At 36.7% G+C, this 72,089-nt stretch overlaps 1 protein-coding gene and 1 non-coding gene across 3 annotated transcripts; both read left to right on the top strand.

The window, feature by feature from the left end:
- Positions 1-34,202: 34,202 nt before the first annotated feature.
- On the top strand, positions 34,203-34,304 carry LOC129507437 (U6 spliceosomal RNA). The gene has a single exon (XR_008664005.1). It is a non-coding gene; the product is annotated as a U6 spliceosomal RNA (small nuclear RNA).
- A 1,824-nt stretch (positions 34,305-36,128) lies between these two features.
- On the top strand, positions 36,129-66,060 carry PLSCR1 (phospholipid scramblase 1). 2 transcript variants are annotated; one of them, XM_055321649.1, is made up of 9 exons: positions 36,129-36,348; positions 40,576-40,601; positions 43,920-44,000; positions 48,499-48,764; positions 50,538-50,580; positions 53,645-53,865; positions 55,323-55,484; positions 61,231-61,392; positions 65,099-66,060. In XM_055321649.1, the coding sequence occupies exons 2-9, from the start codon at positions 40,589-40,591 to the stop codon at positions 65,135-65,137; spliced, it is 987 nt and encodes a 328-aa protein (XP_055177624.1). In that variant the 5' UTR covers positions 36,129-36,348; positions 40,576-40,588; the 3' UTR covers positions 65,138-66,060. The 2 variants fall into 2 exon arrangements, with proteins under 2 accessions (XP_055177624.1, XP_055177625.1); XM_055321650.1 differs by lacking the exons at positions 36,129-36,348; positions 40,576-40,601; positions 48,499-48,764 and having other exon boundaries at positions 43,932-44,000.
- The last annotated feature ends 6,029 nt before the right edge of the window (positions 66,061-72,089 follow it).

The raw sequence follows: 72,089 nt of genomic DNA, 5'->3' as shown, positions 1-72,089 counted from the left end.
TGGGAAAAATGAATCCCCATAATGTCTGGCCTTGAAAACCGGAGTAGCTGAATTCTGTGAGTTCATATAACATGCTGGACTTGGAACCTGGGGCTTTAAAAATCAGCTGACTCAGCCTTAGGTGAGCCTGGAAGAGGGTTGATAGCTGGGTCCCCACCCTTAAAGAGACAGCAGCCCAAGAAGAGGCAGCACAGAAGCTACAGCTTGCACAACAGAAGGGATATCTGTTTACACTGACTTCAGAGCACACTGGGGAATTCTCCAGGAACAAAGGAGCGGGCAGGTGCCATTTCCTCTCCCCACCCCAAGCAAAAACAAAGGGGCACTTTTGCCAGGTAGCACTTGCTTCCTGACCTACTAGCGGGGCACGTGACACCCAACCAGGAGTTCTCCCACTGGCCCTGGGCTCAGCACACATATTATTAACTCTACATATACACACACATATGCATCCACCACACTTGAGGAGATCCAGCTTAGGAATAGTGGCACAGTGCAAATTTTGCAAACACCATCATCCTGCTGATGACCTCCCCTGCAATCCTGTGCCCTCTCAGAGCCAGCTGGCCTGAGTCTCACTAACATGACAGAGAGTGAGCATAGCCCACAACAGGCAGAGAATCTGTGCAGGTATCTAGACTGAAAGGAAAAGTGACTCAGATATCATAGCTGAATGAAAACAGTGCACATAGGGGACTCACCTAAAGTACTGGGTTCTGAGAACAGGCGACACTGCACTGCAGGGCACCTCAGAACATCTTCTTCATGAAGTCATTATGTTCAAAAGCAGAAGATGTAACTGGTTTCCCTAACACACAGAAATAGACACAGAGAGCTAGAAAAAATGAGACAGAGAAATATGTCCCAAATGAAAGAACAAGACAAACTCACAGCAGGAGATGTAAGTGAAACAGAAATGAGTAATATCCCTGATAGAGAATTTAAAGTAATGATGATAAAGATACTCACTGGAGTTCAGAAAAGGTTGGAAGACACCAGTGAGACCCTTGACAAAGAGATTAAAAAAATAACATATCAGAGATGAAGACCATGATAAATGAAATTAAAGACACAATAGATGGAATAAATTGTAGGCTATAGGTAGCAGAGGAACCTATCAGTGACCTGAAGGATAGAGTAACAGAATCAAACTTAAAGGATGAGAGACAAACAAATACTGTATAAGGAGAAAGACATGGAGAACTCAGTGATTCCATCAAGCATAATAACATTCTCATTATAGGGATCCCAGAAAGAGAAAAGAGAGAAAGAAGGGCAGAAAATATATTTCAAAAAATAATAGCTGAAAACTTCTTGAATCTGGGAGGGAAACAGAGATACAGACTTATAAGATACAACAAATTCAACCCAACAAAGTCCACACCAAGATGCATAGTAATTAAAGCAGCAAAGATAAGGGAAGGAAGGAAGGAAGGAAGGAAGGAAGGAAGGAAGGAAGGAAGGAAGGAAGGAAAAAGGAGGAAAGAAAAAGAAGAAAGAAAGAAAGAAAGAAAGAAAGAAAGAAAGAAAGAAAGAAAGAAAGAAAGGCAAAAACTAGTGATAAAATTTTTTTAAATGTTACAGAAGAAGAGAAGACAGATACATAAAGGAAACCCCAAAAGGCTATCAGCTGATTTTTCAGCAGAAACTTTGTAGGCCAGAATGAAGTGCCACAGTATATTCAAATTTCTGAAAGGGAAAAATCTGGAGTCAAGAATATACTATCCAGCAAGGCTATCATTCAGAATAGAAGGAGAATGAGAGTCCCCAGGCAAGCAGATGTTAAAAGAATTCATGACCACTAGGTCCAGATCTATAAGAAATGTTAGGGGGACTCTGTGAGTAGAAAACAAAAAACATAAATAAGAGTAAGAAAACCAGGAAGCACAAAAGCAAAATAAAATTAAGTATATCTATAAAAATCAGTCAAAGGAGCACAAAATAAAAGGATGGAAAATATGATAACCAAATATCTGAAATATGGTGGGAGAGGAGTAAAGAATGAGTTCAAAATTAAGTGACCATTAACTTAATATAGAGTGCTATAATCATAAGATGTTATATATAAACTGAATGGTAACCACAAATCAAAAAACCAGTAATAGATATGCAAAAAATAAAGAGTAAGGATCCAAGTATATCACTAATGAAAATCAGCAAACCATGAAAGAAAAAAAAGATCAGAGAAAACCTACAAAACAAGTAAAAAAAATGGCAATAAATACATGCCCATCAATAATAACTTTGAATTTAAATGGACTAAATGATGCAATCAAAAGACACAGGGTGACAGAGTGGTTAAAAAAATAAGACCTGGGGCACCTGGGTGGCTAAGTAGGTTAAGCCTCTGACTTGGGCTCAGGTCATGATCTTGGGGCCCTGGGGATTAAGCCCCACATCAGGCTCTGCACTCAGCAGGGTATCTGATTCTTCCTCTCCCTTCCCTCTGCCCTTTCCCCCATTCAGGCTCATGCTTGCTCTCTCTCTGTCTCAGATAAATAAATAAAATCTTTTGAAAAAGAAAAGACCTGTTTGTATGCTGCCTTTAAGAGATTCATTTCAGATGTAAACATAAATGCAGTGAAAGTGAAGGGTTGGAGAAACATTTATCATGCAAATATATGTCAAAAGAAAGCCAGAGTAGCAATACTGATACTGGACAAAATGAACTTTAAAACAAAATCTGCAAAAAGAGACAAAGAAGAACACTGTATAATAAGAAAGGGAGCAATCCAACAGGAAGATACAACTATTGTGTGTGGGAGCACCAAAATACATAAAAACAGTTAATAATAAACATAAAGGAACTAATTGATAGTAATGCAGTAATAGTAGGGGACTTTACATTGATGGACAGATCATCCAAACAAAATCATCAAGGAAACAGTGACTGTGAATGACACACTGGAACAGATATATTTAACAGATATATTCAGAATATTCCATCATAAAACAGAATACACATTAATTTTAAGTGCACATGAAACATTTTGCAGAATAGATCACATATTAAGCCACAAAACAAGCCTCAACAAATTCAAAAAGGGCAAAGTCATGCTATGCATCTTTTCTGACCACAACACTGTGAGACTAGAAATCAATCACAAGAAAAAATCTGGAAAGACCACTAATACATGGAGGTTAAACTAATGGGTCAACCAAGAAATCAAAGAATAAATCAAAAAGTACATAGAAACAAACAAAATGAAAACACAATATTTTAAAACCTTTGGGATGCAGCAAAAGTGGTTCAAAGAGGAAAGTTTATAACAATACAGACATATTTTAAGAAGCAAGAAAAATCTCAATCTTGCAGCTAAAGAAGCTAGAGAAAGAATAACAAAACTTAAAATCACCATAAGGAAGGAAACAATAAGGATTAGAACAGAAATAAATGACATAGAAACCTTTCAAAACTGAAGCAATAAATGGCATAGAAACTCTCCAAAACTGAAGCAATAAGAAATAGAAAATGTGAACAGATTGAAGACTGGCAAGAAGCTTGTATCAGTAATCAAAAAAACTACCAAAAAACACAAGTCCAGGACCAGATAGCTTCACAGGCAAATTCTACCAAACATTTAGAAATTCATACCTGTTTACTCAAACCATTCCAAAAATAGAAGAAGGAAAACTTCCAAATTCATTCTATGAGATCAGTATCACCCTGATACCAAACCAAATAAAGACATCACAAAAAAAGAGAAGTACAGGCCGATATCTCTGATGAACATAGATGCAAAAATTTTCGGCAAAACACTAGCAAGCAGAACCCAACACTACATTTAAAAAATCATTCATCATGATCAGGTGGGATATATTCCTGGGATGCAAGAATGGTTCAATATATGTAACTTGATCAACATGATACATCACATCAATAGGAAAAAAGATAGAAACTATATAATCATTTCATTAGATACAGATAAAGCTTTTGATGAATCACAGCATTCAAGATAAAAGCTCTCATCAAAGTAGATTTAGAGGGAAGAAACCTCAACAGAATAAAGGCCATATATGAATAAAACACAGCGAACATCATACTCATGGGAAAAAACTGAGAGCTTTCCCCGTAAGGTCAGGAATAAGAAAAGGATATTCATTCTCACCACTTTTATTCAACATCGCACTGGAAGTCCTAGCCACAGCAATTAGATAAGAAAAAGAAATAAAAGGCATTCAAATTGGTAAGGAAGAAGTAATACTGGCACTATTTGCAGATGACATGATACTATATATAGAAAACCCAAAAGACTCCACCAAAATACTGCTGGAACTGATGAATGAACTTGATAAAGTCATAGTATATAAAATCAACATGCAAAAATCTGCTGCATTTCTGTACACCAATAATGAAGCAGTACAAACTGAAATTAAGGAATCAATCCCATTTACAACTGCACCAAAACCCATAAGATACCTAGGAATAAACCTAACCAAAGAGGTGAAAGACCTGTACCCTGAAAGCTATAAAACACCAATGAAATAAATTGAAGACAACAGAAAGAAATGGAAAGACATTCTATGATCATGGATTAGGAGAACAAATATCATTAAAATGTCTATACTACCCAATTCAATCTATACATTTAATGCAATACCTATCAAAATACTAACAGCATTTTTCACAGAGCTAGAACAAAAAAAATCCTATAATTTACATGGAACCAAAAAAGACCCCAAATAGCCAAAGTAATCTTGTAAAAGAAAAGCAAAACTGGAGGTATCATAATTCCAGACTTCAATTTATATTACAAAGCTGTAATGATCAAAACAGTATGGTACTGGCACAAAACTAGACACGTAGATCAATGGAACAGAATAGAAAACCTAGAAATAAACCCAAGTATGTGGCCAATTGATTTTTGACAAAACAGGAAAGAATATTAAATGGGAAAAGATAGTCTCCTTAACAAATTGTGCTGGGAAAACTGACAAGCTACGTGCAAAAGAAAGATGGACCACTTTCTTATACTATGCAAAAAATAAACTCAAAATGGGTTGCAGACCTAAATGTGAGACCTGAAGGCATAAAATTCCTAGAAGAGAGAAGAGGAAGCAATCTCTCTAACATCAGGTACAGCAACATTATTCTACATATGTCTCCTGAGATAAGGGAAATAAAAGCAAAAATAAACTATTGGGACTATATCAAAATAAAAAGCTTCTGCATAGTGATGGAAACAATAAAATTAAAAGAGAACCTACAGAATGGGAGAAGATATTTGCTTCAGAAGATATATTACTCAGCCATAAAAAGAATGAAGTCTTGCCATTTGCAACAACACAGACAAGCTATAGAGTATTATGCTAAGTGAAATAAGTCAGAGAAAGACAACTACTATATGATTTCACTTATATATGGAATTTAAGAAACAAAACGAATGGGGTGGAGGAAGAGGCAAACAAAGAAGTACACTTGCAGATTTACAGAACAAACTGATGGTTGCTAGAGGGGAGGTGGGGGGGTGGGTAAAATGAGTGATAGATATTAAGGAGAGCACTTAATATGATGAGCACTGGGTATTGTATGTAAGTGATAAATTACTAAATTCTATACCCGAAACTAATATTATACCATATGTTGACTAACTACAATTTAAATCAAAACTTAGAAAAAAAATACAATAGCCAAATTATGGAAGCAGTTCAAGTATCCATTGATAGAGAAATGGATAAAACAATGCAGGATGTATATATAATGGAATACTATTCAGCCATTAAAAAGAATGAAATCTTGCCATTTGCAATGCCATGGATGAAGCTAGCGTATTATGCTAAGTGAAATAAGTCAGTCAGAGAAAGACAAATACCATATGATTTCACTCATGTGGAATTTAAGAAACAAAACAAGCAAAGGGAAAAAAAAGAGACACAAACAAACAAGCCGACTCTTAAACAGCTTAAACACCTCTTAACTGGTGGTTAGCAGAGGAGAGAGGGTAGGGGATGGGTGAAATAGATGATGGGGATTAAGGAGTGTACTTCTGATGAGCACAGAGTGTTGTATGGAAGTGTTCAATCACTAAATTGTACACCTGAAACTAATATAATACTGTCTGTTAACTATACTAGAATTAAAATAAAATAGAAACATTATATAATATGTGCAGTCTAAGATTAAACCCCCAATGTTTAACTCTTTAAAAAATAAATTAATTAATTAATTTGGGAACTGAAGCCATGAGTGCATGACTTAACCCACGGAAACTATATTGCATGAAAAGAGGAGAGTGTTAAAAGTAGAGGAAAGCCTTGGGACACAATACTTTAAAACTGTAAAGAAAAGAAGAGACCACAGTGGACAGAGTGGAACTGCCTAGAGACCAGGAGGAAAACAAAAGAGGATGATGCTATAGAAAATCAAAGAGAAGAAATATTCCTATGAGCATGCTCAGTGCTACAGTGAGTTACAAAAACAAAAGACATGGTTTAGATAGTTTCTTTATATCTAATTCTTCAAGTATTATCAGGCCTTAGAGAAAGTAGTATTAAATGAATTCTGTTAAGGATCCTAATTTAGTGCATTTGGGCATAATGAAAATAAAGGAAGGAGAGACAATGAGTGAACATTTTTTTTAAAATGAAACAAAAGTAATTTAGAAGTCATATAGAGAGCAAATATCAGCAACTATGAGGATCTGGAAGAGGGTGGCAATGTCAGGTCTTTGAGACAGAGAATATTTTATTATAATACAGAAACATGACTGAAGTTATTTCAATGTAAGCAAAGCCCATAGAAATACAGAAACATACACCAGAAACAGGTAGATAAACTTCTTATTCTCATAAGAGTGAGGTAGTTCTTTCAGAATCAAAACCATAAATGCTTGAGTAATATGAGTTAAAAAGTTGAGCCCCAGATATTATTTTATGAAATTATAGAAAAAAAAGATGAGGAACAGTGAAAAATTAGATGATGGCTTCCTGCTTTTGAATGAATTGCCTCCATACTTTTTACATGTAAATCCAAATATCATAGCTTCATATTAGATTACAGAAAATATAATATATCAATTAAAGTCAGTAGATCAGATTTTAATTACTTAGAATCTAATTTTGATACAGTTAGAAAATAATTCTGGAGAGACATGTTGCCTGGAGTTCTACATATTGTTTTTATATGAAAATTATGTCTACTGGTCATGCAAAAGGAAGAAGTTATTTCTTTGTATGTATTCACAACAGCCAGTCACAAGCTAATTAGTCATGAAATGCTACAAATTCTATCTTCTTTTTACCTTTTACTTCTTTTCATCTCCATTTCTACTGTCACTATCTTTTATCTGAACCCACTTACTTATGTCCCTTATGTCAGGCTTTCCTTCCTACCATTCCTTCTCCATATAATGGATACATTGATTTTTTAAAAATAAGTGTCTCTAAATGTCTCTCTCAGTTCAAAACAGCTAAAAATGAGAACTTACCTCTTCTTTCTCCTAAGTGTCTAATAAAATTCCAGCAAATGAAGATACTGGTGGAAAAAGAGAATAAGCAAAAGACAGCCCAGTGTACACATGAACAGTCTACATGGAGAAAAGCCCATTTCTTACAGAGGTACCTGGCTCAAAGAGTTGTCATGGAAGGTGGGAGTAGAACCCCCTTAAAAAAACAGCTAACTGAAAAAAAAAAACAGCTAACTGAAAGTCTGTCTACTGAAATATTATACTAGTCAGGTGCCCCATGCTTGCTTCACTTCTAACCTATCCCTTTTCCCTATGCTCATTGAGCACTGCAGCCCAATATACTTTCGGGCATCCAAAAACAGCATAGCATTCAAATAATTTTAATTAACTGCATAAGCATATGATTTCTAATATTGCTGTAATGGTTTCCAGTGCCATAATTAAACTCTTCCTCATTTTAACTTTCAAAGAGTAGTTTTCCCATCTGCTCACCCTAAGGGTGACAGGCATTATTTCAGATCTGAGCTTCCAATCCTAGTCCTGTAGGTGGGAGAAAGCTAGCAGAGAAACAGGCATACAAGAGCAGAGAAAAATGAAGTCAACAGTCTTCCATTCTTAAATATGAATAAACTAAGACTACTAGATACATAGCAAAACTGAAGACTAAGATAAATAAAAATTGTTGAACAAAGAGGAAACAAATATATGCCAGAAAATGAAAGAGAATTCCAAAACAAAACACCATGTACATTGAGGAATTAGAAAAATTCATATATCCACTAAAAACAGCAGGCTGTGAAAATAGATGAATGTTAAGAATTCTTGGAAAGTAACATTACTGCATTCCTGGCATCCTTGTGATTTAGCATCATAATCTAAAGAAACTCTGAATTTTTCTATTTGAACTAAGTTTTAACTTCCTTTCCAGGAAATATTTACTATAAGTTTTAATTAGGAGCATAATTAGCAAATTTTAAATATTAACTCTTTTAACTCTCAGGTGAAGATAAATAACATCAATAATTATATCATTAGCCAAAAGGAAAAAAGGTAAGCAAAGGCATACAATGACTTGCTGAATTTTTTGTTTACATATGCTTAATAAATGTACCATTCTCTGTGGACTTTGGCACAAGACCTAGGAGCCACATTTGTGTATTTACAAAAAAAAAAGAGGCTTAAGTGTTTTTCTGCATTATTTCATAGCATTAGAAAATAAGAAATTATAAATATATAATTATATGAATTATCCATATAATTAACAGATTCTTAGATTTTAATATTGCTATTTCTGAAAAAATGAAAAATTCTAATAAGTATATTATAAATGTTTTTAGTCTACAGAAAATTAATAAGTTCTTACCTACTTTTAATAATCATTATGAATGAACTATGCAACTGTTACATGAGTCAAAAATGTAAAAACATTATTATATTGCTTTATATTATAATTAACATACATTTTTTACAACAGTGAATAGCAGGAATAAAGTATAATGTATAAAAATTGTGGATTAGGGACACCTGGGTGGCTCAGCAGTTGAATGTCTGCCTTCAGCTCTGGGCATGATCCCGGGTGTCCTGGGATCGAGTCCTGCATCAGGCTCCCTGCATAGAGCCTGCTTTTCCCTCTGCGTATGTCTCTTCTCTGCCTCTCTCTCTGTATCTCTCATATATAAACAAATAAAATCTAAAAAAAAGAAAGAGTAAATAAAATCTTTTTAAAAATTGTGAATTAAATAATTATAAAAAGAGATATGGTGAATGACTCTCAAAGTAAATTCTATCCTACAAAATCTTATGACTTCATTTTGGGAAGTAAAACATATTTTCATTCTTGATATATACATAATAGTTCTATCCCTTTATTCTAATAAAGTAAGTTTGCTGCTTGCATGTGTGTATCACTCACTGGTTTATGCCTCTTGTAGCCTCCAGAGTATGCCAAAATGTAAATCCTTTTGCAGAATGGAATATTTCAATTCTCAAACAACAAATGGGGCAGTAGTGAAGGCAGAGGAGGCATCAAACATCACCACATTGGTGGCAGACTTTGATTTCTGCACTTCATACAGTTGTGGATAGTTGCAAAAAACAAAAACACATAGCTTCACAAGGGAGGAAGGCAGTAAAATCTCATTGTTAAGAAGTTAAAACATCATTATGATGTTTTGATTATGTTGTATTTGATGTATCTGATATGTTCAAATTATGATTTGAAATTCTTCAAATTTAATTTTAGGGCAAAAAGAATAAAAATATAGATTTTACATAATCTTAGGCTGATGCCTTTAATTAAAATGTAGCCATGCTTAAAGCATTTCTATTTCCCTACATTTATTTATACTTTTCTCTCACTATGGCGCATTTTCATATTTTTCTGTCTATTCAGTCACTCTTCATTTTTGTTTTTTTTTATTATAAATTAATTTTTATTGGTGTTCAATTTACCAACATACAGAATAACACCCAGTGCTCATCCCGTCAAGTGTCCCCCTCCGTGCCCGTCACCCATTCACCCCCACCCCCCGCCCTCCTCCCCTTCCACCACCCCTAGTTCGTTTCCCAGAGTTAGGAGTCTTTATGTTCTGTCTCCCTTTCTGATATCTCCCACACATTTCTTCTCCCTTCCCTTATATTCCCCTTCACTATTATTCATATTCCCCAAATGAGTGAGAACATACACTGTTTGTCCTTCTCCGATTGACTTACTTCACTCAGCATAATACCCTCCAGTTCCATCCACGTTGAAGCAAATGGTGGGTATTTGTCTTTCTAATGGCTGAGTAATATTCCATTGTATACATAGACCACATCTTCTTTATCCATTCATCTTTCGATGGGCACCGAGGCTCCTTCCACAGTTTGGCTATTGTGGACATGGCTGCTAGAAACATCGGGGTGCAGGTGCCCCGGTGTTTCATTGCATCTGTATCTTTGGGGTAAATCCCTAACAGTGCAATTGCTGGGTCGTAGGGCAGGTCTATTTTTAATTCTTTGAGGAACCTCCACACAGTTTTCCAGAGTGGCTGCACCAGTTCACATTCCCACCAACAGTGTAAGAGTGTTCCCTTTTCTCCGCATCCTCTCCAACATTTGTTGTTTCCTGCCTTATTAATTTTCCCCATTCTCACTGGTGTGAGGTGGTATCTCATTGTGGTTTTGATTTGTATTTCCCTGATGGCAAGTGATGCAGAGCATTTTCTCATGTGCATGTTGGCCATGTCTATGTCTTCCTCTGTGAGATTTCTCTTCATGTCTTTTGCCCATTTCATGATTGGATTGTTTGTTTCTTTGGTGTTAAGTTTAATAAGTTCTTTATGGATTTTGGAAACTAGCCCTTTATCTGATATGTTATTTGCAAATATCTTCTCCCATTCTGTAGGTTGTCTTTGAGTTTTGTTGACTGTATCCTTTGCTGTGCAAAAGCTTCTTATTTGTTTCTGTCTCAAGGTATCTAATTTTTGCTGTTTACTTTTTCTATTCTCTTCATGTCAAAATATAATGGTAATATTATTATGCAAGTTAGCACTTTCCACTGTAAATATTAGGTATTTGTCTTCTGTTTATGATTCATATTATTTCCTAGAATACAAGCTCTGCTTGTGAACCATTCATGGCAGGCTCTGCTTTTGAACCATTTTTTGTATCTATTCCTGATGACACAAAAAACCCTGTGCCTTGTATATAATTAATTTTTAAAAATTATTTTCTTATTTAGGGATAAATGAACATCTTAAACAGAAACATGTAATGGGTCAGACTTAATAAAAGTTGTCCTCAAGAATTCAAAATGGATGGGATGGCTGGCTGGCTCAGTGGTTGAGCATCTGCCTTTGGCTCAGATCATGATCCCTGGGTCCTGGGATTGAGTCCTGCATTGGGCTCCCAGTGAGGAGCCTGCTTCTCCCTCTGCCTGTGTCTCTGCCTCTCTGTGTGTGTGTGTGTGTGTGTCTTGTAAATAAATAAAATCTTAAAAGAAAAGAATTCAAAATGGAGGTTGTATTAGCATTTCATATAAAAAACAATATTAAATACAAGCTCAAGTAACTTTTAAAAAGCCAAAGTTTTTTAAGATGAATTGATAGAAATATAATGTCCATAACAAAAGTGGTAGCTCTGGCATTATGTGGTGATAATCCTCTATCCTGGATACTATGAACACTATACTAATAGATTCCAAACTTTAAGAACACTGCAAATTTGGAGGACATCTGGAGAAGAATGATTAAAAAGATTAAGATTGAGGGGTTATGGTTCAAGATGATGACATAGGAGGCTCCTAAATTCACTTTCACCTACAAACATACCAAATCTACAGCTATATATGGAACAATTCCCTCTGAAAGAAATCCAGAAGATCATCGGGTAACTCCTACACATGAGATGAATGAGAAACACACACACACACACACACACACACACACACACACTGGAACAGGTAAGAGGCTGAGACAGTCTTACCATAATTTCTATTCCGAGTGCAGGGACAAAAAAAAAAAAAAAAAACAGGAGGGAACTCCCACCTTTCCCCTGAGAAGTGAAGAGTTTGGACCCCACATCTAGCACTAAAACTTTTAATAGTTCTACCTCAAATATGGGACCCAAAACATCTAGTTTTAAAAGACAGTAGGAAGGGCAACAGGTGGTGCAGTGGGTTGTGACCAACTCTTGGTTTTGGCTCAGGGCGTGATCTCAGGGTCACAAGACTGAGCCCTGTCTCCAGCTCTGTGCTCAGCATAGAGTCTGATTAAGACTCTCTCTCCCTCTCCTTTTAGTTCTCTCTCTCTCTCTCTCTCTGAAATAATCTTTACAAAAATAAAAATAAAAGCCAGTAGAGCTTGCAGCCATGAGGCTCACAAGGCTGTAGTGAACTCAGAGACAATTGTTAAAAGGCTTCTATGACTCAACATGGCTAACTCCCCAGGGCATAGTCCAGAGAAAACAGACTGAAACCTGCCCAGTATTTCCACGAAAGAGAACAATGAACTTATCATAATAGCTGGGGTGAAAGGAGCAGGTTTCTATTTTAACACACATCAAGAGGCAAACTGCAATGCTCTCCAGAGAGAGGCAGCAGGTGCCATTTTTAGGCTCTCCCTCTGCCTCACTTCAAGCCACCAGCATCCCATAAAGGAGTTTGTGCATATGTCTGACACCTCAGTTTTTGTCTATGCCCACACCAGACAAAATAGACTTCAAGACAAAGACTGCAGTGAGAGACAAAGAAAGCCATTATATAATGGCAAGGGAGTCAATGCAACAAGAAGATAAAATATTTGTAAATATTAATGCATCCAAAATAGAAGCAACTAAATATATACAGCAAATGTTAATAGACATAAAAGGAAAGGCATCAACACAATAAGAGTAGGGGACTTCAATACCCCACTTTCATCAATGGATAGACAATCAAGACAAAAAAATCAATAAGGAAATGCTGGACTGAGATCCCATATTAAACAAGATGAATTTAACAGATCTTTACAGACTATTCCATCCAAAATAGCAGAATAAACATTCTCTAAAGCACATATGGAATATTCTCCAGGATAAAGCATATGTTAGACTACAAAACAACTATTAATGAATCTAAGAAGGCTGAAATCATACCAAGCATCTTTTCTGACCATAATAGTATGAAATAGAAATCAATTACAAGAAGAAAATTGGAAAATCCACAAATACATAAACATTACACAATATGCTACTGAACAACCAATGGACCAAAGAAGAAATCAAAAGAGAAATTAAAAAAAAAAAACCTTGAAACAAATGAAAATAGAAATACAACGTACCTTATACATCATGAAAAAAAATACAGCATACCAAAACTCATTGGATATAGCAAAATAGTTAAAAGAGGGGATTTCATGGCAATTCAGAAATAAGAAAGAACTCAAATAAATAACCTAAGTTTACACCTCAAGGAACTGGAAAAGGAAGAATAAATTCATCCCCACATTAATATAAGGAAAGAAATTACAAAGATCAGTGTGGAAATAAATGAAACAGAAAGTACAAAAACAAAAGATCAGTGAAACAAAGAGCTAGTTCTTTGAAAACATAAACAAACTTAAATCTTTAACTAGACTAACCAAGAGAAAAAGAGAGAAGACTTAAATAAAATTGGAAATGAAAGATGAGACATTACAACTGATAGCACAAAAAAAACCTGATAGCACAGATATACAAAAGATCATAAGAGACTACTGTGAACAATTATATGCCAACAAGATAAACAACCTAGAAGAAATGGATAAATACCGAGAAGCATACAGCCTACTAGGATCGAATCATAATGAAATAGAAAATCCAAACAGACCAATTACTAGTAAAGAGATTGAATCAGCACTCAAAACCTCCCAAAAAACAAAAGTCCAGGACAGAATGGCTTCACTGGTAAATTCTACCAAACATTCAAAATATGAATATCAATCTTCTCATTCTCATTCAAAACAGAAGAGGAAGGAACTCTTCTAAACTACTGTATGAGCCAGAATTATCCTGATACCAAAACTAAACAAGGATGCTACAAGAAAATTATAGACTAATATACCTGATGAACATAGATATAAACATCCCCAACAAAATATTAGCAAACTGAATTCAGTAATACACATAATGGATCATATACCATGAGCAAGTGGGATTTATTTTAGTGAAGCAAGGATAGTTCAACATCCATAAAGCAATGTGATACACCACATTAGCAAAATTAAGGATAAAAATGTCATTATCTAAACAGATGTGCAAAAAGCAGTTGACAAAATTCAACATCAATTTATAACAAAACTCAAAACAAAGTGGGTGTAGAGGGAATACATCAAGAAACATGATATATGTTATACAGCTAACATCATACACAATGTTGATAAACTCAAAGCTTTTCCTTTAAGATCAGAAAGAAGACCAAGATGCCTACTATCACCACTATTATTCTACATCTTATTAGAAGTTCTAGCCAGAGAAACTAGGCAAGAAAAAGAAATAACAAGCATCTAAACTGGAATGGAAGAAGTAAAAGTGTCATTTGCAAATGGCATGATATTATATAGAGAGAACCCTAAAGACTCCCTCAAGATACTATTAGAACTGACAAATTCAGTAAAGTCACAGGATACAAAATCAGTATATAAACACCTATTGCATTTAAATACACCAATAAGGAAACATCAGGAAAAAAAGAAACCGTCGAAAAGAAAAATTAAGAAAACAGTTCCATTTACATATGAATCAAAAAGAATAAAATACCTAAGAATAAATTTAACTAAGGAGATGAAAGATCTATATATGGAAACTACATCAGTGAAAAAAATTGAAGACACAAATAAATGGAAAGATATTCCATGCTCATGGATAAAAATAATCAATATTGTTAAAATTTCCATACTATTCAAAGCAATCTACAGATTCAGTACAGTCCCTTTCAAAATTCCAATGTCAGTTTTCACCAAAAGAGAAAAATAATACCAAAATTTGTATGGAACCAGAAAAGAACTCAAATATCCAAGGTAGTTTTGAGTAAACAACAAACTTGAAGGCATCATGCTTACTGCCTTCCAACTATATTAATTAAAACAGTATGTTATTTGAAAAAACAGTATGGTATTGACATAAAAATAGACACATAGATCAATTGAACAGAATAGAGAGCCCAGAAATAAAGCCATGCATACAAAGTCAACTAATTTACAACAAAAGAGCCAAGAATCTGCATTGGGGAAAGAACAATCTCTTCAATAAACGGTCTTGAGAAAACTGGACAGTCACATACACAAGAATAAAACTCAACCATTATTTTTGGCCATAAGCAAAAATTAATTCAAAATGAATTAATAAGTTGAATGTAAAACCTAAAATTATGAAACTTTTTAAAAAATATTTATTTATTTATTTATCTATTTATTTATTTATTTATTCAAAAGACAGAGAGAGAGAGAAGAGGGGAAGAGGGGAAAGGAGAGAATTCTCAAACAGACTCCCCACTGAGTGCAGAACCCAGCACGGGGCTCATCCCAGGACTCTTGAGATTAGGAACTGAGCCAAAATCAGGAGTCAGATGCTTAAGCAATTAAGCTATCCGGGGACCCTCTTTATTTCAGATTTAAAATGATAAAGCTTTTAGGGAAAAAAAAAAACATAAGGAGTAAGTAAGCTCTTTGGGATAGGTTTTGGGTAATTTTTGAATCTGACAGCAAAAGCAAAAGCCACAAGAGCAAAAATAAATAAGTGGGACTACACCAAATTAAAAAGTTTCTGCACAAAAAAAAGGAAACAATCAACAAAATGAAAAGGCAATAATCCAACTGAATGGAAGAAAATATTTGTAAATTATATATCTGATAAGGGGTTAATTTCCAAAAATATGAAAAACTCATATAACTCAATAACAAAAAAATCAAACAACCTGATTAAAAAGTTGGGCAAAGAATCTAAACAGACATTTTCCCAAAGAAGACAACCAACAGGTAGATGAAAAGTATTCAACATCACTAGTCACTAGTGAAATGCAAATCAAAACCAAAATGAAATATCCACTCACACCTGTAAGGTGTATTTTATAAAAATGACAAGAAATAACAAGTGTTGACAAGGATGGAGAGAAAAAGGATTCCTTATGCACTATTAATGGAGATGTAAATTGGTGCAGGCACTATGAAAAAGAGTCTGGAGTTTCCTCAAAAAAATTAAAAACTAGAACTACTATATAATGCAGAAATTCTACTTTGAGTATTTATCTGAAGAAAACAAAAACATTAACTCAAAAAGATACATGCACACCCATGTTTATTGTGGCATTTTTTGTAATACCCAAGAAATGGAAACAACCTAAGTGTCTATTAATGAATGAATGGATAAAGAAATTTGGTATATATATGTACAAGGGAACACTATTCAGCCATAAAAAATGAAATCTTGCCATGTGCAACAACATGGACAGATCTCAAGGGGATTATGGTAAGTGAAATAAATCAGACATAGAGACACAAATACCATGTGATCTCTCTTATGTGGAACCTAAAACAAACAATAACAAATAAAAAAACCAAGCTCAGAGATACAGAAAACAGATTGCTGGTTGTCAGAGTTAGGTGGTGGTGGTAGGGAAAGAAATAGGTGAAAGGAGTAAGAAGAAAAAAAGAAAGAAATTTTTAAAGAGAAAAAAAGACAATGCTACTACTTGCTTGGTAAGTAAGGAACTTAATTGGAATGGAATTTTATTGAATGGATGTGCTGACTCTTGTCATGCATGTAGAGGAGTGGTAAACTACACGTAAGAGATGATTCTCACAGTGTTTCATGCTTGACACTAGAGAACAGTGTTATATCAGTGAACAGATGTACTTCCCCTTGCATATATCTCTAAATGTGCTTCTTTCTTATCATGCTTAGAAAAGTGATATTTCAGTGAATGGATGTGCTGATGATACTGTAAAGCACACAGAAGAGTGTTTAAAGACATTTAATTAACATATTTCTAAGAATGTTACTAGCGACACAAGCTAAGATAAATGTTATTGTAGTGAACGGGATGACTTGTTCTGGATTTTATGTATTTAAGTGTTGAGGACCTGGACATACATATTCCAAAGAAGATATACAACCTAACACCTGGTATGTAAAAAGGTGTTCAATATCACTAATGATCAGGGAAATGCTAATCAAAACCACAAAGTGATATTATTTCACACCTGTTAGAATGACTGTTATAAAATAGACATTAAAACGAGTGCTGGTGAGGATGTGGAGAAAAGGAAGTCAGCATAGCCACTAATGAAAATATTATAAACATTCCTCAAAATATTAAAAATATTACTGCCATCTGATCCAGAAATTCCTCTCCTGAGTATATATCCAAAGGAAATGAAATCACTATTTCAAAGAGATATCTCCACCCTCATATTCACTGCAGCAGTATTCATAATGCCAAGACATGGAAACTACCAAAGTGTCTGTTGAAGTATGAATGAATAAAGAAAATGCAAAACACGCACAGCACCACACACACACACCACACACAACGGGAATATCATTCAGCCATGAAAAGATGGAAATTCTCTAGGTATGTCTATCCTGCATGGTGATGTCCTCATCATTATTCAGATGTGACTTACACTGATCAGTCATGTCTTCCTATTTCCCTAAATTTGTCTAATCTGATCTCAGAAAATAATGGAAAATGGTCACAGAGGAACAGAGAGGTTAAATAACCTCTTTAATGTCATGCTGCAGAGCCAGGTAGCCTGGCTCCAGAATGGGGGCTCTTAACCACCTCAATATGTAGGTAACTTCTATTATTCTCTATACTTTTCCTATGTTTGAAATAGTTTATAATTGTTTTTTTAAAGGATTAGAAGTAAATATGGCAAAATGCTGTAAGAAAGATTATCAAAGTATAATGGCCCACAAATGTCAAATATTTAATATATCTCTACCTGTAATTAATCCTGATTAAATACATTACATGATGCATGATTCATAATGTTCATATATATGAACATATACAATATGCAGTCTAACATATAAAGAATAGAATTTAAAAAAAAAGAATAGAATTTTTTTAAAACTACAAAGATTCCAAATCTAAGTAATGTGGATTAAACACAATGCATCATGTCTTTCCTACTTAATATCGCTATAAAACCTGGATTGGACACAGAGCAGCTATTTAAGGCCTCTGAAAATGTAACAATAGAAGGCAGATTCAGTGAAGATCCCAAAGAGCTTTCGATTATGTGGGTTTTATCCAGTGACATTTACCAGAATTAGAAATGAAAACAGAAACTGTTAAAAAAAAAAAAAACAAAAAGCACAAGTTCACATTCCATTAGCTGTCAGAGTGGTGATGTTATCACCACATATCACAACCCCTGGAAATTTTCACTGTATAATCCTATGAGAGAGAGTGGAAAAGTAAAATAACATCTTAGTGATAGAGGAAATAGTTTTGACCACATTTTAAGAACTGCTGCCTATGTGCAACAAATAAAGAATAAATATTGTTTTGAAGCACACATGAAATATTCATCAAATTGTAACAAAAAGGATCTGGACAAATATTTTAAAAATTAATTTCATACGGAAAATAAGACATAAATGAGGGATGAGTGTTGGAATACCTTAACAAAAAAGTTAGAAAAATGTTTAGAATTTAAAAAGATGTTTCTAGGTAATAAAGACATGTGTTTCTGGTGCCCTGGTTCCCAGCATTTACTTATTTAAGGCTCTCCGTTCACATAGGATCATGGCAGAGTTAAGAAGCATACCAAATTCATGCTCTACCACTACTTTTCTACACTTGCGCTTACAATGCTATTGAAAAGGAATTCATTTTAATACGTTGGGTATTTATATTAAAGAGACTCTCTACATCAAGCTCTCTTAATTTTTGGAACAAATTCAGTAATAGCAAGGCCGTATTAGGAGTAGTGGAGTTGACCAATATCAGTACTCAAATATCCTTGAGAAGTCTCAACTTTTTAGTGTTCCAGAGAGAAAGCCTCTCCATTAAATCCCTTGCTATCCAAGAAATACCCCAAATAAGGTAAATGTTCAGCATTCGCCAAAGAACATCAATGAGAAGTTATCACATATTATACCTATTAAAAATGTTAGGCTTATGATGACCTATCTGAAAACTTGTGAAATCTGTAGGAAGGAAGAATGTTAGGTAGATTACTTTTGATTTTATAAGGTAGCATTAATTTCCAATATTTAAAAGACTTTCAGTAAAAATAATTTTCCTTACTTGGCTTTAAGAATGTCAGGGGCTAGGAAAAAGATTTGTTTTTTTCAAAGACATTTTTACTTCAATAGAAAAATAATTAAACTGTGACTTTAGAATCTTAGAACATATAAATAAACACAACAACACATGACAAACATAAAATGGGTCTGGGCAATATTAAAATGTGAATTTTAAGTGTGACTTAAAAATATCTTAAGATATTTTAGGCCTAACCATGAATTCTGGCACCAAGGGATAGGATAGTCTCTTTAATAAATGATGTTGGGAAAACTGGACAGCTATATGAAAAATAATCAAGTTGGACCTTTATATTATACTACACAAAAATCAAGTCAAAATTGATAAAAAGAGTTAAATGTAAGACTCCAAACCATAAACCTCCTAGAGTAGAACATAAGGGAAAATCCTCTTGAGGCTAGTCTTAGGAATTATTTCTTAGATATGACATCAAAATCATAGGTAACAAAAGCAAAAATACGTAAGTAGGACTACATCAAACTACAACGCTTCTACACAGCAAAGGAAACTATCAACAAAACGAAAAGACAGCCTACATAGGAAAATATTTGCAAAATATTTATCTGATAAGGGGTTAATATCCAAGGTATATAAAGAACACATACAACTCAGTAGAAAAAAATCCAATTTAAAAATGAGTGAAGAAACTAAATAGATATTTCTCCAAAGAAGACATACAAGTGGCCAACCCACACATGAAAAGATGTTCAACATCACTAATCATCGGGGAAATGCAAACCAAAACTACAATGAGATATCATCTCACACCAATGAAGATGGTTACTATCAAAAAAAAAAAAAAAGAAAGAAAGAAAAAAAGAAAGCAAATGTTGGCCAGGATGTATGATGGGAATGTAAATTGGTGCAGCCACTATGGAAAAAGTATGGAAAATCTTCAGGAAAAATTACATATATATTTGTTATGTGACCCAGAAATCTCATTTCTGAAATATACCAAAGGAGTTGAAATCAGGATCTCAAAAATATATCATCACTCCCATGTTCAATGAAGCATTAACCACAATGGATAAGACATAGAAGCAAACCTAAATGTCCACCGATGGATGAAATTGATAAAGAAACTGTGGTTTATGCATGCAATGGAAAAATATTCAGCCTTAAAGAGAGAGAATTCCTGTTATTAGTGACAATGTGGATGAACCTACAGGACATTACAGTAAATGAAATAAGCTAGACACAGACAGATAAATACCATGTGATACCACTTACATGAGAAATCTAAACCTATAGAATCACAAAATAGAATGATGGTTGCCAGAGGCTGAAAAGGGGGAAATGGGAAGTCATCAGTCAACAGTGATACATGATGGTTAAAAGTTCAGTACATCATAATGCCTATAGTTAACAACACTTAAAAATTGCTGAGGGAGTAGATCTTAAGTGTTCTTATAAAAAATTATGATAAAGAAGGCAGGAAGAAACTTTTGGAGGTGATAGATTTGTTTATGGCATTGATTGTGGTGATGGTTTCATGGATGTACACTTATGCCCAAACTCACCCAGCTAAATACATTTAATATGTACAGCTTTTTGCATTCCAATTATACCTCAATATATAAAAGTTTTCTTTTAAAAAATCTATTTAACTACGCAGGTTTGTTTCTACTCCAGCAGATAATATGTTATTAGTACACCGTCATATGGGAGGACTAAATGGTATGTACTCACTGATTTGGTGATATTTCCGAACGACAAGAAAAAATCTGGTAATATATCTAGAGCCCTATTCTGACAAATAGGTAAATAATGGAGAAAAGAATGAAAACCCACCTACATTTCTTATCTTTGTTATTTTCACTGTCTTCAGTAAAGTTAAGTCATATCCCTTTTGGTAACTTTTCTCCCATTTGTTAGTAACAATTGCCATAAAGCCAAATGCAGATAACCCTCAACATAATCTATTTTGCAATAAACCATTTTAGCTTGAATAAGGACCAAGACTGTCATGAGAAACTCTTTGGTCCATAATTTTTTATTTTCAGTAATATGATAAAATGACGACATTTCTAATTTCATTATATGTAGTTAAGATAGAATGTCTGGATGCCTGTTAAAACCAGTTAGCACTAGTGGAAGTAGTCAGAAAAAAAATAGTAGTAGCAGAAACAGGAGTTTTAATAGAAGTAGCAATTTAATTGTTGCCCTTTCACAAATCTACAGACTTAAATCATTATCTCTTTCACTCTCCAGTTAGCCATGTCAAAGCATTGGAGTCTGAGGCAGTTCTTTTAAAGTGGGGAGAGGCATGTGTTTTCCTTATACTCAGAGGAAGATTTCTTAGGAATATGCAGGACAGAGGGAAGGCATTTGTGGGATGACAACTCTCTAAAAATTTTACTGTGCAGGAGATGTTGGAGAGAGTCTGTTTTCATGTTTAGATAACCCTGGACCTGCTAAATGTCTGATAAAGGCTCATACTGGAGGTACTTACATGTCCTAGAAAATGGGAGAATTTCATTTGTGGCTGCTCAGGATGAAGCACTCTGCGACTGAGGGTGTGTTCCTTGGTGGCTTTGTTTGGCTATGATTTCAATGATCAGAACCTATGGAGAAGTTAGTTTTTAGCCACTTTTTACTGTTACCTGCAGAAAGAGGTTAGAACCCTCTGAATTAGGTAGCCTAGTCTGTCAGTGAGTCCAAACCTGGTTGCAGTGGTTACTTCTTTTAATGAATAAGGTAAACCTGTGGTCCTCTCCTAACAGGATATCCAAATTCACTTTTCTCTTTCCTTTCCCTTCTTTCTTCCTCTCTCAGACTCTTCTCTCCTTTATATGGTACATAATTTGGGCCTTCTAAATAGCTTTTCTCATCCAGGATGCAAGAAAGCTATAATAGTTTCACAATATGCAGATACTCACAAAATTGTCAAAGGGTCCGAAGAAAAGAAAGAAAGAAAGAAAGAAAGAAAGAAAGAAAGAAAGAAAGAAAGAAAGAAAGAAAGAAAGAAAGAAAGAAAGAAAGAAAGAAAGAAAGAAAGAAAGAAAGAAAAGAAAAGAGAAACCAGACTTGGAGGGCACTTGAAAGAAAAAAAAAATTGCAGCTTTCTACTCATTTGCCATGCAGTGAAGCAAAGCAATCAGCAAGGCCTGCTGCTGAAATCTGTTATTTTACTCCCTCTGGTATGCATACAAGTGGGCTATCTAAATATCACCAGATATGTGGCGAGGGCCTCAGACAAGAGGGATAAAAACAAACAAAAGGAAAAGCAACACTTGGAAGAAACAGACACATTGCTGAAAAAAATAGCCAAAAAACCCCCACTTCAAACCCCCAGAATTAATATCCTCTTAGACATAAAAAAAAATCTACAAAACAAAAATAGAAAACTATAATAAGTAAGGGCATTGTGGGGGCGAGGGGGATGTCAAGAGTTGAAAACACAATAGCAAAAGTGTAAATTAGGCTGGGGTATAAAAGATCAATTGAGAAAAATCCCAGAAATCTTAACAAACAAAAAACAAGGAGAAGGAAATAGGCAGAGAGGATGGAGGGAGAGAAAGAAAGAATCCAAATAAGAGAAAGGTGAATTTGAATACCCTATTAGGAGAGGGACACAGGTGTACCTTGGCCATTAAAAAGAGGAATAACATTTGCAACTGGTATTGGACTCATGGAAAAGGCTACTCCTGTCCAGAGGAAATTAATCTGAGCGGTTGTTCATTTCATTTTCCAAGAAGGGAGGAAGGGTAGAGGGCAGAGATAACTGAAGCCTGTTTCCTGAATATGTGTGTTCCGTTTCACAATCTCACGAGTCCTCTTTTTTACATAAAATGATTCATCTCTTCTGCAAAGGATAATTTCAATTTGTGAGTCCTTGAAGTGTTACTTGCAAAGAATGGCTCAGCTCTAATTACAAATGGAGAGGAGCACCTGGGTGGCTCAATCAGGTAAGCGTCCGACACTCTTATTTCAGCTCAGGTTATGAGCTCAGGATCTGGCCCAGCTGGAGTTGGGCTCTGCACTAGGTGGGGAAGTCTGCTTGCTTGAGATTCTCTCTCTCTCTCTCTCTCTCTCTCTCTCTCTCTCTCTCTCAAGGAGAAGAAGATAATGCTCTTATTTTCAGAGATCTCTCTGTATCCCAAGTCCACTGAATTGATTTTATGGTTATTGAAGCCTCAGACTTCTCTGAAGACTGGATTCTGAATTTTCACTCTAATCAAAAGTAGGTCTTTCCACAGCACATCATACTGAGGCCTACTGCTGTCTCATTTGGAGAGCAAAAGCAAACCTGTACTTTTTATTGTCTGTGAGCCCAAGGATAAGTACCAAATAAACAAGCAGGTTTTCCCCAAATTATTTTCATAGGCATGACAGATGGTAATGTTTAGCTTGATTTATCCCTGAGAGGCTGTCCCCTCGGAGAGGGATTCAGCCTTGCGGAACCCCCGGTAGAGGTCCGATGGGAAATCAGGACTGGTCCACATGATAAAACAGCTGTAACTGCAGGGTTTGGACCCCAATATCCAGTCATGCAGGGGAATAACTGGTGCTCCCTCAACCGGCAATAGTGAGTGGAGGAAGAGGGCTGACAGCCAAGGTTCTGACATAGTTCACTGTTATTAGCATTAGATCGTATTCGGGAATTAAAACCAAAAGTATAATTGGCATGGCATGGGGTCTAAGCAATCCGAATAGCTGCTGGGGCAGATGGAATTCTAAAGATCTTTCCCCCAGTTTTCCATCTTCTGGTTACGTAATCAAACACTAGTCAAGGTACTGCTGTGCAGGTTATTAAGGTTACTGACCAGCTGACCTTAAGATGGAGATAGTCTCCGGGATTATCTGGGTGGGTCCAATGTAATCACACAAAGCCTAAAAAGTAGAAGAGGAAGACAGAAGAGGCAGTAAGAAAGGTGCAGCCGAGATGGAGGTCAAACAGATTCCAAGCATGAGGGGAATTTAAGGAACAGTCACTAGCTCTAAGGTATAGGGACCCGGGGGAGCTGAGGGCAGGCCCGGAGCTGATAGCCAACAGGAAGCTAAAATCTGTCTATGGCCACAATGGATTCTGCCAAAAATTTGAATAAATTTGAAAGCAGATTATTTCCAGAACTTCCAGTTAAGAGCCCAGTTGGCAAAGACCTTGATTCAACCTTGTAAGACCCAGATCAGAGAACCCAGACGAGCCAACTCAGACTGCTGCCCTGCAGAACTCTGAGATGACAAAGCTTTGTTATTTTAAGCTGATAAATTTGTGGCAATTTGTTACAGCAGCAATAAAAATCTAATATGAATGCCCAGCCTCTTAGTACAACTTGCATGCAGTCAAGCAACCACTGTCAGCACTTGGCTATGCCATATGATGTTTTACCTGAAACTAGTGTTATTAGTTGAACTAATTGCTGAAATACAGAAAGTTGTGTAGTGCATATTTTCTCCTACACTGTATCTACAGTTAGACAATGCAAACCTAAATGCCCAAATATATTTTTCTCCAGGCAGACTAGTCCCATTTCATACACATACTTATTACCAAGGACAAATAGCATTGCTACCTAATAATTTTAGATCTAGGACTGTAACCCACTCAAAGCATTCTGGAGGTTCACATGTTTGATTTAGGAGATTGCTCACAGCATTACATATGTTAATGATAAATTATGGCACAATTATTACACGAAATATTATGCAACCCTTCCATAGATTTTTGAAGGAAAGGATTACTATATAATAAATGAAAAGATACTAAATTTTATCAACTGAGTCTAATTTTATTATAAACACAAAATACCTGCACTACAAAAAGGCTAGAAACAAATATGTAAAGTTATAGTGCTCATTAGTGTGTGGTAGCTATTAGTAATTTTTACAACTTCTTATATTTTTATAAAATGTCTACATATTGTTTATAATTTGATTTTTTAAAAGCAAACATTAATCTGTAGAATCGGTTTGCTATGTATACACATATTCCACTAATTCTATATATTGCTTTGCCAAATTAACCTTTTAGCATTTTGGTTTCCTTGTTTTCCAAAATAAATGGACCCAAAGGACCTAACATCTCTTTGAATACAAAACTTCTAAGAATATCTAAATATAGGGGTGTTAGGAAGACTCTAGGTTTATAAAATACCTCCATAGAGCCATCACTTGGATTTGGTACTTTGCTGTCTTTCTCCTTCATGTCACGGTTGCATACATTCCTCATGAGCATTTTCTGAACACTGAGCATGTCATCTATCTTTTTTTAAAAAATATTTTATTTATTTATTCATGAGAGACACAGAGAGAGAGGCAGTGACACAGGCAGAGGGAGAAGCAGGCTCCATGCAAGGAGCCTGACACAGGACTCGATCCTGGGAATCCAGATCAGGCCCTGAGCCAAAGGCAGACACTCAACCGCTGAGCCCCACCCCAGCCCCCACCCCCGATGTCTCTGAGCATGTCATCTCTTAAATCACAACAGATAATGTTTCTGTTTTTCATCTTACCACTATATAAGTTTTAAAGACAGTTGAGGTGGGAAAAACAAGAACACAAATCATTGGGAAATTGCTATCTTAATTTCTCTTTAGATTATTTTAAGTAATATTCTTATGTAAATGACAACCATATAGAATGTTTTCTGGCTTTTCTTTTCAAAACATTTATGCTTTTATCATTGCCTTATAGTAACATTTGACATAACAAAATACGGTTTTTAAGAAAGAATTTTTAATTGTATTCATTATTTTAATGATTATAGAGAGGGGCTACATTTATCAAAACTATTTTTATTTTTTTAAAGATCCTATTTATTTATTTGAGAGAGAGAGAGAGCAAATGGGAGGATACTGGATGTCAGCAGGTGGGGCAGGGGTAAAGGGACAACAGACTCTCTGCTGAGCACAAAGCCCAAAATGCGGCTTGGTCCCAAGGTCCTGAGATCATGACTTGAGCTGAAATCAAGGGTTGTAGGCTTAACCAATTGAGCTACTCAGGTGCCCTTATCAAAATTATTCTATATGATTAAAATTATATTTTAGCCTCTAACTTAAAGCTTAATAAACACTATGCACATCAGTTTTAACTTAGAAAATCTATTTTTTAAAAAAATATTTCATTCTGTAAATAAAAATATAAATAAATGTTTAAACGAAACCAAATTTGGTACAACTCTTTTGGGAAGCTTTTTAGCAAGATATAAAAAGAATTAAAATGATCAAGCCTGTCGACCCTGAAATTTACCTAGTAATTTAACCTCGTAAAATGATTTAAAAGAAAAAGGGATAAATGAGTATGTAACTCCATTTTAAGAATTGTCTTTGAATATTAGTTTTAAAAAATCTAGCATCTATCCTCGATTGTTTGAATTGGTCACCTACACAACCCAGATCAAAACTAACTGCTTAATGCTCTAATGTACATTAACCCTGTAAGTCTCTAGAATGAATTAGAGATTCAGTACTCAGTGAAGGAATGGCTTGGCATCTCATTACCAGGTTAGTAAGTGCAAATTACACCCCTTAAAATAGCCCTATATTTAAGTTATCGCATATGGTTATGGAAATTTTTTCTTCACTATTATCTCCTTACAGAGGAATATATGACTAAATAAATAAATACAATTCCTGCTCTGGCATGAATTTAAAAGATCACAACGCAAATGAATTTAGTTCACCATCTGAATTTACAAACCTAAACTGAACATCAAATAACAAGCAATTTCTTTTTTCCACAAAAGATATAACATCGTATTATTACTGGAAAGATCAAGTTTAAAGTGTTCTTCTGTTTAAAAGGTAGTTAAAATGTTGAATTACCACCAGTACTGAGCTAGTGAAAGCAGAACTAATTTCTAACAAAACCATGATACAAAAAAAAAAAAAAAAAACATGATACATCATGGTTGCCATGCTGCTACTTGTTCTCAATGCTGATTCCACTGGCAACTTGATCGTAGGTGGTACATTTAAGTAGTAAAGTGACTGAAGAGAAAGCAAGCAGAAGGCAAACATGATACAGTGTAGTTAAGTAATTGAGGTTTTATCCATTGACCTTTTTAAATATATAACCTATATGCTGAATTCAGGCTGACAAAGAACATACCCTAATGACTTACTGAGGAACTGAAGCCATTGTTGACCTTCTATGGGGTTTCTGTTTGTAATGTTTTACTTTGTTTTATTTACATTGGACACTCATAAAAAAGTATGACATGCAAGCTCAACCTCTGACTCAGTAACCAAATACTTGTACTTCATAAGCATGAACCCTTATAATCTGAATATTAAATTCTTCCATTAACAGGGTTTCAAATTGTTCCTAGAGTTTTGTAGAAGTGTCTCTTCTCTTGCTTTTGCTCGTGATACATCCAAAAAAGTTGATGCTTTCAACTAACAAAGGTTTAGTCCAATGAACTTGATTCTCCTTCGGGTCTCTCATCATACCCTTGTTGTAAATAATCTTGATATTTGCTCATAATTACTTTTAAACATGGTTAGCAGTAATTGTAGTTTTTGTTATTTAAATCCTAAACTTATTGTTTATATTTTATTGCCTTCCTTTTTATTCGGCAAACCACTGAAATATGGTTTCCACCCTTACAGTTCCAATGAAGCTGCCCTTGCTAAGAATGGAAATGGCCTTTTAATTTTTAGGCTCTATGAAAACTATTACATTTTTAACTGAAAGCCAAAACAAACGTATATTTTAAAAACCTCTTTTGTGGTTAGATTTTCTGGCTTTTCCTCCTAAACGTAATAATAATTCTTACTTTAGACAGCCATTTGATATTGGCTGAATAAGTAGAAACTTTTAGGCCCTAAATGCAACCAATTTGTTTCGTTGGTTTGGAATTTAAGCAAAAATTGTTTGATGTGTGCAAAGTAAGAACTAAAATGGATACGCTTATCAGGTAGTGACTGATAAACCATAGCTACAGCTGGTAAACCCTGTGAAAAGATTCAGCTCTGTGAACCTCCCAGGGCAACCTGATACTGTGAACATGGTCACTCTCATTCTGCGGATTGCAACACGGGATCCCAACCCCCATCCCCACTCTCTGTCTCTGTCTGGTTTTTGCCTGAAAAAGGATGAGAACTACTACGATAGAAGGACCTGGAACCACAGGGTGAGATCCTACTTTCTTTCCACTCTGATTATATCCACCCACGAGGCTTCAGATTATGGCATAAGATTATGGGATGCTTTCTGTTTAGTGACCTTACTTTCCATTTAGAACTTGAGAGGTGGAAGGCACAATTATGCATTGCGTTTAACCAGAAGGTATGTTTGCGCACTCCTTGTCATCATTGGTTATAAACCAAAGGTCATTATCTTATGACCTACATAGAGCACTTGGCCACAATAGCTGCAACGTCTTTTCCTTCCTGTAGCTTTTGACACCATTGACTACTTCCTTATTAAAATTATCTTCCACTTCAGTTTTAGAAATGTTTAGAAATATTCTGGGTTTTTTTTAAAGATTTTATTTATTTATTCATAAGAGACAGATACAGAGAGAGAGGCAGAGACACAGGCAGAGGGAGAAGTAGGCTCCATGCAGGGAGCCTGACATGGGACTCGATCCGCAGTCTCTAGGATCACACCCTGGGCTGAAGGTGCCACTAAACTGCTGAGCCACCGGGCTGTCCAGAAATATTCTGTTTTATACATCCCTCTTTATCTACCCTTTTTTTCTTTTGCCAGGCAAAGGATTAAAAAAATGTTCTTTAAATATAGTGTCACATATCTCCATTCCTGACCCATTCCTCATGCTGCAATTTCAATGGTGTGAGTCTACCTGTTTTGGTAATTTGATTACTGTGCATATTTTGGTTTCTCTCAACAGGTAACTAGGGATATTTAAGTGGTCTCTATCCTAATCTCATTCTGTGATCCCTATCTATATGTGTGCACTACCATCTAGTCAATCATTCAAGATGAAAACAGTCTTGGTGTTTTTTTTTTTTTTAAGATTTATTTAGTTATTTGAGAAAGAGGGAGAGAGAGAGAGAGAGAATGCTAGGGAGAGGTGCAGAGGGAGAGGGTGGGAGAGTCTTTAGCAGACTCCATGCTGAGCACAGAGCTGGACATGACACTTAGGCTGGATTTCACAACCCTGAGATCACAAACTAAGCTGAAACCATGAGTCAGATGCTTAACCAACTATACCACCCAGACAGCACAAAACCTTCTTAAAGTAAATCTCTTCCCTTTCCCTACCCAAAATCTTACCATGTAGAATGTATTCTTTCTTTTTTTCACTTCTTTCTATCCCTGGAATACATTCCCTCCTTTCTAATTTCACTATATTTTTCAGTATTGTGATATTTTGTTTCTAGAATTGTTGCTAACATGCTATCCTTATTTCTCTTATCCTACAAATCCACACTAATTTAGTTTTTCTAAAGCAGGAACCTAATATCGCCCTTTTCATACTTAAAATTATGTCATCAACCCACCTCCCAATATCACATCCAATCTCTAGCATAGCATATGAGCTTTTACCTGTGGTCTCTTCCTACCCTCTCCAGGATTGATTAGTTTAGATAATTATAACTGCTATCACACATTTCAATGGCTTTTCTTAATACAAGGCAATTTCTTGCTTACTTATCAAGGTGGGAGTTTCTAGTCTGTGGGTAGCTTTTATACACATGGTGTTTCAGGGCCACAAGATCTTTCTGTTTTGTAGCTCCACCATTTCATAAGGTCTCATCAACTTCTACATCAAGAGGGAGGGAGGGAGGGAAAGAGCATAGTGAAGGCTCACCTACTTCTTAAGAACCTTGGCTTGCAGAACATGAGAGACTCCTAACTCTGGGAAACGAACTAGGGGTGGGGGAAGGGGAGGTGGGCGGGGGGTGGGGGTGACTAGGTGACAGGCACTGAGCGGGGCACTTGATGGGATGAGCACTGGGTGTTATTCTAAATGTTGGCAAATTGAACACCAATAAAAAATAAATTTATAATAAATAAATAAATCGTATTAAATCTAGGATAAGATTAAATTACTTTCATATTCTGTGGTTCCATTTTTGTGATAAAGTTCCAATCAAAACCTTTCAAAAAAAAAAAAAAAGGACCTTGGCTTGGAAATAATACATTTGTTCCCTCTCACATCTATTGGTTGCAATCCACCACATGGTCACATGTTAGCTGAGTAATTACCAGCAACAATTCTATACTAAGAAAAAGAAAACACAAATGTTGTTGAACAGGTCATTGTCTTTGAATCAACATCAAGAGTTCAACTTCCTATCCCACCCCTTCTTACACCGTAGCATACTTAACCACTTATATTCCCAAAAGACACCAAGCCTTCACTTTGCCTATGTCCCGGCCTTGTGCTCATGGCTATCCTCTACTCTTTCAAAATTTAGCTGAAAAATCTTTTTGTATAGAAAACCATTACAGAACTCTTATTTCTGGATAAGTATTCTCTCTATATGTTCTATATATTCCTGTTATAAGAGGTGCTTGGAAAAATCTTGATAGGCTCAGTTACATACATTTTTACTTTAAAAATACCCATTTTTCTTCTCAGAGGGACTGAAAAAATAGCAGTATAGAAAATGAAACCTGACTCATTTGGACTGAATCTTAGTACCAATTCCTGAAAATATTTTTGGAAAGGTAACACAATTTAAGATTTTATAAACAGTTGTGACCATACGTCTGACAACATATAGTTTGTTAAAGAGGAACTTTTGGTTTGTTTTTATCTTTAGGAAAAACTTGTAGAAAATGATACAAAACTCTTTTGCTTAATAACAAATTCATTTCCTTATTTTTATAAGAAGACACCAGACAGCATCTCCCAGCTTGCTTCACATTTCAGTGTGGCCATTTAACTAAGTTCAAACCAAGGAAATGTTACAAGAAATGATGTGTGTCAATTCCAGGAGTGGCCCATAAAAACCTCCCATATACAACCAACTTCTTTCTTTTCTCTGCAGACTCAGTGTCAGAGTCCAGAAAAATCTTGGAGGCCATATACTAAAGATGTCAGTGCTTCCATTAGCCTGGGCCCTGTAGTCATGCTGTAAAACAGAGCTCCCACCCTACCAAAGGGGAACACTTCTATTTGGTTGTTCCATCGTATAAAAAGAAAAAAACTTTCTGTTGTATCAGTAAAGTTTGGAGGTAGAGGTTGAAAATGCCACCAGCATTATCCCAAATAATATGACCCAATGTTGACAACTAAAGTATTTGTGTTTGGGAATCTAATTGGAAAATTCAAAACCTTTGCTAAGGTTAATATTTCAATACAAAAAGTTTTATCCTAATACAAAACTAAAAATAACCTTAAATAGCTTAAATAAAAAGACTGAATCACAAAGAGCTACAACCAAGGTGTAATATTTTAAAATCCTACACACCACCATGCAGAAGAGGACAGCAGTGAAGAGGCTTGTTTATTTTGAGTATAAAATTGGACACAAAGCTAAAATAAATATCCTTGGAGAGTCCATAACGACAAGCCAGCCTTCAGAGAACAAGTCATCTGGAGCTTTAATAAGTCCAGGATCAGTGTTATAGGTCATCAGTGCCATCAAGTCCTTGAACTCTTTCCATGTTTCTATCATCCTCAAGACTTGTCCTCACATAGTCTCAAGACGGCTGTCACAATTCCACATAATCATTGCCATATATAGAGGAGAAGGAGGCATACACATACCTATATGTACATATGTGTGTGTACACATACACATTAATGTGTATAGAGTATGTGTATATGTGCATATAGGTATGTGTATGTGTGTTTACATACATATGTACACGTGCAAACATACATAAAGTTAAGCAGAAAGCACATTTTTAGAAGTCTTCTAGAAGATTTTCCCTTAGCCAAATCTGTGTAATATGCCCACATGTAAACCAATCACAAGGAAAGGAGCTGATTGTCTAGTAATGAAAAATCATCCTTTGCTTTAGGACCCTCTTTCCATAAACATACTGTTCTCCAATACCTTATAAAAATAGGATTCCTTTCAGGTCCATTATTAACCCACTGATTCAGAAAAACTGAAGGCAGAGGGGATCCCTGGGTGGCTCAGCGGTTTGGCGCCTGCCTTTGGCCCAGGGCGCGATCCTGGAGACCTGGGATCGGGTCCCGCGTCAGGCTCCCGGCATGGGGCCTGCTTCTCCCTCCTCCTATGTCTCTGCCTCTCTTTCTCTCTATGTCTATCATAAATAAATAAATAAATCTTAAAAAAAAAAAGGAAAAGAAAAATTGAAGGCAGACACTCACAAATTGAATTTTAGGAGAATCTCAGGTAGTTCTATTGCATGCTAAAATCTGAGAACTACTTGACCATGTAAAAGCAAATAGTAAGTTTTGGATAGCCAACTAATAGTTTATACCCTAGTTAAATATTTTCTAATTAAAGATGGTACTCTTCTTCAAAGACCATAATAAAATTAAATTGAAAACAGTTAAAACAAAAAGCACAAAAGCTGTAAAAACCACAAGGATTACAAAAAGATGATAATGTACAGGGGGAATAAGATTTCAATAAATTTAAGAAAATGGAAATAAAAGTCACATGTGGTAACTCTTTTGTAAGATACAGGAAGTTATAAAATGTGTAAAGAAGGATGTAAGAATAAGGAGACTCAACTTACCTCCATAGAATCCCAGAGAGCCTGAGCACTTAGTGAAGCCAAATAAAGGGGAGGGTAAAGTTGAAAATTAGAAATTAAAGTGAGAAATGCTTGAAAGCCTATATTCAGAAGCCATTCATCCATCCTTCTCCCCATTGAGAGAATGTGGAAATGATATGTACCAACCTAAGCAAGGTGTAGGAGACTTCTGCTTAAAACAGAATGGGGGCAGCCTGGTTGGCCCAGCAGTTTAGTGCCGCCTTCAGCCCAGGGCGTGATCCTGGAGACCTGGGATCGAGTCTCATGTCGGGCTCCCTGCATGGAGCCTGCTTCTCCCTCTGCCTGTGTCTCTGCCTCTCTCTCTCTCTCTCTCTCTCTCTCTCTGTGTGTCCCTCATGAATAAATAAATAAAATCTTAAAAAAAAACCAGAATGGGAATATCTAGGGATTCAAGAAAAATAATCATATAGGAAGAAAGTTTGAAAAATAACATTGAAAATGTCATCTAGTAGATTTCTACAGTTTTCCTGCCCCATCTATAGGAGAAGCTCAACAGTCAGGAAACTAAACTGTAAACAGATGCTTCTACAAGCACTGGACTCTGGGCATCTACTCTGGCTACCATAAAAGTGTTAAAACCAAAGACATATTTAAGGCCAATTCAGGTGAATTTCCTACACCAAGAAGGGGGAAAAAACTAAGAGCCCCACTAAAACCCGGGTCTGTAGAATTACCACCTTAAAACATGACAGAGATGTAAACCCCACCATGTAGGAGGGAAGGGCACAGAGAAAACTTACCCCCTTGACCTTGGTGCTAGATATGAGAAAGACGGATCTATCTGTCATCGTAAAGTTCTTAAGTTATAATAACATCATTGATTTCAGACAAAATAGACTTTGAAGGAAATCTGTTACTAGAAATAAAGAGAAACACTTCATTATTGATAAAGGTTCAATTCACCAGGATAATATAACTACTTTTAGTTTTTGCTGATCATATAAGCACAAAATATTAGGAAAAAAGTCAGACAAGAAGAAATAGACAAATCTATCAATATGGTGAGAGATTTTAATATTCCTCTGAATAATTAGTAGAATAAGCAAAGTACCAGCTAAAGTAACAGCATAATTAAGAAATTGACCTAATACAAAAAAATATAATACCATATTCAACAATTGAAGAGTACACCTATTTTTCAAGTGTATTTAAAATATGTAAAAAAATCTCAAATGGTTGAAACCATTTATAGCATGTTCTTGTACCACAATACCATTATAAATAATAACTAGAAAATTCTAGCTTCTTCATAAGACATCAAGAAAGAATCATAATGGATGTCCTGGTGTACAGTAGGCTTTTTAAAATAAAATGTGAAGGCCAGAGATCATAGGTGAAAACACAGGTGCTCACTTTGGTGGCACATAAATTAAATTGGAATGATAAAATATAAATAAATAAATAAATAAATAAATAAATAAATAAATAAATAAATAAATGAGATGATACTGAGAATATTAGCATGGCCACTGCGCAAGGATGGCACAAAAATTCGTGAAGTGTCCCACAGTTTTTTAAAAAGTAAAAACACAGTAGAAGATGATTAAAAATGAAAGAGTTGTGAAAGCAACTTTAAATAGGATAAAATCCAGAGACCCACTAAACTAAAAAAAAACTCCCTCATTTAAAAAATGAGGGATTCAATCCACGAAATTAAAGAGCACAACAAATCAGCAACAGAAAACTCTGTACTAAATATTAGACATATCATAGAGCATGGTAAAATATTCAGTAATTCTATGAAAGATTATTCTATATTACTTACAATCTGAGTTAACATAAACAATAATAAGGTCATATGTACCTTATAATAAGGTCATAGCAAACATTCAGAATTGATCCTCAAGAAGTGAAGACATGTGATAAAACAAGCATTTCCATACTTTCGTGACAGAAGAACAGAATGACGGGTTTTCTATAGTGTATATACACATAAGGATATGTGCAAGGTTGATGACTGTAGCATAATTTGTAATTATAAAACAGGAAATAAACTGCACCCAGATGATTAGATCGAGACCATCCTGTATCAGAGGCAAGGGGGTTTCTAAGATGCATCCTAAAGGAGAAAAAAAACGTGCCCCAGATAACAGTCTGCATGAAACAATCTTCTTTATGTAAAGAAACACTACGTACACGTATGTATATATGTTCGTATATATAATGATATTTATTCAGCGCTTACTCCTTAGCAGGCATCACTCTAAACTTCTTGCATATTTTAACTTCTTCAATCCTCATAAAAATATTATGAGACGGATACACTACTACCCTCACTTTACAGATTAAAAAAGAGGCACAGAGATTGTAATTTGCACAAAGTCACGGAGACTGAGAAGGGATTCAGATCTAAGTGGCAGGTTTCCCCCCTCCTTTTTACTTCTTTTCTCAATTTCATTTTCTATTGCTCTCCCTTCCCTCCCCCTCTTCCTTCCTCCCGCCTACTTCCTCCCTTACTCTTCAAGTATCTGTTGCTAGGGTCCTGGGAAGAAAAGGAGAGGGGAGCTGCCCAAGACGCCTTTCGCTTTATTTATCCATATTCAGCTTTATTGTTTGGAAGATCCTGTATTACTTTTGTAAATAAAACACTTTAAGGAAAAAAAAAGAATCAATGAATCCTTCAGTTTAAGCAATAGGAGTTCGTTTGGTTTTTTTTTTTTTTTTTCCAATATGAGTTTATTGAGCCTGTTTGCCAGTGGCGGGGGTGGGGGTAGATGGCAGAAAAATTAAACACTCTAAACACATCTAGTCAGTTTGACTCTTAAAAGTTCGCAGCCTTGGGGACCCCTGGGGGGGGCTCGGCGGTTTAGCATCTGCCTTCAGCCCAGGGCCTGATCCTGGGGTCCCGGGATAGAGTCCCACGTTGGGGTCCCTGCAGGGAGCTTGCTTCCCCCTCTGCCTGTGTCTCTGCCTCTCTCTCTCTCTCTCTCTCGAATAAATAAATAAATAAAATCCTAAAAAAAAAAAAGTCAATGTGTAGTTTATAAAAAATAGTAAGTAAGTAAGTAAATAAATAAATAAATAAAAAGTTAGCGGCCTTTGGTGGAGAATGAGGGATGGGCGGAGAGAGGGAAAGACAGACACTGAGAGAGCCAGACAGACAGCGAGCCAAGACGGAGAGAGCTAAAGAGAAGAAGCCCCATGAAGAAACGCGAGCTCGACCCCGGGCCGTTTGCACCCGAAGCGCCGCCCGGAGCCTGGAGCGCCGCGAGCCCCAGGGATGCAGGCTAAGGCCGGAGAGACCGACGGAAGCTCCCGGGAGGCCCGCGCCCCCCCCACCCCCACGGCGGCCCCGCCCCCTCCGTGACTCCCGGGGCCCGGCTGCCCCCGCCTCCCAGCGCCTCGCCGCCCGGGGCCCCGGAGCAGACGTCAGGGCCCGCAGGGCGCAGGGGGCGCAGCGGGGCCCGCGGCGAGCGCGCGCTCGGGGCACCGGCAGGGGCGGGGACGCCGCCACCGGGAAACGAAACCGTCTGACCTCGGCGGCGCAGAGGTCGCTGCGAGGTTCCGCGGCCTCGCCCTTGGCAGCATCCGGGCAGCATCCGCACGCGACGGCCACAGGTGGGCGGGCGGCGGGCTCCCCGCCAGGTGCGCGGGGGGGGGGGGGTTCTGTACCTGTGCGGGGCGCGGGGGCACAGGCTGGGGGCCGGGGTCCTGGCGGCGGCCACAGGTGGGCGGGCGGCGGGCTCCCCGCCAGGTGCGGGGGGGGGGGGGGCGGAGGGGCTGTACCTGTGCGGGGCGCGCGGGCACAGGCTGGGGGCCGGGGTCCTGGCGGCGGCCACAGGTGGGCGGGCGGCGGGCTCCCGCCAGTGCGGGAGGGGCGGAGGGGCTGTACCTGTGCGGGCGCGCGGCACAGGCTGGGGCCGGGGTCCTGGCGGCGGCCACAGGTGGGCGGGCGGCGGGCTCCCGCCAGGTGCGCGGCGGGGGGCGGAGGGCCGTACCTGTGCGGGGTGCGCGGGCACAGGCTGGGGGCGGGGTCCTGGCGGCCCGGGGAGCGACCCCCGAGCAGCGACCCGCCTGCGGCCCCCACCTCCCGGCCCGGCCCGCCCCAGGGCTCAGGTGTGCCCGCGCCCCGAGGGTGCTGAACACCTGTCCGCGGCGCTGAGAGTCTGAGCTGCGGCTGCGGGCAGCGTGGGGGGGGGGGGCGGGGGGGGTTAGAAGGGCGATTCGCAGGCCCCTCGGAGCTGTCATTTAACAGTGAGTATCCACCTCGGGGAAGGCTGGGCCCCAAACTGTGCGAGCCGCCTGGAGCTCCGCGCGCGGGCAGGAGGGAGGGAGGTGCTTTACCGCCCACAGGCGGACCCTAGACCCGAGGCTCCCGAGTCCGTCCACCTGCCTGGGGCACCCCCGCCTCTGCTACTTAATTCCTGCGGACTCCGAACCCGTTTCTTCATCTCTGGACCTTGCTGGCTCCATCTCTGAAATTGCGTCAAGGTCAAAAATGAGTTCCGAGAGTCAAGAGTAGGATACTTAACTAGTGTAAGAGCTGTTGTCGGAGCTGTGTCCCGCGCTGCAGAAAGTTCTCATTAGGGTTAGCTTTTGGTATTTTTTCTTTTAAAGATTTTATTTATTTTTTCATGCGAGAGAGAGACAGGAGCAGGCGCCCTGCAAGGAGCCCCATGCGGGTCTCGATCCCGGATCCCGGGGTCACGCCCTGAGCCGAAGGCAGACGCTCCACTGCTGAGCCACTCAGGTGTCCCGCTTTCAGTATTTTTAATAGTCAAGTCCCTGCTTCTCCGAGATTATCATCTGGCTCCCAGGCGGTTTTATTTAGACAGCGATTCCTGGAAGTGGTAAAATAGCTACTACCCAGCTCCAGGAACAGGCAGGTATTGTTTCTCCTGGTTTAGCAATTCGAGAAACAGGATTAGTACAAGTGTCACTTCCGTAGAGGAAATTGTCAAACGATTTATGATTCCCTTTATCATCCTTGAACTTTCTTAATAGCAGAACTTTCTCTTAATACCATGCTCGCGAGCCGGACAACTGCAGGGCTTTGAACACTGAATAAACGCAAGGAATGAAAATTAAGGAAAAGGGAAATGAGTGGATTTCTGCAGTTGGATAGAGAAGGTGCATGTAAAATAAATAAGTGGCTGAATCTGAGACAAAGCAGCCTTCACATTTGTACGGGAGCTGTTCTTTATGGGAAAGGAGGGAAATAAAACCCTACACATCTTGTTCAGTCAGCAAGCACCAGTTAAGTGCCTTGTCCTGCACAAGACAGTCCATACTCTGGCCTTTGAGAGCATAAAACGCAGGTAGAGAGTAACTACGTTAGAACTGTCTTACACTTCTCTATTCTTTTTTCTGATCTCTCTCCCTCTTTTTTTTTTTTTTCCTGTAATCCACAAACCTTTCATTTCCTTGAATTAGTCAATCTCCCTCTAGCCACAGGACTTGTGCCAGTTGCCTACGCAATGCTTCACTTCCCCAACCCCCATCCATGGCCTAGTTGATTTTAGACAGCCTTTGGCTCTCAGATTCAAAGCAGGTTAGGGACAAAGAGTTCTGTCATCGTCTTTATTTGCTAAAATAATTCAGAACATATATCCACATCGTGGGCCTCAGAAAAATGTTAACTGATTTGTTGTTAAACAATTAAGAAGTAAACATGGATCGATGATTCAAATATAGGTTATGCCTGGTTTATAGGCATACTAGTCTTAGGAGCTATCAAAACTAGGGATGCTTCCTTTGGGTTCCAGATTGTACATAAATATTTTTTTGAAAGCAATAAGAGAAATTTCAGGACCCCCAAGAGATGGGTCAAGGATTTCACTGTAATATGAGTTCTGGAGCCATGACTGATGTCACCTGCATTATTTCTCTTCCCTGATGGAAGAGGTTTATAATTTTCAAAGAGCAGCAATGGGTCTTATAGTATCTGATGGAATAATTTTACCAGAAATATACTTACATGAATATAGTATATGATGCACTAATCTCTCATTTAACTGAATTTGGAAAAAGGGTATAGGGCAGCCCGGGTGGCTCAGCAGTTTAGTGCCTTCAGCCCAGGGCGTGATCCTGGAGACTCAGGATCGAGTCCCACGTCGGGCTCCCTGCATGGAGCCTGCTTCTCCCTCTGCCTGTGTCTCTGCCTCTCTCTCTCTCTCTCTCTTTCTCTCTCTCGTGAATAAATAAATATTTTTTTAAAAAAAAAGAAGGGTATAGTATTCAGATTATAATTTGAATTTATATATTTGTCCTGAAGTAATTAAGATTCCAGTGGTACAATATATATGACTTCCTTAGATTTTTTTTTTCTTTTAGTACAGGATAAATATGATGTTCTTTTCCTTGGAAGTTTTTCTAGGACTTGTTTCTTATTAAAGAAACAAGTGGGGGCATTATTAAAAAGTTATCATACTAATTAATTAATTCACCCAGGACTCCGTCTTACTCATTTCCAAAACTGAGTGACATTACCTCTTGTTAATAGACCCTTAAGTTTGACAAAATCAAAAGATCTCTGAAACAGCAAACAAGACTAGACAGGGTGACATGGTGAGTATCATCTTTATTCTACAAGTGCTTTATTCTACTGGCACAAATACAGGCACGACTGTCCCTTAACATTTTGTACCAAAACTTATGCTTGATTTTTTGCTTAATTGCAAAAATTCTAAAACCTACAGCACAGTGAGGACCCAGATTTTGTTCTGCAGCAGTTTTGCCACGAGGGAATCATTCTCACAAATCTATCCTTTAAGATTCAAAATAATATAACCACATAGGAAAGAAAAGAGCACAGCAGGACAAACAAGCTCTGTGTTAGAGTCTGTTGAGTTTCCTTTCCTTGGATCTCTAGACAAGAAGTTTTGCCTGGGTTAAATGTAATTAGTAGGCATAAAGGGGGTTGGGATTTTTTTTAAGATTTTATTTATTTATTTATTCATGACAGAGAGAGAGAGAGAGAGAGAGAGGCAGAGACACAGGCAGAGGGAGAAGCAGGCTCCATGCAGGGAGCCCGACGTGGGACTCGATCCCGGGTCTCCAGGATCAGATCTTCCATCTCAGTCTTCCCGGGCTGAAGGCAGCACCAAACCGCTGGGCCACTGGGGCTGCTCAGGGGTTGGGATTTAAAGTGGAGAAATCAGGGAAAAAGGATCAAGGAACTGGAAGGTAGAAATACTGAGAGCATTTTTTTTTAATTGTTATTTTCTGTAGAAATAACCAAACACAAAGTTTTGGTTGGATTGTCATGGCGCTACAACTATGCAACACCTGAGAGTGGGTTCTCTGGCTAAAAGTATATCTTGAAACATAGAACAAAGGGTCAGACTTTTTCAGATTTACTGCTCAAATTGGGAAGGATATACCCACAGAACCTGGAATCCAGAGACATTTGCAGTAGTGTGATCTGATAGCTAACCTCAGGTCTAGAGTCCAGCCCTAAGGCTGGGTGCTGGATCACACACTTCTTTTGTGTAGATTGGAAGGCTCCAGTTCTTTACTGAGTTGCAATGTGTCATCTTAAGATCACAGTGTTTTCCTTTTGGCTTTCTGCCTCATAGGACCCTCTCCTCCCAAAGGTTTGTAGGAAATGTCTATGATCCTGGGGGGACCCACAACTTTGTAAGTTGTACTCAAAACCACATCAGCGGGGAATGGGATCAAGGTCAAAGGGTTTAAATGACTGTTTCTGGTAGATTAGATGAATAGAAGAATATCCTATAGAAGAATATACTATGTGTATGTATAGTTTCAGAATATCTTGTTTCAACAGTCATATTTAACCTATAAATTTTAGACAATGTAGTAATATCAGGTCTTCTTTTTCAGAACTCTTTAGACCATGGAAAAACAAAGTAAGTAATTTAAGTGTTTACTTTCATTTTATAATGTTAAATTGTTGTTAATATGTTCTTTGTCATAATGTTTTATTCAGTTTCAAAGGATATAATTTGTTTTATTTATGCTCCAGAACCCAAATTCTAGTTCATTGCTTTGACTGTAGAGACAAAGTACACATATATCCACTACTACTAATTTTTTCTGTAAAAATAAAAAGTCTTAGGTAAGCCTAAGGAATTTTAGTCTTACTGGGATATATGTTATATAATTCGTATTATATTCTACCTATATCAGGTTTTCCCTCTTTATGTGCATTTTCTATACATAAACATTATTCAACTCATTAAATTAGCAGATAATAAATTTAATATGTCAGTCCATTGTAATAAAATCTTCAGATATAGCCTGCTATATATTTGATAACATACACATGTGAGCAGGTTTAAATAAATACCAATTATTATACTCTGGCTTTTTTCTGCCAAGAGAATACTAAGGGCTCCTTGGTGGCACAGTTAGTTAAGCAGCAAACTCTGGATTTTGGCTCAGGTCATGATCTCAGAGTCATGGGATCAAGTCTCACACTGGGCTCTGTGCTCAGCATGGAGTCTACTTGTCCTCCTCCCTCTGCTGTCCCCACCACCCCCCTTTCACTCTATCTCTTAAATAAATAAATAAATAAATAATATTTTAAAAAAATTCTAAAGCAGGGATCCCTGGGTGGCGCAGCGGTTTGGCGCCTGCCTTTGGCCCAGGGTGCGATCCTGGAGACCCAGGATCGAATCCCACATCGGGCTCCCGGTGCATGGAGCCTGCTTCTCCCTCTGCCTCTCTCTCTCTCTCTCTCTCTCTCTCTCTCTCTCTCTGTGTGTGTGTGTAACTATCATAAATAAATAAAAATTTAAAAAAAAAAATCTAAAGCAGATGGGCATTGACCAAGCATATAATAAAAGACTTTGTCTTTTTTTAAAATATAAAGTTCTGAAGAGTAAAACAATACATATAGGGAATGATATGAAGAAAAAATGCTGTTTTGTGAGAAGATTTATATTCTCTTTATTTTTGTTTAGATACAAAAGAGACATTTGTCCTTCACCACAGTGTCAGCCTTGCTACATATATTAGGTACTCTGTACAACTAGAAACCTCAGCTTTCCTTCATGAAGTTTCATGATCTTCTCTTAATGTTTGCTATATTAATTTAACTTTACTTACAAAACTCAGGCTTTTTAAATGCAAATTGATACAATATTGCACTGTTATATTTGCCGCAAGCATTAGGATGCTTCAGATCACTTTAGAAAGGTTCTTTTGGCCAAGGTCATAGTCACCTTTTAACACTTCATCTTCATATATATAATTGTGTGTGTGTAAATGTATGTAAATAGGAATAAATATATAGAGAAGTAAAAATAAAGTTTCTTTATGATAATATGACAGTCCTATGATATCTATACATTATTTTAAGTTCCACTTCACAAATGCAGAAATCCATTCATCATTCATATGCTCTTTGGTCTATTTGACCACTCCCCCGTTTGCTTGTTTTCCTTTTATATGAATTCCTGCTGAAATTCCTAAAACTAGGATCATACTCTGGAACCCAAACCCCAGAGATTAGGAGCTTCTAATTTCTTGAATCTATCAGCTCCTAGATAGGTATATGCACTGACTATTGCTCAAACAATAGTACCCAGCAAGAGGTGCCAAAATGTGACATATCATTCAAGAGCAGGTCTGTTAGTCAGACTTGCAGTGTGTTTTCTTGAGATCTGGTCACTGTGATTCAACTCAGGTTGGGAGTGGGGCTGTGGCCAGGGCCTCAAGAGCTAGAGAACTAGGAGATAGGCCCCCACTCGAAGCCAACAAACAAAGGAATGGTTGGAATGGAGTGACTTGTATTTCAGAGATCTGTAATAAATCAGGGTATGTTACACTATCTGTTCAGGGAAAAGCCCTGGAGGAAGTAGAGGATTCTTTGTTAATTACCTGAATTTGCAGTCTCCATAGACTCCATTCTGTTGAAGTTATTAGGAAGCCAATTGAATGGAGGAGGAGGGTGGCTCACAATCCAGCTTCCTACTGAAACCACATGAGTTGAGTGGTCTTTGAAGGCCTATGGTTTAAAAAAAAAAAAAAAAAAAAAGCATATAGAAAATATATCAGATTTTGACATTTTCTTCTGTATTAATGTCATGCCCTCATCATTCAATAGGAAACTATTTTGAATTTATAGTTAGCAAGCCATAGTGGAACAAAGGAGAACGTGGTATAAGTGTAGTGTCCACTAGACCATAAATTGCATGAAGACAGAGCCAGTATAGCCTCAGAGCTCAACTCAGAGGCAATATAGGAGATGCTCAAAAAGTATTTATTGTCTGACTGGGGTAGCTACTATATGAGTGACTAGAAAGCACAAATATGAAGAACTAGAAGGTCATTGAATATTAAAAATATTCAACAAAGTTTAATATGCTAGTTTATTGTAATTCAGTCAGTTATGATTTTTGTAGGTCAAAATTAGTCAAATATTAGGAATTTCCTATGGTTCAACCTTATTGGGGTAGTTGCAGAGTAAGCATAAAAAGGACATTTAAATACTGAAATGTATGCGTTATATTACATATTTTTTAACTATATCACATATTTAAAAAATAATTCTTATAGCAATAATTATAGATATCTTTGAAATTATCCGTAACCTTTCCATTATGATCTCTACATCTTTCTTCACAGTCTGTATGTGGTTTTAAAACACTGTTTTCCGGGGATCCCTGGGTGGCTCAGTGGTTTGGCGCCTGCCTTTGGCCCAGGGCGCGATCCTGGAGTCCCGGGATCGAGTCCCACGTCGGACTCCCGGCATGGAGCCTGTTTCTCCTCCTCCTGTGTCTCTGCCTCTTTCTCTCTCTCTCTCTCTGTGTCTATCATAAATATAAATAAATAAATAAATAAATAAATAAATAAATAAATAAATAAATGAATGAATGAATCTTTTAAATAAATAAATAAAACACTGTTTTCCTAATACCAACAGAATCAAAATACAGAAGTAAACCTTAATCAGGCATATTAGAAAACTAGAAATTCAGTCCCAGTAACTCAGCTCATTTTATCTGAAAAAGAATTTCTTTGAAACAGGATTCTACTAAAAATTAAGTCTGAAAGCAATCATAGCTTGTGTTGAGTGAAGAATTCACTTTATCAATTTTAGCACAAGATCATGTAAATGAAAATTATCTAAAGACAATGTATTTTTCTTAGGATAATGTAATTTTCTTTCTGATATATATTTTATTAAAGTAGATAGATGTTTACCCGCCCCTGTATTGCAGATGGGCAAATGGATGCTCCTCATCCAGGAACAAATCTACCATCTGGACATCCCCCTGAATATCCTTCAGCAGCATTCCAAGGTAAAATATTTATTTAAAGAATAACCCCCCCCAAATTTTAAATTATTGTTATTCCCCTAAAGTGTACGTATGTGTGTGTCTGCCTGTCTCTGTGTGTGTTTTGGTAGTGTCTTTTACTAAAAGTGCAATAATGAAATTGGAAGCCTATTGTTGATTTTTTTGGCTTGACTATGTATTATTATAAATATCATAAAAGTAATTTTTACTTATACAGGATAGTAAAGATGTAGAGTCAATAAAAATTTAGCAAATAAAGTTTGCACATAAACCCCAAAATAGACATTTTAAGTAAAAGATTTCATTGATTCTCCACCTGTTCTGAAACACATTTAGGACATTTATCCCCAGTATTTTTGAGTCAGATATTAGCCAAGGGTAATTGTGTACAGTGAGAGTCACAGAAAAGAGATGACTACTTAAAACTGGAAACTCTAAGTAATAAAAATGTAGCTTCCTGGGTATCATTTTCATTTTCATTCCATAACATATATGAGAGCTTTGCATTTATATACATCCTAAATCATGCCTTCATCTAAGAAAAGCAGTTGAGTCATATCACTCCACACAAGGCAGTACCTTTTTACCCTTTGAACCAATGAATAGGAGACTTCAGAGATTTTTATTTAGTCAAATGCAGTTATCAAAATAACTGGAACTTTTCTAAATGGCAAAGTTCATGGTGCACCCAGATTTGCAGGTAGTCCGACTACTCCCACCTTGAGAGACCATTCTGAAGATTTAGTTAGGATCAAAAGGAATCCGGTTTGGGCAGCAGGGCGTATCCATTTTGCTTTCTGCTCTGAGCAAATAAATCTGCTTGGGAATTGAATTGTCTAGACAGAAATTTCCCAGTAGGGCCTGGATCTCATTCAGATGTTTGCAGTTAGTTATAAGGATGTGAACTAGAAAATCTCTACGGTTATAGTTCTCAAGGGGGCCTGCACTGAAATATTATGTGGATGTTCTTAAAAACACTGTACCAGGGCATCATCCCAGAAAAATTAAAAAAGCTCAGGTAGTAGGCCCCAGGGATTAGTAATAGTTTTAATTCCCCAGGTAATTCTAATGTGCAACCACCAGAGCTAAGAACTACTGCTCTAAATTCTTATATGATGATTGTTTGAAAAATTATTAGCAAGCTGCAATATTCATCCAAGGCACTTGGAGAATGATTTAATCCACCTCACAGCTAATTAAAAGTAGGTGATACATAATTAAATTCAGTTATAATCAGACTTGAGAGCTTATGAGAAAAATAGCTTAATTTTATTTCTCAAGTCCAAGGCCACATATATAGTACAGGTCTTAATATGATAATGATGTAGTGATAGTTTAAAAATGAGACTTTACTGTGCATCATGTGTGATAACTCATTTAATTCTCAAGCTTATGAGGTAAATACTATCAATTATCCCCATTATTCAGGTGGGAAAAAGGCATAGAGAGGCTGTATCAGGCTTTGGGTTATGGTTTCTGTACTTGATAGTTGTGCGATGGTTCAAATAAGTTGCTGTACCTCCAAGCCTCTGTTCTTACCTATAAAATGGGGATAATATTTTCCAATTCAGTTTTGTTTGGAGATTAAATGAAAACATGTAAAATGCCTAGTACAATGATTTACAAATAATAAGTGACAAATATTTGTTGACTATTCTAATAATACATTAAATCAATTGGACTTTATACAAATAAAAATATTTGTATTTTTACAAATTTCAGGTAGTTCTGTATGCTTAATCCATTGATTTGGGAAATAATCAACTATCCACTCTCTAGGAGTCTTCAGAAGATTGAAATAATGCTAATAACGTAACCTATTAGCTCATATATCCCCATTGATCTGCTTGTGGTCTGATCTTTGCATTGTACCCAGTGATCTTTAAAAATGCTTATTTGTTCATATTACAGATAGCATTCGATGTGTACATCATTGGCTTTTCCTTGCTTTTAGGATAAAGACCAAAATGCTTATTTTGGTTCACTAGACCTGAAGGCTCCCATGCATTCTCTTTAACTGTCTCTTAAGCCTGAGTCTCTGCTATTCAAGTCCATGTGCCTTTCTAAAGATTAGTAGACACCCTGTTACTAACCCAGGGCTTCTCTCTGAAACATCTTCCTTGTGCCCCCTGGTCTACTCAACTCCTCCGCATCCTTTAGATCTCAGCTGAAAGGAGGTCCTCAGGGAAGCTGTTCTAACTCTTCCTTTTCTCTCTCCCCATCCCAACACGTTCCTTTGACATTTATAGTCATAAAAATCTGGGCCCTTCTTTCAAAGAGCTTGTCTTCAACCATAGTTAATAAATTGGTCATACTGGTGTTGTGGCTCCCTGGAGTAAAAGGATAAAGTATAAAGTTATCTTCCCCACAAGGCAATGAGGGCAGGGATTCCATCTGCATTTCTCATTTTAAATCCCAGTGCTCAGCACTCCTATAAACTTTGTAAAATATAAATCAGATTATGGAGCTCACTTGTCTGCTTAAAATCCTCAAAGGCCTGTCCATCACACTTGGAATAAAATCTAAACTCCTTATGAATGGGCTTCCTCGATGAGCTGCTGTTTCTTCACTGACAAGAGTTTCTACTCTTCCTCTCTCCCTTATGAGGTTTCTCTTTTTCTCAAACATGCCAAATTCATTCCTAAGTAGAAGAGTTTTGCATTTGGTTTTCCTTCCTCCTGAACATTTCTTGCCAGATCTTTACACAGAGCTTTTCTGTTCTCATATTTTAGATCTCAACAGAAATGTTTTTTCTATCTAATGTAACGAATTGATACCTTTCCGTCTCCACCATGCATTTTCTCTATGAGTTCAATCTGAAATCTTTTAAATCAAAGAATTCATTTTCCCTTTCCCAAAAGTTGCCTGTAAGCTTCCTGAGGGCAGGTTGCCTTGTTGATAGCTGTGTCCTCTGATTCTAGAACAGAGCCAGTCACATTGTAGAATGTTGGTAAATATTTATTGTAAGAAGGAATGAATTATAAAAACTATATTTAAAAGATGTTAGTATGAAATTTAGTCCCTCCTAAATCTTTTTAATCTCTTTAAGATTTAAAAATCTTTTTTAGTCTTTTAACCATTAAAAGATTTAGAAGAGACTAAATCTCATACTAACATCTTTTAAATATAGCTTTTATAAAAAAAAAGTATTTTGCCTCAGTGATTTTTTAAGTACTTATAAATTACATAATCTACGTATTAAATTTTATGTAGCCTTTCCTGTTAAAATATTATGGAACACATTCCTTTGAAATTATATTCCATTCCTGTGGGATTGCTACTCTGTGGACTACTCATGGAAGCTTATGAAGTTTCATTGCAATCACAAATTCACATGAAATACAGAATATACACTTATTAAATTTCTTCCTCTCCTGTGCTTCTTAAATACTTAGGAGAAGATTGCCTATTGTAACTTTTTATCTTCCTTAGTTCTCAAATTATATTTTTCAGAGTGCTGTAAATTATAAAATTTAAATTTGTAATCTATCATACTGGATGATTTTTTCATGCAGGAGGTTTTAGGATAGGAATGTACCATGCCTGAAAATTTCAGGCTGATTGTTCACCCAGATAAGCATCTGGACAATATTGGAAGTAACGACATGCTTTTACCTTTATGCCAAGGTTTCTCAATGGCAGCACTATAATATTTGGGGATGAATAACTCTTTTATTTTTCAGGGTACTATTCTAGCATTTCAGGAAGTATTTAGCAGCATCATTGACCTCTGTTTACCAGCTGCCAGTATCACCCTCCACTCCAGCTGAAACAACCAAAAATAAACCCAAACTTTGCCACATATTCTTTGAGGGGGCAAAACCACCCCTAGTTCTATACATAAAGGAGATACTGTTTCCTACAGTTCCAGAATTATCATATTTTTATACAGTACTTTGGTTTCAGAAATGCTGATTCCGGGGATCCCTGGGTGGCACAGCGGTTTGGCGCCTGCCTTGGGCCCAGGGCACGATCCTGGAGACCCGGGATCGAATCCCACGTCGGGCTCCCGGTGCATGGAGCCTGCTTCTCCCTCTGCCTGTGTCTCTGCCTCTCTCTCTCTCTGTATGACTATCATAAATAAATAATTAAAAAAAAAAAAAAAAAAGAAATGCTGATTCCAAGCCTTTTTGGACCTTTTACTCCGTGCCATCTCTCTTTTCTATTAGGGCATTCCAGAATCTTTATGTAGGTGATTCTAGATCATTGTTGATTTCCTGTCACTTTCCTAGTTTTCAAGACTATTTTCAACTGAGTTTTGAGTGGTGGATAAGGCTTGGGCCAATCCTATCCCAGCCCCAAGCCGTATAGGAGTGGATATGAAACCACAAATATTTCATTGAAAAATCGCTGAAAGATAAAAACACAACCTTTAAGCTTCATAAAAACAGGATTTCTGAGTTGAAATTTTAGTTTGTAGAGTTTTAGGAGTAATCCCAAAAGAATTCATGTTTCAAATTTTCTGTGCAGTTACAAATTATTTTACTTGTTTATGTTTCAGGGCCTCCAAGACATATGGGCTACCCTGGCCCTCAGGTTGGCTATCCTGGCCCCCAGCCTGGCTATCCCGGCCCCCAGCCTGGCTATCCTGGCTCTCAGGCTGGTTACTCAATTCCACCAGCTGATTATTTAGGTGCTGGCCCAGTAGGCTTTCCTGTCCAACACCAGCCAGTGTATAATCAGCCAGGTGGACCTGCAGGGGTACCATGGATGCCAGCACCACCACCTCCATTAGACTGTCCACCTGGATTGGAATATTTAAGTCAGGTAATTCTAAATAAGTGAAACACTCATAAAAAATAAAATTGTGCATATCATTTGCTTAATGAAATTAACAAATGACTAATTCAGAAAAGTCTGAAATGGTAAAACATTTTACACTAACAAATTACTACATCTTCTAGGTCAAGTCTACTTTCAAAGCAAAATATAAATGTCTCATGAAATTGTGTTTTCTATGATTTTGAATATACTCTGTGGCAATGGTCAATAGCAAACTTTAAGCACTATTTTCCAGTTTGTTCCTAAGTATAACACATGCATTAACTTATCTAATCCTTTAGAAGCTCTATGATACATAAGTGCTATAATTATCATCATTTTACAGAAGAGGAAACTGAGGTCCAGAGAGATTATATAATTGACTCAGGGTCAAAACACTAAGGAATGGCTTCTTAATTCTGGAAACTTGGTTCTAGATCTCGTTCTTTAATCTCAACACCGAATAACTTCCTGAGAGGTAAATAGAAACATTAAACTAAATTTAGTGCTGAGTGTCAAGGTTCCTGGGTGGCTCAGTTGGTTAAGTGTCTGCCTTCGGCTCAGGTCATTATCCCAGGTTCCTGGGATTAAACCCAGAGTCAAACTCCCTGCTCAGCAGAGTCTGCTTCTCCTTTCTCTGCCCCTCCCTCCAGCTTGTCCTCTCTCTCTCTCATAAATAAACAAAAAAATCTTTTTAAAAAATTTAGTGTTGATATCAATAAGTGGTACCAAAAACTGAGAGTTAATATTTTCTGTATAACATGATTCGCTTTTTGTTATAATTAATAAAACTATATTTTATGATGCTTTGTCCTTTGGAAGAACCAATTTTATTAACACCACCAGTGAGGAAAAAAAAAATCCTTTTTTTATCCTTGTCCATATCCTAGCAATGTGAAGGTTAGTATATGCTTAGTGTTGGAAATCTGGTATGTAAACTGGGAATATGAAATTATTTGTGTCTAATCTATAAACAACTATTCCTGCGATAACTAACCAGTTTTAAGTAAATGAATTGGCTCTCTTTTACTCTCTGTACTAATTTAATTTCCCCCAATGCACTTGGGTGTTGTAAGAACTATTAGTAGTTTATACAATCCAAGAAATACCTTAAACAGATTCTTTTTAAACATCAAGGCCTTACAAAATATATAGGGGAAGTTATTACCTGCTCCAAAAGACGATATCAAGCATACTACAAATTTGTTTTTTAAATTTGGAAAGAAGCTCTTTAAATGGATAAGGAGTCTTAATATTTCTTAAGTCTTTTCAAGAAGGAACTTTTTTTTTTTAATTTTAGAGGGATTCCAGTGTAAGTCAATTTTATTTGACCTGAATTTGCCCACATTAATAGTGAACACATTCAATAGATTGTTTTTCTTTTTTAAAGATTTTATTTGAGAAAGAGAGAGCATGCATGCATGTGCATACATGCAAAAACGGCAGGGAGGGGCGGAGGGAAAGGGAGAAGCAGACTCCCCACTGAGTCGGGAGCCCAACTCCCGGCTGATCCCAGGACCCTGAGATCATGACCTGAGCCAAAGCCAGCCACTTAACCAATTGAGCCACCCAGGTACCCCAGTAGATTGTTTTCAATTAAAGATATATTAACTTTAATTTTATACCTTTAGGTATAAAAGTTTAGAAGTAAGACATGATATTATTAAATATTGATAAATATTGACAATTTATTATATACATTCCTTAAATAGAAAACACCAATATTAATTTTGTTGGTATAAGAAGAATGAAAATATTGTCTTTTTTTTACTATAATAGATAGATCAGATACTGATTCATCAGCAAATTGAGCTTCTGGAAGGTATGTATTCATTTTATTGACCATATTTCTAGAAAGAGAAGATGTTTTTACAGATAAAAGCATATCAGCAACCACAAATATAACACTTTCACTGATGTGGAACAGTTAAATCTGATTATTGACAAATGTCTTTCTTCATGATAATGAAATGATGGCAATTATCAGTGGCACATTTCTGGAAATTAGAAGTCAACTTGTAAAACACCATTATTCTGAGCATCCATCCTCATGCCAACTTAGAAGGAATCCCATCAAATTTACTTTTGCTCCCACTTCTCTCTAGAAATCATTTCAGCTGTTTTCTCCAGCCTGACATGATCTTGATGCTGACACAGAACCATATGCATTAGTTCAGTTACCCTGGTACATTTCTAAAACCAGGAAAGTCCTTCAATTTGGATGGGTATGTTTTGGAAAATGTATTCTTGCCAACAGTTTTTATCAGGAGTTCATATGAACCTTGTAAGACCTTTGTTCTGTGGGCTGTGGATTATCACCTTGGGTGCAGGGCTAATGCATTGCTGGAGGATGCTGATCAGTAGGCTTAGAGGCCTGGCTTCTTAAAACAGCACTCCTGCTCATGTGAATGGCAAATAAATATTTCCTTGGGTACAGCACTCCTGAGGTGCAAGGTAAACTTAAGAAGCCACCAGATGCTTCAAGACTCTTACCAAAGGAAAGAGAACCTAGATGGATTCATGAACCATGGTGTCTTTCTTCTAGATATAAAGACTAATGAACGCTCAGCTACAGTTTATAATATATCTGTTAAGTCCTTCATCTCTCTGCAAAGTTCGTTTCCAATGGTAGAAATTATAACTATGAATAGTAAGAGCAGAATAATAGATTTAGTTTTGCCTGTTTTATTTAAATTGCTTATAATGAAAAAAAAAGAAAAAGTAATAAATTGCTTATAATGTACATTGTTAGATATTTATAATGTGCGTGTTTTTAGTTTGTTAATACTAAGTTTTCCCTGGAAAGGCATTCTTTGTTGCTTGATAATTAGTACTTTGAATTTTTTAATGTTTTAAGAAATTTATTTTTGATGTCATAAAATCAAACCAAACCAGACACTGTACATCATACAGCACTCCATTTATAGTTTTTAAATGTGTAAGTTTTATACATATCATGAAAGATAAAGTAAGTTCAAAATTTGTAGTTATTCTTCAGTTTTCTAATGGTGATGTCTTCAATTTTCTTCTTTTCTCTTCATCTCAATGAAAGTATATATTGTAACATGATAGTATAAAGAGATGGAGAGGGATCCCTGGGTGGCTCAGCGGTTTAGCTCAGGGCTAAACCTTCAGCCCAGGGTGTGGTCCTGGAGTCCCAGGATCCAGTCCCGCATCAGGCTCCCGACATGGAGCCTGCTTCTACCTTTGCCTGTGTCTCTGGCGCTCTTTCTCTCCCTCTCTCTCTCTCTGTCTCTCTCTTTTTCTGGGTCTCCCATGAATAAATAAATAAAATCTTTAAAAAAAATAAAGAGATGGAGATTATTCCATTTATTTTTACCATCTGAGTGTATGACAGGCACTTACACTTCCCAATTCAAAACTTTATAGACAGTAATGATGACCATAGAAGTCTTATTTCATTCTCATTTTGTAACTAGAAGGTAACTTAGAGATTGTGTAAACACACTTATCTCATTTTACAGATAAACTAGCTGAAGAATTTGAGATTAAACTACTTAATAAAACATTTAGATAACAGATTCCATTCCATGTTATGAATCAGTTTAATTTTTTTCTCACACAACACTTGACTGGCAGATGTTGAGGTCAAGAGTGGTTCTTTTAAACGAAAAATCCAAAGGCTGGCTGAAGCCAGCCAGAGCTAAGACATGATCATAGAATTTATAAAGGACATCTATATCTGACTAAAATTCTATCCACACAGATATTAGAGAGTATTTTTTGTCTCCATACATATCTCTCTATCATTCATTATATATTAGTGGCTTTCTGGCATCTCATGACCCACGTTAATGAGGACTGTAGACTAGTAGGACTGTTAATGTTCCCCTGGCTCTAAGCAAGGAGAGGTTTGCAATGTGTGATTCAGTATGGGAAGCCCATTGGTATAATATCACATGGACATCAGCATTTAGCATACCTCTGTCCCCTTGTGAAAAGATTAGCCTCATCCAGAGTACAGAATTTACGTAGGATGCCAGTGGTCTAGATAGCCTATGAGTTGCAGCCTTGGTTGCCAAGCACCTCTTCCCATTGTCTAATACCCATCACCCACTTTTGAACAACTACTGCTAAGCTAAACCATTTTTTTTTTCCATTTTGGCAGCATTGCTACTCATATTTGGAAATTGCACCACTGATCAGAGCTGTGTTCCTTCATCCAACCCACTATTTTTAAAAAGGTTTAAGAAAAGAGTTCCTTAACAATTTAGACATTTTTCATAAATATGGAGATTAAAAAATGTGCAAAGGCCAGTAGAGCAAATCTTAAACCAGGGTGCTCTGGGCCCAATGTGATGTTCTAATTCACCCTCCATTTTAACCTCCTCCCTTTCTTAATGCACAAGTGTGCATTAAGAGTAAGCCCTGTCATTACTTACCCTCACACAGTGCAAAAACATAAGCCATGAATAATATATATTAAAAAAACTCAAGCCAATTTATTCAACAGAATATTTCATAGAGTATAAACATAGCAACCATCCTATATTCCCTTATATAATTGAATATTAGAAAACTATACCAAGCAAGTGGATATTTTCTGCATGCACAAAGCAAGCTCTGACCATCTACAGCACTGTACCATCCCTCAGAAGCATTCTGTCTTTCTGACATGAGACTATGGAATTAAGAAGATAGGAGTTTTCTTTTCCCTGTCTTATACAGAGACTTTAATTTCTCTGCTCCTTAATAACTTCTCCTTCTTTTTTCCCTTTATCTTTTATCCTCTATCTAGATCATCTCTAAACACCTTTCCTTTTTGTTAAAGTATGATCTACAAATGGTAGGATATAGTATCTTAGGATAGATTCGATATTCTTTTAGTATAATGGTTATAATGATTCCCTCTTTTATGTTTTTAGTCATAACAGGTTTTGAAACTAATAACAAATATGAAATTAAGAACAGCTTTGGACAGAGGATTTACTTTGCAGCAGAGGATACGGATTTCTGTACCCGAAATTGCTGTGGGGCTTCTAGGCCTTTTACCATAAGGATTCTTGATAATATGGGCCAAGAAGTTATAACTCTGGAGAGACCACTAAGGTGTGGCAGCTGTTGTTGCCCTTGCTGCCTTCAGGAGGTCAGTGAGTAGTTCAGCAAGAATTGTTACCCTTTTATTGAATTTATATAATCAAATGAGATTTAAAGGAAAATTGATCCATAAGCTTATTGGTTTATACTTGAGAATAAATTCTCCAAGAAGAAAGGCAGGTGAAAAACAATGAGCAGTTAGCCTCATGGCCATGAGTAGTGTGTCTCATGGGGTTGAGATCAGAGATCTGAGACCAGGCTTCTTGATCTTCATGGAGATCTGAGAAGGTAGGGCACCTTGGTCAAATCCCTTACCTAAAATAAATGCGAAAAGCCTAGCCAAAGCCAGAGCAGTGACAACCTAGAGAATATTCTAGAATATCCTACATGTGTTCATCTTACAATTTAGGCCAACCTAATATAGAATGAACCTAGGAGAGGCCCCACATCTGAGAAAACTTCAATGCCTGTGTTTTTCTATATCCTTAAAAATTATTAATGTATTTGGGCCCCCTGTAAGAGGTATATACCAGCTGTGAGTACCATTAGCTCCATAAAGACCAGACTGTTTCATATTACTTGGCAGCCCACTAATAGAGAGTATATATTTCAGGGGAAATGCTGGGGCACAGAGAGTTTATAGGGAAGTTGATGTTTGCCTGTATCTTCATTGGCCTGAGACCAGCCCTGCCAGGGTCACTCAGTCACTCCATAGAGGTGGCTGTTCTAGCATGACAGACACAGTTTACAAGCACATGAATATTTGAAATCTAATACTGTATGTATTTTTAAAAGATAACTGAAATCGTTCATGGTGAACTATTTTATTTTCATATCATTTAAGTTAGATACAGTAATATTTATCCAGGAATATCTAAGGGAAAACTGAGAGTTTGATGGAATATGCTCTACAATATAATGATGATACTACAACTATATATTATGCTAGTTGATGGTAAAAAAATGGACCTAGGAAGTCATTTACTGATGAGCACACTGAGGCTCTTTAAAGGTCACCTAGCTAAGTAGCAGAGCCAAGATTCCACACTTCATTTTTTTTTTTTCCATTTTGGTAGCAGTGCTACTCATATTTGGAAATTGCACCACTGATCAGAGCTGTGTTCCTTCATCCAACCCACTATTTTTAAAAAGGTTTAAGAAAAGGGTTCCTTAACAATTTAGACATTTTTCATAAATATGGAGATTAAAAAATGTACAAAGGCCAGTAGAGCAAATCTTAATAGTGAAGACTATGCATGCAGCCTGCCCAAGTTTATACCTCATCTTTTCTACTTTGTAGTTAGGAATCTGCTGTAAGTTAATTAACATCTCTGCTCCTCAGTTACTTTCTCTATAAATAGGCATAATTGTACCAAACTTGTAGGGATATGTTATGAATTAAGTGGTGCTTAAAATAGTGTCTGACACTTAGAAAGTATTCAATAAATGAGTTATTACTAGACATTATAATTATTATGATTTATATATATTCTTTTGTCTTTGTAGATAGAAATCCATGCTCCTCCTGGTGTACCTGTAGGTTATGTTAATCAGACCTGGCATCCATGCCTGCCAAAGTTTACAATTCAAAATGAGAGGAGAGAGGATGTGCTAAAAATTACAGGTCCGTGTCTTGTATGCAGCTGTTGTGCAGATGTTGATTTTGAGGTAAGAGATGTGATAACGTTTACAGGTCTTGCTTTCCTCATACAAGAATAATGTAATTTGGTAGGATGTTACAAATAGAATACATTTGTGTGTCCTGATATTTCAAGAGGAAGACAGTGTGCTTATATATTTAATTTTGGTCAGAGAGGTGGTTAATGCTCTGATTAAGCATCAGGGTTGATTATACTTTAAAAAAGGAAAAGCAGAGCCTTGTAGTCAAATAATAAGCAAAACATCCAACATTTGAACATGGTGGTTTCTGTGTGGACACTCCATATATTATCCATTTAAAATAAAATGTGAACCTCATCATCTAAGTCTGATTGCTAAAGCATATGAATTCTTCCTTAGTCCGAAGTACAGGTTGCCAGTGCTCTAGATCCTCTTCAGAAGTTCTGACATTTTTGAATTCCTGCAAAAAGCTCACTTATGCAAAGAGAGTTTTAAGAAATATACTGTAAGATGTACTTCCCAACTATGCTTCTCTTTATCCTTGTGTTAAATTTATTGACTAGAAACCACACTATATCTGTGTATTTACTACATGAAGGAATTTCATTATAGCAGTTTTCCCATAGATGGCCTAGCCTTGTAGCCCAAATTATTTAGTTGTAAATGTGTAAAAATTGGGAGATTTTATAACTTAATCTCATGGAAAATCATAAAATTTGTTAAGATGGACCAACATTTCCACAACAGGGGCAAAAATCTAAAACTAAGCAGGGCTGCCCCCTTATGATGTTTGAAATCTGCCACTGTCCCTTACTTCCTACAGTTTCCATTGTCCAGCTCCATTATTTTATACTATCTGCCTGACTTCTCTAATCATATGATTTTCAATTCCTTTGTTAGACCTGGTTATATAAAAATGAATCCTTCCTCCCCTCAGTGACTTCAGAGTCGAAGGAGAAAGATAGACAATTCTACGAAGATAGATAAAATAGAAACTTATAAAGACTCTTACAAAGGCATATACATAGCATAAGGGGGAATTGAGGTGATGTATACTCTGCATGTGTAAAGACTTTATAGGTTTTTGTATAATAATAAGTTCTCTATAGAGAGGTCACCATTCCAGGAAAGACCCAAAGTACTGAGAGGTAATTGTTCTCTCAGGGAATATTAATAGAACTTTTGCTGACATATACTTTATTTGCAGAAATTAAGTACTGGTGTAACAAGTCAAGCTGGATTGCAAAACTTTTATATTTAATGCTAAGGAATTTAGAAATCTCCCAGCAGCCTTTCTCAGTGAATACCTTAAAGCATCTGTTATATGTAATGAATTAACTCTTCTCCTGTGCATCCAGAATGGTCTAACTAGGTAACAAACTCTTTGAGAGAACTAAGAAAATAGTCCCTTGAATCATTTTCTGTAGGCTATAATGGAAAGTTTGAAAGCAGGAATTATCAGTACAAGGAACCACTATGGACATGGACTCCATCATAGTGTTAATGGTATGGAAACTTAGAGTAGAAAAGAGATAATGGCCTGAACACAGCAGGAACCATTCTAAAGGAAGAAATAAGAGACATTTAATAAGCATGCCAAGTGGAATTTATCCATGGCTTTGATGTCAGTTGAGCATGAAAGAAAATTTGGAGATGATTCTGATGTCATACTGTTCTAATATCTGATGTTTAAGAAACTCAGTGAGGGGCACCTGAGTAACTCAGTTAAAGTGTCTAACTCTTGATTTCAGATCAGATCCTGATCTCAGGGTTGTGAGGTCAAGCTCCATAATGGGGGTTCCACACTTAAGATGTAGCCCACTTAAGATTCTCTCCCTTTCTCTCTGCCCTCTCTGTCCCTACTCTTTCAATCCCTCTCTCTCTCAAAAAAAAAAAAAGAAAGAAAGAAAGAAAAAGAAAAGAAAAGAAAAGAAAAGAAAAGAAAAGAAAAGAAAAGAAAAAAAAACCTGAATGAATAATGATGTCATTAGCCAGTTAGCCAAGTTAACAATCTTGGAGAAGAAACAATTGATTTGTGAGAACCTCTTAATTTATATTTGAGTTATGTTGGATTTTTAGTATGTAGAGAAAAAGTTTGGGATGTTTTCAGCATAAAGATCGTAGTTGAAGTCATTAGATTATCCCAAGGGTAGTAGAAGAAAGACAAGTGTGGAGATGATAAGGAAATCTGTCTCCTTCCAGAATTTTTGGTAGGAGGAAAAAACATGAAGGTCTTAACACATTATAGTCCCCTTTATGAGTCCAAAGTCTAAATTCATACCACTGTTATGGATCAAAACCTCATAACATAAAAATTGGTTCTGAGTGGTGATACAGATGACAGAATCGAATGCAAAAGCACACTAGAATATCACCAAAAATTGATCACCAAACCTTTTCTGTTCCTAAAGAATAAGCTGATCTTCACATGAACCGATCAAAAATGACAAAATGTTCTAGGAATTAATCCACCACCAACAAACTGCATAAAACAGAACAGTCTGCAATCAGTCATATAAGAAATATTTAAATAAACATTAAAGAGGCTAAAGAAGAAACAAAGAAGGTCATAAGAGAAGAATAAGACTATTAAAGAAAGGACAGGAGAATCTGAAAACAAACCAAATAGAAATTCCAGAAATAAGGAACGCTCATTGATGAAACCTCACTGGAAGGTTGAGCTGAAAATTAGATATAGGTGAGGAGGGAATTGATTAATTGGATGATCTATTTGAGAAAAATAAATGTGAGAGGGGAAAAGATAAATTTGAGGGGACCGAAAAAGTGTAAAGGGATGTGAAAGCTAGAATAAAATACTCTTGCATATGCCAAAGAGCAGTTACAGGGGAAAAAAAAAAATGAATGCAGAGAATGTGCTGAGATAATATTCAAAGAGATAAATGGATAAGAATCTTGCAGACTTGATGCCATGGATTCTCAGATTAAAAAAGGACAAGTAGTCCTGAGTAAGAAGAAATGACTCCCAGATACAACTTAAACTGCAAACTTCAAACTAAAAAGGAAATCTAAAATCAGCAAGTGGGGGTGGGGGGAGGTTCTCTCTATTATGTAATTCCCTAACCATTAGGAATTATGAACATTTTACTCTAAGTTTACTAGCTACCTGTGTTTGCTCTCTTTGAATTGTCACTATTCATTGCCTGCATTTTTATTGGGTTATTTTTTTCTTGTCAATTTATAAATGTAATTTGTATGTTCTTTGTATCTTCTGGTTCACCTGTCCTGTTTATGAAGTTACCCCAACGTTATATTGTGTTTACTCCTTTTTCAATCTTTTTATAGTTCAACCTTTAACTTACCAGGAATTTTATTTGTACAAGATAGGATCAAACATTTTTTTCTTTCAGATGGCTAGATGGCTATAACATCACAATTTATTGAATAAATTAGTCATTCCTTGATGAATTGAAATACCATACATTAAATTCCCACAAATAATGGGATCTATTTCTAGATTCTCCTATTTCATTGATAGAATAATCTGTTTTACGACAGTGCCTTATGATTCAATTATGGCAACTTAATGATGTATTCTATAGCTAGTCAGAGCCAAACAGCCACTTAGTAATCTTCTTTATCATTTTTTGCTGTTATCAGATTTTCCTTTCCTGTGAATATTAAGACTAAAAATGATTTAATCCTATTTACTTTTCAGTTGTAAATCATTATTCACATTTCTGAGCCTTTTTAAAACAAACTGTATGTTCTACTTCTCCCATAAATTTTGGTAAATTTTTTATTATATAGGAATAAAAAGGAGAAATATCAGTATTTGTTAAATCTAGTGGTAGGATTATGGTGGCTAAATTATCTGTTGTATATTTCATTTAAAAAACACTTTAGAAATTAAAAATGACTAAATTTTTAAATCTGAGGTTTTTTTACTAGCTTCAAATGCTGATGACAGCTATTAATATATAAAACACAGGTATGCAGAGGCCCTAGGTGGTGCAGTCAGTTAAGCCTCCAACTCTTGTTTCAGCTCAGGCCATGATCTCAAGGTCCTGGGATCCAGCCTTGTGTCCATGCTCAGCATAGAATCTGCTTGAGATTTTCTCTCCTTCTCCTCCTGCCCCTCCTGCTCATGCTCTCTCTCTCAAATAAATAAATCTTTAAAAACAAACAAAAAATACAGGTATGCAAGAGGGATTTATAGTAGTCTATTTAGCCACAATAGTATTGCATAACAACCCCTAAAGCTCAGTAGATTAAAACTACAGGGATTTATTCTCATGTGAATAGATATGCAGGTCAGTTATGTCTCAGGGAGTATATCCAAGCTTCGCTAGATGGCTCTGATTTGGGCTGTAAGTTGGTCTCAGGTCTACTCCAGGTATGTTCATTCTGGAACGGTAGCAAATACAGCTACCTGGATCATGCATTTCTAGTCTGATCACTGGAGAGCAACAACCAGACCAAAGCACTTAGCCATGTTTTGGGCCTCTACTCATGTCACATCTCTTAACATTCCATTGGTCAATCAAGTCACATGGCCAACCCTACCTATCAATGAACAGGGGCATATACAAGACCTACAATTGGTCGGGGAGGGTAGTGCATGAATATTTGCTGAACTGTAATCTATGCTATCATAGTTATATTAGAAGTTAATTTCAGATTTTTAAAGAACCCATCCACCCACACCAAAAGAAAATGAGTCAACTGTTTTCCATTTCCCCACATTTAAAAAAAAAAGATTTTATTTATTTATTTGACAGAGGGAGAGCGTGAGAGTGCACAAGTGGGGTGGGGGGCAGCAGAGGGAGAGAGAGAAGCAGACCCCCTGCTGATCAGGGAGCCTGACATGGGGCTTGTTTCTAGGACGCGGGGATCATGACCTGGGCCAAAAGCAGATGCTTAACTGACTGAGCCACCCAGATGCCCCCGGTTAATTCACATTTATTTTGCTCTTCTCAACCTGAGCTAGTGCTTAAGTAGGTGTTGCTAGGACTTGTGGTACCTTGTACACATTTGAAAAGGATTCATCTCTTCCTGGTTTGACATACATAACTCTACATGCATGTACCAGGGTAAGTGTAGGCTACATTCATCCCCACACATGCCTACTTGGTGAGGTGCATTTGTCCAGTCACAGTCTGTTCAACATTTTAAGATGGCTCTGGGCTTTCCTCAAGCAGAATTGTAAAATCAGAAAATTTTTACTTTGGAGCTCTTTTTATCATACACGCTTCTTTTTGTTGTTGACTGTCCATCCACCCTACTGTCTAGTGTTACCCCAACCCTTGACCTGGGGCACCCCATCAAGTTGCTTATTAGCTATTTTCTTGTACTCAAAACTGCCAGTCTTCTTTTCCAGGCTCTTCACATTTCATATTTTCCTACTGATGGTAGTAATAAACCCTCCCATCATATTTAAACACTTAGCTTATGTAAACCCTCTGTGCATCTCTTATAGAATGGGGTATTAGTTTAGTATCTTCCTCATGGCTTCTAGAGATTTCACCAAAGAAACAGATTTGTATCTTTTCCTACTTAAATTTTATTTTAGGTCATTTGTTACTATCTTAATGTAGACTAGAAAATGTTAAATTTTTAGGCAAAACTACTTTCATGTAAGTTCACTGTAACAAAGAAACATATTTTTTCATGTATCTAAAAGTAGATACAGGAATCTATATACATTTAGTGAGTGATATTATGTGTTTATAGTTAAGTATTCCATGTAATTTTGATAGGGTATTTCATTTTATTTCAACTTTTAGTGTGTTACTAGTTTTCTAGAATTCTTTAAAAAATTTTTTTTTCATTTTAGATTAAATCTCTTGATGAAGAAAATGTGGTTGGCAAGATTTCCAAGCAGTGGACTGGTTTGGTGAGAGAGGCATTTACAGATACTGATAACTTTGGCATCCAGTTCCCTTTAGATCTTGATGTGAAAATGAAAGCTGTCATGCTCGGTGCATGTTTCCTCATCGTGAGTCTATTCTTGCTAATCCTGCATTTAGAGGCTCTATTTAGTGTCATTCTGAAATGATTTAGTAAATTGTACATTTTTAAATGACCTTGTTAAATTTATAGGTTTTATTCCAAGGGGCTGCATTTAATTCTAGCTCTGAAATTTCATTTTCTCCTGGTATTCTGGATTCACATGTGACTAATTTCTTTGGGGAGTCTATGCAGTTTCTTATGGTAACAAAAGGACCTCATATGTTATGGAGGAGTCCTGGTCTTTTGGGTTTTTATTTAGAAGTTGAAATCAGTGCTTTGGAAAAGAGTTTGAATTTGGGCTTACATGGATTAGACTCAGTAAAACTAGATTTTCATCCTGATTCAGTATTAAATCATCTAACACAGGAGTGTAAATTCCAATAAGAGTAAACAACCAATTAAGCCATTAGGTAGAATTGCCATTTGAGAGGAATTACATGTAATAGAGCGGTGGTTCTGAACTTATCTTCACATTAAATCAGCTAGGAAACTTTAAAAAAACCCAAGTATCAGGCTGTACCCAAATTTAACTAAATTAGAAGGTCAGAATTAGAAGTTTGGATAGCTCCCCGGATAACTCCATATGCAGCCAAAGCCAATGACTCGTGGGACAGAGTAATAGTTTTCAACCCTAGCTGCAATAGAAATACCTGGATACCTTTCAAACTCCTTATGTCAAGACTGCATCCAGAAAATAAATCAAAATCTCTGCAGTTGGGACCAAGCCTGCAAGCTGTCAGGTGATTCCAATGTGCAAGCAAGATTTGGAACCACTGGATGAAAATCTTAAGCACTGACATGGTGATGCAGTTCCAAAAATAAAACTAAAAAATGAGAGAATACACAGAAAAAAGATCCAGTTACTTCAACAAATAAATGTCAGGAAATCTTTTTAAGATAAAAATAATGGAAAAAAATAGAGGGAAAGAAACTAAGATACATCAACTTAATGCAGTTTGTAGACCATATTTAGATACTAATTGCAGAAATATAAAAAGACATTTAGAAGGAATTCAAAGAAATTTGAACATTGGCTATTGATGATATTAATTATTACTTTTTAAAAATGTTAGTAATACTGGGCTTATATAAAAGCAAAAGAGTCCAAATTTTTAGGGGCACACACTGAAGTGTTTCAGAATAAAATGGTATAAAATCATAGATTTACTTTTCAATAATGAGGGTGAGGGCAGGGGAATTGGGGGGGGGGTTAAGTAGTTAATGAATCAAGATTAGCCATGTTAATAATTATTAAAGCTCAATGAGTGGCCATGGGATTTTTATTTTGCTATTCTATCTAATTTGGTTTAGGCTCAATATTTTCTATATAAAGTTTTAAATTTAACCACAGTTCTGTTTAAAAACTGTGTTTTCACTGTTTATTTCGCGTGAAAAGTAAAATTAAATTTAACCTTAGGAAACTGACCAGAGGTACACACACCATAAGCAAAGGCATATAAATGGAAGAGAATATAGTCTAGGATGGTTGGATATATGAGAAATGGGATTGAGAGTTGTGGTAGGGTTATTAGGAAATTACTGTGGGGTAGATTGGGCCTCTTCTAAAGGACTTTTAAAGATTGGACAACTTCTTGTAGATGTTGGGAAGATACTGAAAATTATTTAATTGGTTGGCTTTAAACTAGGTATAAATAAAGTACTTATAAATCCAAATCTCAGAAAGATAAATCCTGGTGACTATATGAGAAATAGATTGATGAGAGGTAAAATTACAATAATGCAACTGCAAGGGAATGATGATAAGAATTAAATTATTTCTTTGTGAACAAATAAAGAAAAATGATAGAAGTGAGAGAAAATCCATAAGATTTGATGAAAGTCATAGGGAAGAGGGTCTGGTTAGACACTGATATAGTGAAGCAAGTTGGGAACACAGTGGACAAGTTTGAGACAGAAATCATAAAACTGAGCCAAAAAACAGGAAAGAATATCCAATGGAAAAAAGACAGTCTCTTCAATAAATGGTGCTGGAAAAAACTAGCCACATGTAGGATGAAACTGGACCATCTTCTTGCATGATATACAAAGATAAACTCAAAATACATGAAAGACCTAAATGTGAGACAGAAATCCATCAAAACCCTAGAAGAGAACACAGACAGCAACCTCTTCCACCCTAGGTGCAGCAACTTCTTGCTGGACATATCTCCAAAGGCAAGAGAAACAAAAGCAAAAATGAACTATTGGAACTTCATCAAGATAAAAGGCTTCTGCACAGTAAAACAATCAATAAAACTAAATGGCAACCTACAGAATGGGAGAAGATATTTTCAAATGACATATCAGATAAATGGCTAGAATCCAGAATCTATAAAGAACTTAATAAACTGAACACCCAAAAAATAATCCAATCAAGAAATGGGCAGAAGAAAAAAAAAAGGAAATGGGCAGAAGACATTAACAGACTTTTCTCCAAAGAAGACATCAAAGTGGCCAACAGACACATGGAAAAATGTTCCACATTGCTTGCTATCCAGGAAATACAAACCAAAACCATGAGATACTACTTTACACCAGTGAGAATGGCTAAAAATAACAAAACAGAAAATAAAAAAATGTTGTCAAGGATGTGAGGAAAGGGGAACCCTCCTACACTGTTGATGGGAATGCAAGCTAGTGTAGCCACTCTGGAAAACAGTGTGGAGGTTCCTCAAGAAGGTAAAAATGGTACTACCCTATGATCCAGCAATTGTACTACTAGGCATTTGCCCCAAAGATACGAATGTAGTGAACCAAAGAGGCACCCGCACCCCAATGTGTTTATAGCAGCAATGTCCAGCATAGCCAAACTGTGGAAAGAGCCCAGATGTCCGTCAACAGATGAATATTGTAAATATTACTCAGCCATCAGAAAATACAAATACTTACCCTTTACATTGATGTGAACAGAACTGGAGGGTATTATACTGAGTGAAATAAGTCAGTCAGAGAAAGACAATTATGATATGGTTTCACTCATTTGTGGCATATAAGAAACAGCACAGAGTATAATAGGTAAGGGAGGGAAAACTGAATGGGAAGTCATTAGAGAGGGATAAAGACCATAAGACCGTAAGAGACTCTTACTTAACTATAGGAAACAAACTGAGGATTCAAGGAGGGGAGGTGGGTGGGGGAGATGGAGTAACTGAGTGATGGGCCTTAAGGAGGGCACGTGATGTAATGAGCACTGGGTGTTGTATGCAATTGGTAAATCATTGAACATTGCATCTTAAACTAAGTATGTACTTTATGTTGGCTAATTGAATTTAAATAATAAAAAAACTGGCCAAAAATAATCTAAGATGGATGCTACCTGTAAAATGCTGTCATTCTCCTGAAAAAAATCTGAAAGTTGTACATTGAATTCCAGTCTCAAAAGAAGTTGAATTACTAGAGAAAGAGTACAAAAAGTTAAGGAAGAACAAAAAGAGAAACATTTTGAGTGGAAAAATTAGAAAAAGTGATATTTAGAGAAATTACCGATAATTAAATTCATGAAGGTAATCAGTAAGTGAATAAAATTACAGGATTTACTTGCTATTAAATTGGAAAGCTGCCAACTTTTCCCAGATCTACTTATTTTGTCTTTTTTTTTTTCCTTAGCAGTTATATTATTGTTTCATCAGACCCCTTAACACTTATGATATCTGTTACTGAAAACACATTTCTGTACTTTTGTTTTTATCTAGGACTTCATGTTTTTTGAAAAGAGTGGAAATAACGTATAAAAAGGAAAGTGGCAGTGGATTAATGAAAGTCTCCTCAGAATGCATGAAGTCTGTGTATTGATTGGGACTATGTAAAAGAAAAGCTCACTTTTTTCCTTTATTGAAATGAGTTATAGCATATGTGAATTATACTGTGATGCCTGAAGCTCTTGTTATATGACATGACTTTTCAAATTATGAATTGATTTTCTGTATCACTTACTGATAAATGTTTTTATGCATTTTCTTTTATTTCATACATGTTCTTTTTCTTTGTGCATTTTGGAGAAAGGACATGGGAATTTTTACATTTAATCATGAAACCTCTCATGGTAAATTGTTTTGAACTATGATCTCTTTTATTTTCAATTTTTGTAGAAAATTAAAGCCTTATTAAAGTAATTTTAATATAAAAGGTTACATTTTATTAAATATAGTTCCAATTTACTTCACGGGTATAACAACTAATGTTATTTTGCAAATACTATATATTCACATAAGTTATAAATCAATATAATTTCAGTTTCCTTTAAAATTATGTTATAATATTCATATTACCAAGGAACATAAAATGTATATTTGTGTTTTCAACAAATTACAGTATATTTAATTTCTTTTCTAAGTTAATCTTCTATAAAAAGATTTTCATATTAACAAGACAATAAATTACTGATATTTCAATGATTTCCAAGGAAAAAGATATATCCTTAAGAAGAACATATTTAAAGACTCACTATAAAACTGAAACATTGGGCAGCCCAGGTGGCTCAGCGGTTTAGCACCGCCTTCAGCCTGGGGTGTGATCCTGGAGACTGGGATCGAGTCCCACGTCAGGCTCCCCTGCATGGAGCCTGTTTCTCCCTCTGCCTGTGTCTGTGCCTCTCTCTCTCTCTCTCTGTGTATGTGTCTCTCATGAATAAATAAATAAAATCTTTTAAAAAAAACTAGAACATTTTTATAATTTTTGAAGTAATTATTAACACATTATATATCCTGTATTCATTTTCATTCACAGAGCATAATAGTTATGAGATCGTTCAGGTATTAAATAGAATATATGTTCACCTGAGTAGAAACTTCAGTAATGGTCTGTTAGATTATTTATACCAACAATCAAATAACTGATTTAAATATTGATATATTTCTTTGCATATTTTATTTTTATTTTTAAATAAGCTGTGCATAATCCATTTAGACGGTATCCTGAACCTTACGCATTCACCAGCTTTTCCCTTTTGGATCACCTTTCAAAGGAGCAAAAGCATATAATGATCTTTATTAAATCCATACCAGTGCTGTAAAATAAGATTTCTACCTGTCAGAAACTTAAAGGCATTTTCATACTCTGTTTTATAGGAAAGACTGGATCGAGCAAGAGATGTCTAACCCACAGTTTAACTCATTAGCCTAAACAACTCCCCCATGCCAGATTCTAATAATTCAGGGTAACCAAAACACTCATGCAGTTTACGGTTGGTACAGACAGCATGCCAGGTCAAGCGAAGGTACTTGCATGGCTGTTTCCTAGTGGCTTTACTTATTCCAGGTCAAGAAAGGGAGGGCTTTCCCTCCTAGCTATCAGATAACACAACCAACCCCAAATGACGCTAGAGGTACTGGCATTATTCCTGGGACAGCTACATCTTACTTTCATTTTCCCTCTTCTCTCCCACTCCTCCCAGTTCTCCGCATAGAATGCAGGATCTCTGGTCAAGCAAAGTAAACTACACATGATCTAAACAGTCCTTCCCTTCTCCAAGAAAGTGCAAGGAAGAGTTGAGCAGAAACCCACACACTATCTGTAGAACCCATTTAAGTGCAAATACTAGAAAAATATGTTACCATGAAACATTAATAGAAAAATCATCACGTGTGAAAAGTTAGAAATTTAAATGAGAAAATTACTAGTTATTACAACAAATGTCCTGACATTTGTACACAAATTTATAACTTCAAGGAGATTTGAGGGAATGCTGCAGATTTATTTCTGGAAATTTTATTTGTGAGACAAAATTTTAATGTTGAAAAATTTGACGACCACATTTTAAAGTATGACGGAGACACTAGATTGCATAAAGTAGAAGGATAACGTGATAAAGTAAAAGAGATTTTAGAAGGTCCAGGAAGTCAGATAAACTGAAAGGATAGAAAAGGTGATTCCTAGTAACAAATATACCGATTTTAATTGATACACAACAGGAATTTCAGAAGCAGAAATCAAGATGAGGCCGAGAGAATACTATAAAAGTATAAGAAAATATATTTGCAATCAAAATGGACTGTAGTCTCTAGGTGTTTGGATTTACCACACAGCAGACAAAATTAATGGAAATAACTTATGATTATTTATAAAACAATTGTATGCCTGCACTATGGTAAGCATTGTTAGACTGTAGTAGACTGAATTCTGTGGCCTAACTTCTATGATATTCCCAGTCTTCTATGATTACTTCACCCTACTGGTGAAGTAATCATTATTCTTTAATTACAGCATTTTTAAAAAATATTCATTTATTTGACAGAGAGAGAGAGCATAAGCAGAGGGATCAGCAGGCAGAGGTAGAAGGAGAAGCAGGCTTCCCACTAAGCAGGGAGCCCAATGTGGGGCTTGATCCTAGGAGCTTGAGATCATGACGTGAGCGGAAGGCAAACACTCAACCAGCTGAACCACCCAGGTATCCCAAACACAAGCATTTTTAAAGGAACAAAGGGTGTGGGACAAAAAGGTAAATCTTATAAGGGTATTTGTGGCCTTGTCCTGTTTCCCTATGCCTGCCTTAGAGTGGAGACTATACCACTTCAGCGACTCTTTCCCTCAGAATACTGTGACCTATGGAGATAGAGTGTCATGCACTCGTTCAGAACAGGGGTTCTCGTTGCCTGTCTTTTACCCAGAAGAGAACAAAGGAAAAGTGTCACATCTCAGGTTTTCATTCTGTCAGCCAAGTTCTAAATCTTGGCTTCTAAATACACTCTGCACTTGAACTGGGCTCTTTAAGAAATGGTTGATCCTAGAGTTGTGTCAGGGAAAAGAACAAGACTAACCTCATCTTATAGAAAAAGCAAGGAGGTGCTTGATGGGGCATGTCTAAAAGATGAAAGAACCACCTTGAAAGGACTCCTACCAGCAAAATTAAAGACAATTTGAGCATCAAAATATTAATAGCAAGGCATTATTACTTAGTAAAATAGGATACCACACATTCCTGCAGATAGACATAAGTGTGTAAATTAAAAGTTTGATGAGAACTAAAAGACCTATAGTTTCAAGTCACTAGCCCACAAAATATTTTTAATTTTAACAGGGGAAGAGTAATTTTACAGCAAAGCCTAGCAGCCCCTACCAAAATCAAGTGATTGACACGATCATCATCAGAGATGGGGGGACAAAATGCAACTGAGTACCACCTGGCCAGATGCAGGAAGATGCAGCATCACAGGATCTATGTTGTATGGGAGAGCTCACAGTGATGGAAATTTTGTAATGCTCAGTGAGCTCACATTGGGTTGTGGTATACGAGTTATCCAGTACTTGTGTTTATCTGGTCACAAACTGGGCTTAGTTTGCAGTTTGTTGTTATGCTTACTCTCAGGACACCTCCAGCAAAGTCTTCCGGTATTCAAGATGGGAGTTAGTTTGCTAGAGGGTTTTACTAAATGTCTGCTCCTCAGAATCTGTCACTTGCAGCATCACCAGCTGTAATTCGCTGTTCTTTTCCCTCGGTGCTTCTTAGCCTGGGAGTGGGGAGTGGGGGACAGAACGTTCTCTGATATTCAGTTTAAGTGTCAGTTTTCAGCAAATACTGTAAGTCTCCTGAGGCCATACCCCATACCCCAATTCCATGTAGTCTGAATTCATAAACTGTGGGGACTTGGCCAATTTATCTCTTTAATCATGTCATCATGCAGCAGGCACTCACAGAGACTGGCTAGAAATCTCAGAGCTGTGTCTGGGTGTATTTATGGGAGGAGAGTTATTGCATGATGGGGTGTCAGGAAGGAGTGTTGATAACAACTTTTTTAAAGATTTTATTTATTTGAGAGAGAGTACAGGCAGGGAGGAAAGGGAGAAGCAGGCTCCCCACAAGTAGGGAGCCCAACATAGGGCTTGATCCTAGGACCCTGGGACCATGACCTGAGCTGAAGGCAGATGCTCAACCAACTGTGTCACATAGGTGCCCTGGGTTGATAACATCTTTCAGTCAAAAGTACTCAACAAGTAGACAAACCTAATGATTCTAGTTAGAAACAGAATAAGGAATGTCATCCTAGTAAGTCAAGCTCAGTTAGCGTGTCTATCTTGATTCCCTATGATAATTAATTAATCTGACAATGAAAACAATAATCACTATGACCCCAGTAGCTAGAATAAGGCACTTTTTAAATATGATTCAATGCTCCCCAAGAACTATTATGCTCCAAAAAAAAAGGGGAAGAGGCAAGGAAGGAAGGTTACTGTTTGCAGTAGAAGCCAACTAAAAAAAAATGTACAAGAAATGATGGAATTAGAAAAATCACTATTTGCCAATTATCATAATTTGATTCCAGCAAGAAAACATTAATGGCTGCTAAAATCGGTGGTAAAAGTTTGAGGTACTCCTATATTACTATATCAGTAACAATGTATTACGCTGTCCCAAAGCAGCTGCCTATAAGATACCTATTAATTTGAAAAGAATAAGGTAGTGACTATAAAATTACTAGAGGATACAGTTCAGCTAAGCTTCTGATATTATCTAACAAATACCCTTTTTCCTCTAGTTTCCAATGTTCTTCATTTTCATCTGGCCCTCACCTTAAATCCATATTTCTACCATCAGTCTATTCATGATGACATAGATGTTCTCTAAAACAGCACATATTTTCCTACCACGTTCCTCACTTCCTTCTGGGTACTGACAGCAGAGTCACTTATATCCATATTTCTGTGAACAGTTTACTTAAGGCAATCATAGCTTTTTCTATCATGCTCCTTAAAATTCTTCCAGTTTCTACCTATTCCCAAATCCCAAAACTACTTCTACATTTTTTAAAAGATTTTATTTATTTATTCATGAGAGACACGGAGAAAGAAAGAGAGACATAGGCAGAGAGAGAAGCAGGCTCCACGCAGGGAGCCCAATGAGGGACTCGATCCCGGAACTCGATCCTGGGACTCCAGGATCACACCCTGGGCTGAAGGCAGATGCTTAACCGCTGAGCCACCCAGGCATCCCTACTTGTACGTTTTTAGGTATTGGTAGCACCCGACTCCCAGATCCCAAAATCTCTACCAGTTTACTAATGCTGCTATAACAAACCACTACAAACTTAGTGGCTTTAAACAATACAAATTTACTATTTCATAGTTCTGGAGGTCAAAAGTCTGAAATGACTCCTACTAGGCATCATTAATTGAATATTTGTGTTTCCACAGAATCCATATGATGAACCCCTAACACCAAAGTAATTTAATTACTCTAAGGAAGCAATTAAGTTTAAATGAATATAAAGGGTGTAGCCCTTCCAATAGGGTTAGAGTCCTCTCTTCATGCACACAAACCAAGGAAAGGCCTATGAGGACGTACAAAAGGGGGCATCTACAAGTCAGAAAAGGAGCTCTCATCTGACTGTGAGAATAAATTTCTGTGTTTAAGCCTTCTAGTCTGTGATATTTTGTTATGGTACTCTAAGCAGACTAATGTACCAGATTAAAATAAAGGTATTGAAAGAGTTTCATTCTTCCCTGGAGGCACTAGAGTACAATCCTTTCCCCTGACTTTTCCATCTTCACAGGCCACCTATGTTCCTTGACTTACAGCTTCTTTTCATCGCTAAAGCCAGCAAATGCTTCCACTGTAACATTTCTATCTCTGACTCCAATTCTGCTTTCTCTCCCACATTCAGAGGACCCTGGGGATTTATATTGAGCCATCCTGGATAATCAGGGATAATGTCTCTATTTTAAGTTTACCTGATTAACAACTTTAATTCTATCTGCCACCTAATTCACCCTTGCTATGTAACATAACACAGGGTTTAGAATATGGATATTTTGCAGCCACTCTGGAAAACTGTGTGGAGGTTCCTCAAAGAGTTAAAAATAGACCTGCCCTACAACCCAGCAATTGCACTGCTGGGGATTTACCCCAAAGATACAGATACAATGAAACACCGAGACACCTGCACCCCGATGTTTATAGCAGCAATGTCCACAATAGCCTAACTGTGGAAGGAGCCTCGGTGTCCATCGAAAGATGAATGGATAAAGAAGATGTGGTTTATGTATACAATGGAATATTCCTCAGCCATTAGAAATGACAAATACCCATCATTTGCTTCAACGTGGATGGAACTGGAGGGTATTATGCTGAGTGAAATAAGTCAATCAGAGAAGGACAAACATTATAGTTCTCATTCATTTGGGGAATATAAATAATAGTGATATAGTGATATATAATATCTACAAGTCATATAAAGTCTATATCAATATAGTGAATATAAATAATAGTGAAAGGGGAATATAAATAGGGAGTAAATAAATAATATAAATAATAATAGGGAAGGGAGAAGAAATGTGTGGGAAAGATCAGAAAGGGAGACAGAACATAAAGACTCCTAACTCTGGGAAACGAACTAGGGGTGGTGGAAGGGGTGGAGGGCGGGGGGTGGGGGTGAATGGGTGACGGGCACTGAGGGGGGCACTTGAGGGGATGAGCACTGGGTGTTGTTCTGTATGTTGGCAAATTGAACACCAATAAAAAATAAATTTATTATAAAAAAAGAATATGGATATTTTTGTGAGGCCATTATTCTTCCCATTGTGTGTGTGTATAGTACATACATATATATTTTTCCATATGAATATCCATAAATAATATATAGTATTACGTTTCATTTGCTTTAATAGGATATCAATGGCATCATACTATATATAGCTTCTGTAAATGTTTCATTCACTATTTATTATTTTGTACCTTGTCTATGTTGATAT

Source organism: Nyctereutes procyonoides, unplaced genomic scaffold (assembly GCF_905146905.1).
Source record: "Nyctereutes procyonoides isolate TBG_1078 unplaced genomic scaffold, NYPRO_anot_genome, whole genome shotgun sequence".
Classification (NCBI taxonomy): domain Eukaryota; kingdom Metazoa; phylum Chordata; class Mammalia; order Carnivora; family Canidae; genus Nyctereutes; species Nyctereutes procyonoides.
Note: the sequence above shows the minus strand (reverse complement) of the source record. Positions and strands in the feature narration are given on the sequence as shown.

Coding starts and splice junctions, on each gene's coding strand:
- PLSCR1 (XM_055321649.1), top strand. Junction 48,765..50,537: donor GATTGGAATATTTAAGTCAG/GTAATTCTAAAT, acceptor TTACTATAATAG/ATAGATCAGATACTGATTCA. Junction 53,866..55,322: donor GCCCTTGCTGCCTTCAGGAG/GTCAGTGAGTAG, acceptor TTGTCTTTGTAG/ATAGAAATCCATGCTCCTCC.